Source organism: Hyperolius riggenbachi, chromosome 12, assembly GCF_040937935.1.
Source record: "Hyperolius riggenbachi isolate aHypRig1 chromosome 12, aHypRig1.pri, whole genome shotgun sequence".
NCBI classification, from domain to species: Eukaryota; Metazoa; Chordata; class Amphibia; order Anura; family Hyperoliidae; genus Hyperolius; species Hyperolius riggenbachi.
In genome coordinates, this window is record NC_090657.1 from 189,141,069 (window position 1) to 189,213,157 (window position 72,089).

Genomic DNA, 72,089 nt, shown 5'->3' on the forward strand with positions numbered 1-72,089 from the left:
CAGGGCCCCATAGCAGTTGCTATGGCAGCTATGGCTATTGCTACGCTCCTGGGTCTCAGTGACATGACTATGTACTCTGTGAAGTGCTGCAGAAGATGTCAGTGCTATATACAGTAAATACATAATAATAATATGGTAGGACATTAGACTATGACTCTGGTAGGATTAGATTGTGAGCTCCTCTGAGGACAGTCAGTGACATGACTATGTACTCTGTAAAGTGCTGCAGAAGATGTCAGTGCTATATAAATACTTAATCATAATAATATGGTAGGACATTAGACTAGAACTATAGTAGGATTAGATTCTGAGCTCCTCTGAGGACAGTCAGTGACATGACTATGTCCTCTGCAAAGTGCTGCAGAAGATGTCAGTGCTATATAAATACATAATAATAATATGGTAGGACATTAAAGGGAACCAGAGAGGAAGCACCCTTGTGTATTTTACCATGTATATCAGTAAGAACATTAGAGAAAACACTTACCATGCTGTCTGTTTCGTCCTCACTGCTAAAAGTGTCTGTTATATCAGCAGTCACAAGAATCCCAGACTGAGCAATTAAATCTGGCTTTGCTGGGAATGATTATTGCTGAGTCATTATAGCAAAGCCACAAGGGGGCAGGCTTGGGCTTGAAATAACACCACAGAAGACAGACTTAGCTATAATCTTTCTGTAGCAAAGCTAGACGGAGCATCCTGACTTCTCAGTCGGGGGTTCTTATCAGAGGTGTTAACAGTCAGATTACACAGAGAACAATGAAACAAAGGGCAGATTAGGTGTTTACTGTCATGTTCCCACTGATTTATAAGGTAAAATACAAGAGGGTGCTTCATCTCTGGTTCTCTTTAAGCTGGGTCTACACGGCACAATGTGTCTTTTGAATCGAGCCGCTGATGCGGCCGCTCGATTGATAAGATCCGACAGGTCCGATCTTGCCGCGGCCGATTCCCCGCTCATTCCCTGCGAGAGAACAATAGCGGGGAATCGAGCGGAAGATAAGCGGCGCCGGCAGGGACGAGGGGGGATTGAATCCAACGCACGCGCGGATGAGTGGGGGCACGCGGGGATGTGGCAGAGTCGATCCGGCGGCTAATCGAGCCGCCGGATTGCTCCGTGTAGGCCCGGCGTTAGACTAGAACTATGGTAGGATTAGATTGTGAGCTCCTCTGAGGGTGGTCGGTGACATGACTATGTACTCTGTAAAGTGCTTCAGAAGATGTCAGTGCTATATACCGTAAATACAGACATAGGGGTGTCACTCAAAGCACCATGGCTTAACACCGTACAGACACGTGCAGGGGTGGGGGTCTTTACATTTAAGATATGCCCCTGCTAGGGTAGGTGCCCCGTGCAAACTTTCTTGTGTGACAAGTAGTGATAAGGAATACAGTGCCCTGACCAGACATCCAGTTTTACCTAGGACTCGTCCCAGGTTTAGGGTTCCCTGTCCCCGGCTGCAATGTACCCTTGGTCATGTCCCACTTTTGGGGTGCCAGGTGTTGCAGCCGTTGGACTCTGTGGCCGCTTGAGGTAATGTTTGCCTCATTTACCATTTGCGGATTCGGAGTAATCGTATTCTGCTGCATTTCATGAGTTAGAGGTAACGGTTATTGCAATTCATGTGTCAGAGGTAACGGTTGCTGCAATTCGTTTGTCAGAGGTAACGGTAGTTGCATTTCATTTGTCGGATGTAACGGTTATTGCAATTCACCTGCCTCCCAAAGTTTTAAAACAGGCACTTACCTTAACGCCCATTGCGTTCTGCTACATGAGCACGACTTGGGAGTGAACACATGTGAAAGGAGTGAAGCAAGGGCCACTCCAAGCTTTGGAGCTCAGAGCTGGCTTTCACACACCACTCCAAGGTAGGGGAGGGGGGGGGGGGGGGGGGGGGGGAGGCAGGCGCAGACAGCCTGCTCCAGGGCTCTCACCTCCTAGAACAAGCCATCCACTACCCACCTCCAAAGGGGGATAGAAATGAAACATTACACTTCATAGAGAATTTTTATGTGTGCATCAAACCAAGTAACACCTGACAAATCTGGCTTTGCAAATTGGCCTAACTGGCTACTCACGAGACATAGCTCATGCAAATATGCATTTGCTTTTGCATGCCAAAGTTTGCAGGGTTAAAACCAATACTGCAAAGCGGTTGCCCTGCGGGAATTAGTTCTTGCTACATAAGCACTATCCAGGAGCGCCACAGGGAGGCTTCCCAATGCCCCCATACAACCGGGGGACTGCGGGGTCCCAGGCTCTCTCACTGCCTTGGAACCACAGCGGCGTCCCGGAGGGGGAGGCTGGGAGGTGCAGGCAACCCCCCCAAGCATGGCCAGCGCCGGGAAGAGCCGCCAATTAGGCCAAATTTGCAAAGCCAGATTTGTCAGGTGTTACTTGGTTTGAATCACACATAAATTCTCTATAAAGTGTAATAAGTCAGAGGAGTCCAGCAGTGCAGTGGTTAATGCAGGAAGGCATGCCGGGGGTGTGAGCGGCAGGCCAGTCTGGGTACTGCGCCGGTTTTGGCAGCATTCCACCTGTAATCTCCTGGTGATTGCACCACCGGCACTTTTATCAAGCTGAACTGCTGAGGCAGCCACTGGGCTGTTGTACTAGGGCAGCGATGTGTTTATGTATAGACATAGATCCTGTGTATATGGACCGTATGGCCTCATTACAGGGCAAAGGTCATTCTGTGATCATGTGGAACATGCATGGATATCTGACCGTACCGTAACCTCTTCCTGCTCAGAGTACAGGGCCGAACCACGTCACTGTACTTAACCTACATCTGGTGGCACATTAACCCCAAATATAGGTACACTCCCCGCCACCCCCCCCCCCCCCCCCCCCACCCACACACACACACACACACCTGCCTGCGTCTATGGGCTCTATTTCTTAAAGTACCACATACGAACAATCTCAAACAAAAATGAAAGATTCAACAGCAGGCCATACATGCATCGATTAGATTATTATTTTTTATTACTATTGTTATTTAGTATTTATAAAGCACTGACATCTTCTGAAGCCCTTTACATAGTATAAAGAACTGGCAGGGCCGGATTTAGGCCATGGCCTAGGGCACCAAAGGAGCAAGGATACCAAAGCAGCAGGCTGACTTATGCAAACTTGCAAATACTGCAATGCAGGGAGATCAGGCGAGTGCCGGACCATGGTACACTGCTGTGGCCTCTGGCTTGTGCAGCAGCCACCTTGCTCTCTGTGCATATTTGCATTGTGGCCGGCAGCTATGGACTTGGGCAGCATTGTAGATGGAAAGGAAAAGGAAGCTTCGGCACTGGAGACAAGTGGACAAATGAGTGACAATGATGGCTGCTGTGGTGTGAAGGCGAGCTGGCTACCTATACTGAAAGGGGGTGGGGTGGGAAAAGGAGGGATTAAGGAAGTCATCAGGTTACCTATACTAGAGGGAAAGAGGGGAGGAGTCATCTTGCTACCTATACTAGAGGGGGGAGGGTCATCAGGTTACCTATACTCAGGGCCGGATTTGTACTTTTTACCGCCCAAGGCCAACTATACTGTCTTTATGGTTGCTATCTCTGTGTGCCCCAATGAGAATTCTCCTTACTTTCCATCATTGGTGTCACAGACAATAAATATTTTAGTAATATGCGTATAGATTATTAGTTATGTTTTCCTTAAGAACTTTTATGTTTTGTTTGCCATCTCATTAATGATGGACCCATTGTGTCACCATGAGAGTTAGACTGATGTGGACCTGCAGGATAGAGCTTACAGGTCTTGCAGGGACGACACAAGTACAGGACAGAGAGTTCAAAGGTTAAAGCTGTCTTTGTAGATAGAGATGGCTACATAAAACAGCTTTACTGCACCTCACTGAGCCGCCCCTAAATTTCTGGTGCCCTAGGCCATGGCCTATGTGGCCTTGCCAGAAATCCGGCCCTGCCTATACTAGAGGGAAAGAGGGGAGGAGTCGTCTGGCTACCTATACTAGAGGGGGGGGGGGTCATCAGGTTACCTATACTAGAGGGAAAGAGGGGAGGAGTCATCTGGCTACCTATACTAGAAGGGGGGGGGGGTCATCAGGTTACCTATACTAGATGGAAGGGGGGAGGGGTCATCTGGCTACCTATACTAGAGGGGGGTCATCAGGTTACCTATACTAGATGAAAGGGGGGAGGGGTCATCTGGCTACCTATACTAGAGGGGGGTCATCAGGTTACCTATACTAGATGAAAGGGGGGAGGGGTCATCTGGCTACCTATAGTGAAGGGGGGCAGCTGGTGACAGCGGCCTTGGGCGGTAAAGAGTACAAATCCGGCCCTGAGAACTGGTGCGATTCTTGGCGACCGTAATCATCCCCGAGTATGTAGATGAGAGAGACCAGGAGCTCAATGATGCAGCACCGTTTGTAAAGGTTTGGTATGTAAAGTGTAAGTATTATACTCACAAGGATGGATTGCAATGATCAGCAACCCCCATTCAGGCTTACGGGAAAATAACCATCCCCACTCAGTATTTTCCAAGTCCGCTTAGCAGACTCTGGTCGGTTGCACTCCTCGGATTTATTAAAACGATTAGTGATTACAACACAAGACCTCGAAGGGTTAGCTTAGACTAAGTACTCTGTTGGAGGTGCCCTAAATAACTAATTATAAGTGTGTATATCTAGGAGTATATGAATCTTCCCTCATTAAGGACAAACCACAAAGGTAAGTATACGTTTTATTCATACACATAAGACAACTCGTTTCATGGGTGCTGGCCTGCTTCGTCAGGTCAATACAAAAGTGCCTTTAAAAGCAGTAATCAGGGACGTGTGTGCTCAAGGAAAAATCTAAGCGTGTATGGCCACCTTAACATGACGGAATTTTAAAGAAATAGCGATTGGAGAAATTGTTTGACTTTCCAGGATTTGACTGCATCCAGTTGGAAAAGGATAACATTTAATCGATTATTCATAAAATTGAATAGTGTCTGGGCACTTTAACCACTTCAGGATTCGGCGTACGCTTAACTACGCCCCTGAATCCTGAAGTGGATTGCATGGAAACGGCCGCTCGTATGAGCGGCCTTTCCATGTCAGTTCACGGAGGGTGTCTCCGTGAACACCCTGCGAGCCGCCGATCGTGGCTCGCAGGGTAAATGTAAACACACGGGGAAGATCTTCCCCGGTGTTTACATGTATACGGCGCTGCTGCGCAGCAGCGCCGTGGCGGAGATCGGCGATCCCCGGCCTCTGATTGGCCGGGGACCGCCGGCACCTGATAGGCTGAAGCCTATCCCATCAGGCGCAGGACGGAATTCCGTCCTGCGCCGCTCACAGGGGGAGGTAGAGGGAGGGAAGGGGAAGGCGGCCAGGAAGCGCTGCGGAGGGGGGCTTTGAAGAGAGCCCCCCCGCAAGCGCAAGCAGCCGGCGGCGATCAGACCCCCCCAGCAGGACATCCCCCTAGTGGGGAAAAAAGGGGGGAAGTCAGATCGGCCTGGCTGCTAGCTGATCGGTGCTGCGGGCTGGAGAGCCCACGCAGCACCGATCAGCAAAACCACCCGGTATCCGGAAGTGGTTAAAGGGATCTGAGCAGTATTTTTACAAAAATTTCCAAACAAACCTACCCCTAAGCAGAGCAGGATCATTCACTACGCAACCTGGGGCCTAGTGGGTGTCAGGGGGCCCAACTACCACTTTCTCTGACCTCTCTCAACTTCAGCCTACCAAAAAGACCACAAGTGGGCCCCAAATGTACATCCTTGCCATGAGCCCCATTACATCTTAATCCATCTCTGCCCCTAAGGGAGGTTCGTAAACTGTGTGTACTGTGGGGGATAAAATAGCATTGGGGGCTTCTCCATAGCTACTCTTGCCTATCTGGATGCCTCAATCTTCTCTCTCCCCTGCTGCACAGTCGCCGGTTTGCGCTGGCTATTCATATGTCCCCGACCACGCAATGCATGCTGGGAGATGTAGTTCCCATTTATACGGTTCCCAGGAACATACAAGTAACCAGAACAGACCTGCGCCTGTACGGCAGGGGAGAGAAGATAGAGATATCCAAATAAACTCGGGCTACAGAGCAGCTTCCCTAGGTGGGTAAATGCCTGCTTTATCCCCCACAGCACACACAGTTTACAAACCACCCTAAAGAGCTGCACAGAGGCGTAGCTAGAGTTTTCTGCACCCGGTGACAGACAGTTTTTGCGCCCACACCTTGACAGAATGTGGACATGGTCATGGGTGAAGTAAAATGTATAAATGCTGTTTTAAAGATAGCCAGGTGTGCCCCCCTATAGATATCCAGATCTGCCACCCTTCCTCCATTGAGATAGTGGGCTGTGCCCACCTATAAATGGCCAGATGTGCCCCCTTTAGATAGACAGCTTTTTCTACTGCTGTGAACGCTTCTGCACTGCTCTGCAGAGAGAGGGAGATAAGCAGGGGCACTTCAGGCAGCCAGTGAGCCGCCTCTCATGCATGTGGGGGTGCAGCGGCTGTGCTGAGCCCCCTTACAGTGCTGCGCCCGGGGACATGTGTCCCCCCTGGCCCACCCATAGCTACTCCTCTGGAGCTGTACCCACATTGCGATTTTGTGTGCGATTCTGACAACTGGCAAATTATTGAGTGACGAGCAGTTGTTTCCGTGATCTCGCGATGTAAGAATGAGTGCACGATTAGGCGAATGACGCTTTGCGACACACGGTGGATGAGATCTATATGATCCCCGATAACTCTCGAGTAAAGTGTCACGGTCGTTTGATCTCCCGTTCGCACTCGTTGTGTGCCATAGCGTGTTCCCGCGGGCAGGAAGATGGCTCAAGGAACGTTTGTCGGCGGGTGACGTCGCTGTGATCCATCTTCAGGTGAGTATTCAGCATTAGGGTGTTGGTTCATTTGACAATTTTTCTAAAAATACTGCTCAGTTATATTCTACATTGTCCTAGAAATCACAACTTAACCACTTCACCACTGAGGGGTTTTACCCCCTGACCACCAGAGCAATTTTCACCTTTCAGCGCTCCTTCCATTCATTCGTCTATAACTTTATTATTACTTATCCCAATGAAATGAACTATATCTTGTTTTTTTCGCCACCAATTAGGCTTTCTTTAGGTGGGACATTATGCCAAGAATTATTTTATTCTAAATGTGTTTTAATGGGGAAATAGGAAAAAATGTGGGAAAAAAATTATTATTTTTCAGTTTTCGGCCATTATAGTTTTTAAATAAAGCATGCTACTGTAATTAAAACCCATGAAATGTATTAACCCATTTGTCCCGGTTATAAAACCATTTAAATTATGTCCCTATCACAATGTTTGGCGACAATATTTTATTTGGAAATAAAGGTGCATTTTTTTCAGTTTTGCATCGATCCCTAATTACAAGCCCGCAGTTTATAAAGTAACAGTGTTATACCCTCTTGACATAAATATTTAAAAAGTTCTGTCCCTAAGGTAACTATTTATGTTTTTTTTTTTATTGTATTTTTTTTTTTTAATTACATAAAAAAAAATAAAAAAAAAATTGGGGAGTGTGGGAGGTAATGAGTTAATTTATTGTGTAAATGTAATGTTTGTATATGTAAAATGCTTTTAGGGTGTAGTTTACTATTTGGCCACAAGATGGCCACAGAGTGTTTGTTTACATGCGACCTGTAAGCGTCCGGAAGGACGCTTACAGGAAGCAGTAGGAGGCTGGGAGACTCACAATGATCTCGCTGTTTCTGAAAGAAGCAGCAGATCATTGCGGGGGCTTAGATCAACGAACGGGAATGGATTTTCCCGTTCATTGATCTCCGGGAGAGCGGGCGGCGGCGTGCACGAGCGGCGGGTGCGCGCGCACGAGCGGCGGGAGCGCGGACAGCGGCGGTAGCGCGGAAGGTACGGATTTCTCCGTCCCTGGTTTTTTAGGAGGGAAAAAAGGGGCGGAGAAATCCGTACGCGTGGGGGTAAAGTGGTTAAAGAAGAACTCCAGTGAAAATAATGTATTAAAAAAAGTGCTTCATTTTTACAATAATTATGTAAAAATGATTTAGTCAGTGTTCCCATTGTAAAAGCTTTCCTCTCCTTGATTTACATTCTGACATTTATCACATGGTGACATTTTTACTGCTGGTAGTTGATGTAGCTGCTGCTTGCTATTTTGGCAGTTGGAAACAGCTGTAAACAGCTATTTCCCACAATGCAACGAGGTTCACAGACAGGAAACTGCCAGGAAAATGGTCCCCAGAGTCTCCTGTGGGAGGGGCTTCACCACAATATCAGCCATACAGAACCCCCCTGATGATCCATTTGTGAACAGGAATAGATTTCTCATGGGAAAGGGGGTATCCGCTACTGATTGGGATGAAGTTCAATTCTTGGTCACGGCTTCTCTTTAAGCCTAAGCTTTGAAAACAAACTCTGAAAACAAAGTCAGATACCCTCCTATGTAGAGGGCAAGCTCTGGATCCCATAGAGGCTCTCCATGCCCTCATTCCACCGCTGTCCCCCACTGACATTCTGCAGCTTCGAGGACTCCTCAAAAAGCTTCAGAAACCCTTGTGCCCAGTGGCGTAGCTAAGAAGCCATGGGTCCCAGTGCAAGTTTAGCTTTGGGGCCCCCAAGCAGGGGTGCCGCCAGGGTACAAGCAAGCCAAGCCCCTGCTTGGGGCTTCCCTTTAGAAGGGGGCCTCTCCAAAGCTGGGCTCTTCTGCCCTGTGACCCACGGCCATGGTTGCCACCTCATCCCTTTAAATACCGACACATATGAATTATACTGGTTCTGGGGCTACTCACACATAATCAGTGCCTAAACTGTATCTAAGTAGCCACAAGGCATGTATAATTCATATGTGCCGGTTTTTAAAGGGATGAGGTGGCAACCCGACCCATGGCCCCCCTCTCTGTCACCTTGTCCCCCTCCCTCTCTGTGCTCCATGGCCCCCTTTTGCAATAACTCACATTGCTCTTATCCAGTGCTTAGCCTTGCCGCTCTCCTGCTGGCCACTTGGCTTCTCATCACCATGGTTACTTCCAACTGGCACCGCATGATGTCAGAGGCGCTGACCGGAAGTACCCATGGTGACTGGAGCTGCGGCCGGGAGGAGAGTGGTGAGGTTCAGGACAGAGGGGGAACACAAAGGTGACACGGGGGGGGGGGGGGGGCAAGAGGTGATACAGGGGGAACAGAGGTGACAAGCGGTGATACGGGGGACAAATTATTTCCTGCTTGGGGTCACGAAAATCCTAGCTGCGCTCCTGCCACCAAGCATGCTATAGATAACTATTTATACAACACACCAAAACCAATCAAGGACAAGCACAGTGTCAGAGGTGCAAGAAGGGGGTGGGAAACTGCGTGTTAATGATCACTACGATTCAAATGAACTATAGAAGTGAATATTATTAGCACCGGATCAATAAAGAGTTAATACTGTGTTTGAGGGGTGGGCTCCTCGGGGCACCTTTAGCCCAAAGGCCCCGATGCGGTCAATACCTCTGCACCCCCTATTCTTGCTATGCCACTACTCGCGCCTCTGAGTGCTTCTAAGGACTGGGGCATCCATAATGTGCATGCGCAGGCCCGGACTCTCCTGTGCGCAGCACGGTCCTGCTTGTCTTTGGAAGTACTCAGGGATGCGAATGCATCCAACGTCTTCCAAGGAGTCCTGAAGGTGCAGAATGTCAGTGGGGGACAGCAGTGTAGAACGAGAGCATGGAGAGAAGACAAGGAAGGCTCTATGGCGGGGGGGCTTTTTTATAATTGAGCTGCTGCATGAGTCCGTGTCTCCCTCCTTTCCTCCCTTCCTCCAGACTTCTGCGGCCAGAAATGATTGGTTGTAGCTCACCCAATCGCTCGTTCAAGTGGTGATCTCCATGGCGATTGCGCCGTCATGTGACACGCTGGTGCGTAATGACTGCAGATCACATGACGCTGCCATTGCCATGGAAATACAAAAAAGGGGACACCGAGAGTCCAATATAGTGTAGTAGTAAGTACTGGAAATAATGAAATATGTAAAGAAAGTAAAAATACTCACAAACCAGGGTCACCTTAAAGGCAACCACTGTCAATGCAGGTGGGGAAATTAGACCTGTCCCCACTCAGAATTAAGAAGTCGCTCTTCATAGACAAGGAGAAAAAGGGGGTAACACCCCTCCAACAAGGGTGGACTCAATCATTCTACAAAGCAAACAGAGGCTCCAAAAGAATAAAAAGGAGTAAAATACTTAAAATTAATATATAGAGGAGGCAGTGGTGGACTTCCCTCCTCCAAGCAGACACATGTAACTGTTGATTTTGACAGTCAAAAATGTTTTCTATTTACAAACTCCAGAGTTTTGTGCAACGCGTTTCACAGGCATGACCCTGCTTCATCAGGCAATAAGTTAGGAGCATACAATAAAATCTACAGATCAGCAATACACCCAGCGCCTCTGTGAATGGAGATCACCGTCGGAACGAGCGACTGGGTGAGTTATTTCTAGTTAGCGCGCTGCACATATTTTTCAACAAATAGCATGATGGGGAGAGCAGCAGAATACGGCCCTCTAACGATGAGCAGCCTTCATGCCTTTGTTTGCCCAGGCCTGCTCTATGGGATCCACAGCCCTCCCTCTATATAGATGGGTATCTAATTTGGTTTTTCAGCGTCGCTTTAGTATGGCTTTTAACTCTAGAAGACAACTCATCATATTCATGCCTGAAGCCTACTACTCTGAAATCATGTTACACATGTACAGTCACCGGTTTCTGCTGACTCCTGCCCTCTAGTGGTGAACAGAGGGAATGTAGAATGTCTTGCCTCTGGGGTAAACACACAGTAACCTTTAGACCACTAAACCACTGAAAACAATATTCAACAAGTCAGATGGGTGTAGGCTATTTTTCTGGCCTGTGTGTTTCCTTCTGGCCGCAGGGCTTTCAGAATATGTCATGTTTGTTAAAGGAAACTTTGTCCTATTGAAGTTGAAGGCGCACAGCAAAAAAATATGAAGAACAGCTTCCAGGTATCATTAAAGTGACCTGTCCCAAGAATAATGTGTCTGAAAGGGCAATGTTGTGGTGATGTCCTGTGGTTTCCTCCGCGTACGTTAAAAAAGGGCGTCGGGAAAAAAGGGCGCAGGGTTTTAAACGATAAGCATAAATAACGTTTAAAAAAAATTGTGCTATATTTCGTTTAAAAATAATGTTTTATAAAGTTATAAATCATTAAATAATGTGTATGAAATCGGCAATTGTAAAAACGTTAATCTTCCCTGTTTAAAAAGTGAAATGTATAATAACGTTTTATAAAAGATTAATAAGAATTTTACTAAAACTATACCTAACCCTACTCTCACACAGAACCCTCCCTGTACCTACCCCTAACTCCTAGACCCCCCTGGTGGTGCCTAAATCTAAGACCCCCCTGGTGGTGCCTAAACCTAAGACCCCCCTGGTGGTGCCTAAACCTAAGACCCCCCTGGTGGTGCCTAAACCTAAGACCCCCCTGGTGGTGCCTAAACCTAAGACCCCCCTGGTGGTGCCTAAACCTAAGACCCCCCTGGTGGTGCCTAAACCTAAGACCCCCCTGGTGGTGCCTAAACCTAAGACCCCCCTTGTGGTGCCTAAAACTAAGACCCCCCTGGTGGTGCCTAAACCTAAGACCCCCCTGGTGGTGCCTAAACCTAAGACCCCCCTGGTGGTGCCTAAATCTAAGACCCCCCTGGTGGTGCCTAAATCTAAGACCCCCCTGGTGGTGCCTAAACCTAAGACCCCCCTTGTGGTGCCTAAACCTAAGACCCCCCTGTGATAAGCATTAATAACGTTTAAAAAAAATATTGTGCTGTTTTTCATTTAAAAATAATGTTTTAAAAAAATATTGTACTGTTTTTCGTTTAAAAATAATGTTTAAAAAATTATAAATCATTAAATAATGTGTAATCATGAGAAGCAGTTATAAAACATTAAAAGTCTCTGGGCGCCGCTTGTAAAACGTTATTTTTCTCCGGCGCCCTTTTTTCCTGTTGGGCGCCCATTAAACGATATTTATTATGGGAGTGAATGGCGGCGCCCTTTTTGTCCACCTGCCTCATGCGCCCAAATTTCCTGCCTCCTCTTTGAGCATCTGTGTGGTAGGGTGAGCAATGTGCCCTAAGGGGAACACACAGAGCCAACAGGAGCCCAAGTGGTGCTGTATGTCTCAAAGTATATAAGAATGAAAATTAGGCAAAAGTGAATACTCACAAACGGAGGTTGCATAGGAAGAAACCAACCACTGGAAGCAGGTGGAGATGCGCAAACCTGACTCCGCTCGGGTACTCAGAGTGGGTGGTGATGGTCACACTCTTGATAAACAGAAGTAAGGTCCTGACATTTGACTTCAGCCATGTGGTGACTAGACTTAGCCCTCACAGCGAGGGAAACGTTTTACATTTTAAAGAACTTTGGCCTAGATGGATCAAAAAACAAAAACTTTGGCCTTGCTGCTCTACGCCTATAATCCCCTTGGACTAGATACAAAGTAGGCAATAATGTAAAACTTGTGACCAAGTTGAGGGGCAATCTCAATGTCTAGTGACCACCTCTCTCCCTTATAAAGTTCACCGGTGTCTAATAGTCCAACTCCCTCCTCCATACTGTCCTCTTGTGTCTAGTGCCCCCCTTCCCCTATATAGTTCCCTTGTATCTAATGGCCTCTCTCCTTTTCCTATACAGTTCCCTGGTGTTTAGTGGTATCTCTTCCTTATAGAGTTCTCCTGGTGTCTTGTGGGCCCCCTCCCTACCCTATACAGTTTTCTACCGGTAGTATCTAATGATCCCCCCACCCGTTCCCCTACATAGTTTTCTGGTGGTCTAGTGATCCCCTCCCTCCTCTATACAGTTCCCTGGTGGTCCAGTGCCACCCCCCCCCCACACACACACACACACACCTCAGCTATATGTATAGGAAGGGGGAGGGAGATGCCTAGTGCTTTCTAGTGGTGTTTAGTGCTTTCCCCTCCCTCCCCCAAATGGCTCCCTGGTGATCTAGGGCTTCACCCCAATATAGCTTCCCTGGTGGTTTAGAAGGGGCCAAACATAATGCAAAGTGAGGAAACAACTTGCAGGACAAATTTGACATGTATGTCTTGTATGACTGGAAAATCACATGAGCAGTGCTGTCTCCCATTATATCTTGGCATTGCTGTGTTAGATTTGGTTGACCCAACTGCATTTATAGGAATTGCATTACAGCTGTTTTATCAGCCTTATTCTTACATGCTTATGCACTTCACTGTACTATATACGATATGTTGGCACCAGCGTAGACATTGCCACAATACAAGTTGTTCATAATAATAATATTACAAATAATTGTCAGCTCACAATAATCCAGCCAGTCCAAATCATTTACGAAATTACTTCTAACTATGCAGCAAATTACACTTAAAACTTTATATTAGTGATGAGCGTAATGACCTAATTACGATTACGTGAAATTTTGCATAATTCAAAAAATTATGATTATGGCCGTAATTGAAAATCCATGATTTCGCGAAATTACGCAAAATGTTGCATTTATGCAGAATTTTGTAATTACGATCGTTTATCATAACAGAAATGAATCAGAATTTTGTGTCTAACGCGGAAATTCGTTCTAGAAATTGTGTTCCAGTCCAGAGCCTCCTCATACATTCAAAGTGGCATCACGTGCAGGGACCTTTGCATTATCAGATATTGCAAGGCCCAAAACCAAGTGTCTTAGCATGCATGACCACTAAGTGCACCGTGACAAAGAGCACCTGTCTTAGAAGTGGCTGCAGGTAGAGCCTCCTGATAAATTTAAAGTCACAGCACGTGCAGAAGCTTTCGCATTATCAGTAAGAGTAGGTTCACACTCGTTTTAAAAACGTATGCGTGGCTCCGGTTTTTGACCCTGATCAAAAACGGAGCCACGGATACCAATGTCAAAAATAGCAACCTTCTTCACTCAAAAAAACTCGGATCCGTCTGCGTTCAGGGGGATTCGTTTTGAAAACCTGAACGGACAGTCCGGATTTGCAACATTTTCCCGGACCGCACATGGATCCAGATTCACGGAGGGGTAGTGGCAGGCAATAGAATAACGGATCCCCCTCTACACACGGATCCGTTTTCTGTATCACAGCCTGTGGATGGGGAGGGGGCCGCCATGCATTCTACCTTTCGTCACATGCAATGCATGGCAGAACATGGCAGAAGTGCAGTGGGCGGCATTGCAGGAAGTGACGAGCTATGGAACGCCACGCTGGTACGCGGAAGGAGGTGAGCCATTGCTTCCCCGCCCGCTGCCTGTCCGACCCCCCTCCCCACCGCTGTGCCCGCTGCCATCCTTCCTGGCTGCTACCCCCTCCAGCTCGGCGGCCCACCCACGGATAGGCAGGCGCAGTCTCCCCAACACACTTTTACCGCCTGAGGAACCTGCCTCACCCTGCCTCATGGGCGGCCCGGGGCTGAACATTCCATAACAAATGACATCAACATGCAGTTTCAACTGTGGAGCACTGAGGAAGCCAAGACAGACCTGTAGCTGTGTGCTCACATCCCCCCTCATGTGGCCAGAAGAAGAACTACATCATATTAAAGCATCCCTCTGACCTGACAAGTTCTAGACTGCGCACTTGTTAGAGCTTGGATCACATGGATGTCCAGGGACAAACCCAGGATTTTCAAGCGGGAGGGATTCCTTAAAGGTATCCCTCAGCCACGAACAATATAGTATAATAATATGGTAGGACATCATGCTGGGTACACACAATGCAATTTCGATCGATCAGGAGCAGTGTGGATACAGATAATAATGAGGACAACCAAAGAAGGAGAAAGTGAAGCATTCACACAGCAGGGCACAGGGCTGTGCTCATACCTGACTCTGTTAAGTTCCCCAGAGCTGCTCCATGCACTGTACACACACTGCTGCTCCATGCTCTGTACAAATATTGCTGCTCCATGCTCTGTACATACGCTGCTGCTCCATGCTCTGTACACACGCTGCTGCTCCATGCTCTGTACAAATATTGCTGCTCCATGCTCTGTTCACAGACTGCAGCTCCATGCTCTGTACATACGCTGCTGCTCCATGCTCTGTACACACGCTGCTGCTCCATGCTCTGTACACACGCTGCTGCTCCATGCTCTGTACACACGCTGCTGCTCCTTGCTCTGTACACATGCTGCTGCTCCACGTTCTGTACACACACTGCTGCTCCACGCTCTGTACACAGACTACTGCTCCGTGCTCTGTACACACACTGCTGCTCCATGCTCTGTACACACGCTGCTGCTCCATGCTCTGTACACACGCTGCTGCTCCATGCTGTGTACGCACACTGCTGCTCCATGCTCTGTACACACGCTGCTGCTCCATGCTCTGTACACACGCTGCTGCTCCATGCTCTGTACACATGCTGCTGCTCCATGCTCTGTACACACGCTGCTGCTCCTTGCTCTGTACACATGCTGCTGCTCCACGTTCTGTACACACACTGCTGCTCCACGCTCTGTACACAGACTACTGCTCCGTGCTCTGTACACACACTGCTGCTCCATGCTCTGTACACACGCTGCTGCTCCATGCTCTGTACACACGCTGCTGCTCCATGCTGTGTACGCACACTGCTGCTCCATGCTCTGTACACACGCTGCTGCTCCATGCTCTGTACACACGCTGCTGCTCCATGCTCTGTACACATGCTGCTGCTCCATGCTCTGTACACACGCTGCTGCTCCATGCTCTGTACACACGCTGCTGCTACATGCTCTGTACATACGCTGTTGCTCTATGCTCTGTACACACACTGCTGCTCCATGCTCTGTACACGCGCTGCTGCTCCATGCTCTGTACATGCGCTGCTGCTCCATGCTCTGTACACACACACTGCTGCTCCATGCTCTTTACACACACACTGCTGCTCCATGCTCTTTACACACGCACTGCTGCTCCATGCTCTTTACACACACACTGCTGCTCCATGCTCTTTACACACACACTGCTGCTCCATGCTCTTTACACACGCTGCTGCTCCATGCTCTGTACACACACACTGCTGCTCCATGCTCTGTACACACACACTGCTGCTCCATGCTCTGTACACACACACTGCTGCTCCATGCTCTGTACACACACACTGCTGCTCCATGCTCTGTACACACACACTGCTGCTCCATGCTCTGTACACACACACTGCTGCTCCATGCTCTGTACACACACACTGCTGCTCCATGCTCTGTACACACACACTGCTGCTCCATGCTCTGTACACACACACTGCTGCTCCATGCTCTGTACACACACACTGCTGCTCCATGCTCTGTACACACACACTGCTGCTCCATGCTCTGTACACACACACTGCTGCTCCATGCACCTGTCCAGGGTTGCCTCAAATGATGGGGAAAATCCTGATCGAAACGCAGGATTCGCACAAACACCAGCAAAAGCCTGGTACAAATGCTCCCATTCACTTGAATGGGAACATTTAACAACGAGTCCCGGACGCCCACGGTAAATGCCTGCCGAGCGTCCGTGTGAACCGGCCCTTAGAAAAAAGGACAGTGTTGCACATAGAGTGGTAAAAGTATATCAGAAAGTTGTACAAATACTTTTGGACATAAAAGAATCGGAAATACTAAATCAAAGAAAATCCTGAAATGATTTATAAATCACATTTGCCATTTGCTCTATGGAAGCACAGAGGTTTTCTACCTACCTGTTGCTGTATTCCACAGTGTTATGTGGAATTTTAAGCTATATTCTCTGCACCCTAATTCTACTGTAACACGAGAACCTGTCTCACAACATCCTGTTTCACATTTAGTATACAATGTTAAAGTGAACCGGAATCGAACAAAAAAATCCAAAAACGAGTTTAAATTACCTGCTTCTTCCAGCCCCCTGCAGCCGCCCTGTGTCCACACCGTCACTGACCGATCCTCCAGTCCCTCTCAGCACCCCTATTTCATTTGAATGTGTGGCCCTGGTCTGTGCACCTCCTGATTGCGCTCCCGCGGATGGGAGCACTCTGCGCATGAACAGTTCAGGGAAATCTCCACTGCACATGCGCAGAATGCTACCGGCATCGGGAGCATGATTGAGGACGCACACGTCCACACATGCGCAGTGGCCATCACCTCGCTGAGTCGCCCGGCCGAAAGAGGGGCACTGCAGGGAACCTGCAGGGGCATGGTAGAAGCCCCAGGGAAGTTAAACTAATTTTTAGATTTTAATTTAGGTTCTTTTTAAGGTTTCTCTAGGCGGGTTTTCAGAAGTTATGCATTTTTTTAAATGTCTGCTATTAGGGCACTCTGCAGCTGGCTTTTGAAACCCTTCGGCACTTTATTTGGCCTGAAGAAGTGGGCAGAGACCAACAAACGCATTGCCTGTGCTTATTAAAAGTTCATTATATTTATATATATGAATTTGTTGTTATTGAGGTAAGTCACCTCCCCCTCCTCTTTTATTTGTCTTTAACTCAATTTTACACACTCCTGGGTGCCTCTTACCCCATTTCTGCTATTAGGTGGTCATGTTGGGACATAATGGGGGCTCCCGAAAAGTCACTAACTAAGCAGATGTGTGATTTCAGCTGCTGCATTAACTTGGTCTATTTCCAAGATGCCTAAATTAGCACACAATTTGCATAAAATTTACATGAAGTCTGAACTATCTCACCGGCCAGAACGTTTGCTGCCACAAAGATTTATAGAACTGAAGTGAGAGGGTTATAGAGACATGCTACACCGCTGCTTGGATCCTCCGCTACGGGTCCCGGCAACTCCGTCAGCTGGCGGCAATCGGTGCAGGCTCAGTCCACTTGCACGGGAGTGTTCTGCGCCTGCACAGTAGTAGCCCGCACCGCGCATGACCTCTACGCCCCGACTGCCAGAATTACCAGGAACCATAGTGGCATAGCGGAGGATCCAGGTGGCAAAAGAGAACAGCGATAGACCAATCAGCCTGCAGGAGGCTGGAGGAGGAAGCCCCAGGAAACTCATCTCCGCTTTACTTTAATAGCAGGCTAAATTCTGCAATAGATCAGTTCAGGCTTGTGACGTCACCTAGGGTGTCCCCACTGGGAACTTTCTGTTTTATTGTCAACAAGGACAATTCATCTTTAGCATTGTGCTTAAAGGGAACCAGAGACGAAGCACCCTTGTGTATTTTACCATATATATCAGTAAGAACATTAGAGAAAACACTTACCATGCTCTCTGTTTTATCCTCACTGCTAAAAGTGTCTGTTATCAGCTGTGATAAGAATCCCGGACTGAGCATTCAATCTGGCTTTGCAGGGAATAATTATAGCTGAGTCATTACAGCAGAGCCACAAGGGGGCAGGCTTGGGCTTGAAAAGACACCAGAGAAGACAGACTCCGCTATAATCTTTCCGTAGCAAAGCTAGACTGAGTGCTCAGTCAGGGATTCTTATCAGAGGTGATAACAGTCAGATTAAACAGAGCACAATGAAACAAAGAGCAGATTAGGTGTTTACTGTCATGTTCCCACTGATTTATAAGGTAACATACAAGAGGGTGCTTCATCTCTGGTTCTATTTAAAGAGGAACTCCAGTGAAAATAATGTAATAAAAAAGTGCTTCATTTTTACAATAATTATGTATAAATGATTTAGTCAGTGTTTGCCCATTGTAAAATATTTGAAATCCCTAATTTACATTCTGACATTTATCACATGGTGACATTTTTACTGCTGGCAGGTGATGTAGCTGCTGCTTTGACAGTTGGAAACAGCTGTAAACAGCCATTTCCTACAATGCAACAGGGTTGATCATATGTTACACGCTTTGCCTATCAGATGTTTGTGAGTGCAATACTTTTAATCTTTTAATAAAATTCAACGGTATCACACTATTTTGGTGATTTTAGTTGCAGTGCAATTTGGCATCCATTGGCTGTTTGAAGTGGAGACCTTTTTTCCATACATTGTCAATCCCACCTCCGGAGACTCAGGAGGTGGTATACAGTGAGTGCGGGCACATTGGGGTGTCCTGGCACGAGATGATTAAGCAGTGATCTGTGCACTTGGAGAGGGGACTTGGTGACGGCCTCCCCTGCAGTAGAGTCTTTTTTTAAACGCAGTTATATGCTATGTGAAGTTCTTTCTTCTTTTTTTGCATGTGGATGAGACTGTTTTGGCTTGAAGATTTAAAGGGGAAGCCGATAGCTTTTCTGACAAGGACTGTGTCTGAAAAAGTTAGTGGACTAACTGTGAATTTTGATTCTTTTATGCCCTGAAACAGGTGTGCGCGTTCCTTTTCTATATTAGTTAGTCTAAGTTATACACTGACTTTGGGAACGCGAATCATGGAGGGCAATGTTTTTCCATTAGCACATACTTATTGTATTTAATGCAACAGAATTCACAGACAGGAAACTGCCAAGAGTACGTACTCAGAATTTCTTTGTGGGAGAGGTTTCACCATAATATCAGCCATACAGCGCCCCCTGATGGTCTGTTTGTGAAAAGGAATAGATTTCTCATGTAAAAGGAGTATCAGCTACTGATTGGGATAAAGTTCTTGGTCAGATTTTCTTTTGAAGGCCTCATTTCCACGGACTGTTGAACTGTGTGCTCAGTAAGCAGTTATTACCACCAGGCAGCAGTGAGCAGTTACCAGACAGCAGCGAGCAGTTACCAGGCAGCAGTGAGAGGCGGAGATTGAGTGCACTGGAGGCAGAGCTATGGTGCAAAGCTCTGCCTCCCCTCCAGGAAATGAGGGGGGGGGGGAATTTTGCCCTGGTGATTTTGAGAGGAATAAAACCTTGTTCAGCCGCTATGATGCGGCGAATAAACACTGGTGGTATTGAACATAAGTGGGCAGTAAAAACAGTTAATTATTTTGGCTTCAGACTCTCTTTGAACGTCCAAGCGAATATCACAAACATGTGGAGACCCCTAGTGGTCATAGTATCATCTACATAGCAAACATTATTATTCTCCTTGTTCTATGGTTCTCACAATCCTCAGTTAGGACCAGTGCACACCAAAAACCGCTAGCGGATCCGCAAATGCTACCGGTTTTTGAAGAGGTTTTTCAGAGTGATTCTAGGCATGTTTAGAGAAATTTTCTAAACATGCCTAGTGTTTTTTTTGGAGCATTTTGGTGTAGCAGATGTTATATTTTGTTACAGTAAAGTTGTCACTGAACAGCTTCTGTAACAAAAATGCCTGGAACATTGCTCTAAACTAGCGCTTGGTACTTATCCGTTAGCCGGGCGCATCCGGCAGGTGGCGACAAAACTCCACCAGAGTTACATCTTTCCCTACTATCCATGTCGGCCTGGAGGGGGAATAGTAATTAGCGCCACCTGCCGGATGCGCCCGGCTAACGGATAAGTACCCTAGCGCTTTTCAAAGCGATTTTCCACTTTCCTATACTTTTACATTAAGGTAGAAACGCCTCAGAAAACCGCAAAAATGCTCGGCAGCTGAGCTTGCTATGTCCGTTTTTTGAACTGGCCATCAGTGCCTTTGCTAATCTCTCCTGATTCCCAGCCCTTCCCACACAACCACAGCTGAAGCAATTAGCACAGGTTATCACTAATCCTGATTCCCAGCCCTTCCCACACAACCACAGCTGAAGCAATTAGCACAGGTTATCACTAATCCTGATTCCCAGCCCTTCCCACACAACCACAGCTGAAGCAATTAGCACAGGTTATCACTAATCCTGATTCCCAGCTCTTCCCACACAACCACAGCTGAAGCAATTAGCACAGGTTATCACTAATCCTGATTCCCAGCTCTTCCCACACAACCACAGCTGAAGCAATTAGCACAGGTTATCACTAATCCTGATTTCCAGCTCTTCCCACACAACCACAGCTGAAGCAGTTAGCACAGGTTATCACTAATCCTGATTCCCAGCTCTTCGCACACAACCACAGCTGAAGCAATTAGCACAGGTTATCACTAATCCTGATTCTCAGCTCTTCCCACACAACCCCAGCTGAAGCAGTTAGCACAGGTTATCACTAATCCTGATTCCCAGCTCTTCCCACACAACCACAGCTGAAGCAATTAGCACAGGTGATCACTAATCATTTCAGCTGCCAAACCACTCAGAACTTTTAGGGCCTAGTCACACTTAAAAAAGCATGAACCGGTAACACTTTGTACTACCATTTTGCGCAGGTGATTGTACATTGCTAATCGTGGTAAAATCATTGTACACTTCTGCGATTCCCATCGATCGCGATCAGCGCTTGTATAAGCACTGTATTACAATCACTCAAGAATCGCAGCAAAATGCTGCAGGTAACGTTTGCAATTGCTAATAACAAAGTGCATGCGATTGGCGGCAATCGCAGCAGTGCGATCACTGGCATTGTTTCTATTGTGCTAGTGCTTTGGCGAATAGCGGGAATAACCCGCTAATCGCCCTAGTGAGAATGGGCCCTTAGCGCCCATTACCACTAGCAAAGTGATGCACGTGCGGCTACCTAGCTGCATTGCTTCACTTGATGCGATAGGACACGGATGCCGCCGTGCGAGAATCTGCAACATGCAGCAGATTTTTGGATCGCGCCGCACTATTCTGCATAACCAGCATGCAATGGAAACTTTCATTGCCATGCCTTGGTTGTAGTTCAGCTGCCACATTTTCTAATATAATGCTTGCGATTGTGTTTGTATTTTATTTGGAAAAGCATGCGTCATGCAGGAAAAAAAGTCTCATTGCTATACTATTTAAAATCCAATTCTATCAGAGAGGCACTTCTGCGTTGGTCGAATCTGCTGACCATCTGCCAGAGTAAAAAGGAAAGAAAGGTGGGCCACAATAAGTATAAAAATAAATCATTTATTTGGGGTACATAACACATAAGGCCCTCTTTCAGACGGTAGTCTGAACTGCACGTTTGCCGAGCAGTTCAGCCTCCTGTCTACCACCTGCCAGTGCAATTTAAATCGAAAACAAGATTGGATATGCCGGAAATGATCTATCGAACCATCCATCTGCCGAAAAGTTAATCAGGAACAACTTACTTTGAGAGATTATTTTGCTTGTAAATGTGCCGAAAGGTTATTTTTTTATCAAAAAGGTGATAAGTCATTTATGAGAAGTTTTGTGATTAAAGCCCAATGGAGGAGAACGTCACATTGCACAAGTTAAATGGCTTCCCCCAAAATTGCCCCTAGACTATAATACATACACTATACATATAGACAAGACTATGGCAGGGATTAGATTGTGAGCCCCTCTGAGGGACAGTTAAGCAACAACTCCATATACTCAGTAAAGCACTGTAAATAATACATTCTTCCTTTTCCCCAATTATGAAATACAGACAAGTACTTTTATCACTGTTTTATTTCAACAAATACATCTTTGTTAAACTTACATGTGTCTATATTTGTCTGTAGACACACTGGCAAAACGATGCTTGAATTCTTTCTTCATAGCCTCTGCACCGTTCTGATGTACAAGATCACGTATTTAAACGTAACTAGGGCAGGAAGTGGGACCCTTATCCTCAAAAGAGATCTTTGAAACATAAAGGGCATTTTCACACAGGCACGTTGCATTGGTTTGCAGCACACACCGTTTAGTGTACTGTAACTTGGTGCAAATCCAAGTCTATGTTCAGCCCACACATCAGTTCAGATGCGACCAGCATAGAGGTGCTGATTGGCCAGTAGGTACGCTGCCTGCATTACATCATGATAGCGCAAATGTAGTTTTTTTGGTTGCATTCTATGTAAGTTATAACACCACAAAGCGATGCCAGTGTGAAACTACCTAATTTATTTGGGAGTCCTTTATCTCATCAGTAGAATAAAGTAACATTTTTGTTTTCAGTACTTCATTATCCATACAGATATGTAAAACTGTAACTCCAAACCTACTAAAGTAAATCTGAAGTTTTTAAGATTAAAAACAAATACTTACCTAAGGAGAGGCAAGGCTCTGGCTCCTATGGAGCCTTCCTACTCCTCTCACGGTCCCCCTCGTTCCTGAGCTGGCTCCCAGTTAGCAGTCTTTGACCAATGGGTCAAAGACTGCACTCTGCCACTACGAGAGGCTTAGGAAGACTTCAGGAGCCTGAGTGCTCCCGAAGACAGGCCGATCCGTACTGCGCATGCACAAGCACGCTCTCTCATACATGCGCAGAAGGAGCCACCCATCTTAAACACTCAGGCTCCCGAATCATCCCACTGCAGATTTGAACAGGGGAGCCAGCGCTGGAACAAGGGGACCATAAGAGGAACGGAAGGGCTGAATAGAACCCACAGCCCATCCCCCCCACAGGTAAGTAGGTTTCTTTTATTTTAAGAAAACACTTCAGGTTTGCTTTAAGAAGACAATATTTTAGTTCTTTGGAAGGAAGGTGTAATTCATATACCAGGTTTCATCAAAACAAAAAGATGCTGCAAAGGCCATTTAAGCATTTCAATATTTCAGAGAAAGCTGCAAAAACAAATTCCATTTTCAGATTCCCCACAGCTTTGAATCAAGTCTGTGATCCCTTGTCAAGTCTACAAGTCATTTTTATACTATTTATTTTTGTTATGAGTGTATAAAATTATCTGGAACATATAAGAAATGACATTTCAAAAGAACAACGGTAAATAGGCTCAAAGGAAAGGGCGGTGATGATGAAGAAACCTGGTCTGAAAAAGTTCAATAAAAATGTAAAGTCCTTGGTGGTAAAAGTTGTTTTTCTCTCCCCACTTGTAAAGCTGGAATCCCAGGAATTTTCTTAGCTACGATCTTCAAACTGAGTCTTATTCTTTAAAAGGTAAGCGGCTAGATACTCGATTGGATTTGGAGGCCTGTATCAAAAGAAAAATAATAAGCTCAAAAGATATGCTTTAAATGTGAGCATCACACAGACAGTATTTTCAAAACCCATCTCAAGTATAAAATAAAATGCCCGTGGATTAATTGTATATTTATCGACATTGCTTTAACCACACTATTTAAAAGGACAAAAAAAAAAAAAAAAGCTATATGTGTCTGAAAGCAAACCTGTGAACGAAAAAAAAAAACCAAACCCACAAAACATGTGCAAAGCGCTTTTCTCCCGCAGGACCTAAAGTGCATATGCTGGTCTCAGATCATTACATAGTGATGTGTACAGGGGGAAAAGTTATGTGATCATAAATGTCAGACTAAACAGGTGGCTTTTCAGTTTTGACTTAAAGTGAACCAGAGACAAAGCACCCTCATGTATTTTACCATATTATCAGTGGGATCATTAGAGAAAACACCTACCCTGCTCTCGGTTTCATTCTTTACTGCTCAGCCTGCTTGTTTTCAGCCCTGATAAAATCCCTGACTGAGCATTCAGCCTGACTTTGCTCAGGAATCGTTGTAGCAGAGTGTCTTTTCTGATGTCTTTTCAAGCCCAAGCCTGCCCCCTTCTGGCTCTGCTATAATGACTCAGCTATAATGATTCCTGAGCAAAGCCAGACTGAATGCTCAGTCTGGGATTTTATCAGGACTGCTAACAAGCAGGCTGAGGAAGCAAAAATAAAACAGAGAGCAAGGTAGATGCTTTCTCTAATGTTCCCACTGATATATATGGTAAAATACATGAGGGTGCTTTGTCTCTGGTTCCCTTTAAATGTGTCCAGGGCTGGAGCTGTCTTGATAGTTTGGCAAGGCATTCCACAGGGCAGGGGCAGCATGGCAGAAAGCTCTGGCTCCAAAGGTTTTTAGTTGGACTCTGGAAATGGTCAAGTTATTGGATCTGAGGATGTGGAAGGTGTGACTCAGTTGCAAAAAAAAAATAAAAAAAATAAAATTCCAATTTTGAAAAGGATTCCACATTTTATGGGTAACCAGTGTTGTAAGCAAAGGATTAGCGTTATGTGGCTAGAGTGGGGTTGGCTTGTTAACAGTCTTGTGGCAGCATATTCTTTATTAGCTGCAAGCGGTGTAGGTCTTTATTTGGAAAGCCTGAATGGAGGGTATTGCAATAGTCCAGCCATGATGTGATGAAGGCATGAACTAGGGTTAGAAGATCCTACGAAGGAATGAGGTGTTTAATTTTTGCAATATTCCTTAGGTGAAAGAAGCAATATTTCACAACAGCTGAAATTGGATTCCTAAATTTGAATCCCCATCAATCAGTAAACCCAAGCTGCGCACAAAGTGTTGGAGCTCGTAAGGTCTGAGTTCTCTACCCTCAGTGGTGTTACTTAACCAAGTAGTGAGAAGATCCAGAGCCCTCCTAAATCCTCAAGCCTACCCTTGCTGCCCAGGACCCTCTTTTGGTAGAAGCACTTCTGTCCAAGTACGAGCTCCTCCATACTGGGTGTGTGAGTTTAAGCTGTGTGCATGTGCAGTAGAACAAAGGCAGCTTTGTTCTACTGAGGCTGGGCAGACTGTACTAACACATGCCCTGTACAGAGCAGCTTATGCTCGGATGGTGGCGCAGCCATGAGAACGCTTCCTGAATATCCCAAAACTATCCCAGCACTGGATTGGTTGGGTGCTGGAGGATGGAGAAAGCCACTGGATTATCTAGAACAGCCATGGGCAAACTACAGCTGGCAGACCAGATCCTGCCTGTCGATAGAGGGCCAGCTTCCGTTCCTCTCTAACTTTCCCTCCCGCAGTCCTTAGAAAAATACTGCAGAGCACATACAAGAAAAGTAACTCACCCAATCACACTCCAGTGGCGATCTCCATGGCAATGCTGGCATCATGTGACCTGCCGTCATTAAGTACCAGTGTGTCACATGATGCTGCCGTTGCTATGGAGATCACCCCTAGAAAGTGCGATTGGGTAAGTAATACCCAATCCTTCCCCACCATTCTTCTGGCAGGCTGTAGTAGCTTCTAAAGGAACACAACCCAATCCTAAGAAAGTTTGCCCACTCTGGATGTAGAAGCTTCCCACTACAGAGATAAGAATCCAGTTTTTAAACTTCTGTTTGCTTCAGGCAGGCTTTAAAAAGTGATCCTGAAATAGGGTAAGAAATAAAAAGTATGAGGCTGCCTTCTAAACCAATATTGGTTGCTCTTGGGTAACTGCTTCACTTTACAATTGGCGCTGTAGGTCCAATCTTTGCAAGTCAGTTGTATTAACTGTATCCAGCACAGTAAAGGCAAAATGTAAATACGGAGTTAAAGTTGCCATTTAGTAGTGAAGCATACCTTTCCTTTGCCAGCACAGATAGGCCTTGTAGAAGTATGGGAACCACAGTCTGGTCTAGATAGGCTCGTGTGGGCAGCGCCTGCAGATCCACCTTCTGCTTGGACACCTTCTCTGTGCTCGCCTTCTCATTCTCCACTATCCTCTGCAAGGAAGAAATCATTTACCATTCTATTACAACAATTCACATCTCTCAACTGGAACAAGAAATGACTTCAACCAGAAACAAGAAAAAAGGTAAACAAATACCACCCCCCCCCCCCCCCCCTCCCCGAAGGGAAAAAAAAAAAAAAAAAAAAGAAAACAAAACCACCTTCAAGAGTACCCGAGGCGGATTGCAAAATTGTAAATGGATTATAGGACACCGAGGCATGTTCTCTGCCCAATGACATGCCTGTGTCCTTTTGGTGCCACTGCCAGTCCCCCCTGGGCTCTGCAGACCCCCCCCCCCCCCTCAAAAAAAACTAGCGACATTCCGTTGCTAGTTTCCTTTCCCCCCTTCCAGCCATCAACCACCTCGCACCCAGCCTCCTGTAGCATACTCCAATTGGCATCTACGCTACGACCCTGGAAGTAATTCCGGGTCACGGCCATCTTCGATTTCCTCTGCCGGTGACCGGAGGTAACACCGGCTGCGGAGAATGGATGGGGCCACAGAGAGTGGCGTAGATTGATCTGGGAGGCACAGAGGAGCATGAATTTTGTTTTTGTTTTTTAGCCACACTTCTGCTGCTTATCAAAAAGGTCACACACAAAAACCCATTAAGCTTTTAGTTCGGTAGTTTTAGGCCCCTTTTACACTAGACCATTTTCATTGCGTTGCCCTTTCTGCACGCATGGTAATGCAATGAAAGTCTATGGGGCCTAGCAAATATACCCCGTTGCATTGCGCCAGAATTGCCCCCATTCCCTGCTGATCCATCGCAGTCAACTGCACGTTATTGTTGGACTTCCTCAGCAACAAATTTAAAACATGCTAGTGGTGTGCGCATGCGTGAGACGCCGCAAGTACAACGGGGAACCCGGGAATCCCAGTGATGTACTTACTGTCCAGTGTTCCTTCCCTGGAACACTCTCCCTCAAAACATCCGCCGCTCACCCACACTTACTCTTTTTAGGCGCAATCTGACAACTCACCTCACCAGGGAAGCATACTCTCCTACCTAGGACACTTCGCCCACTGACCACCATTTCTATTACCTCATACACAGCTTCCATCTACCTACTGTCCTATTTCTTATACCTTGGACTAAAGTCTTTTGGCCAGGGCTCTCTTCCCCTTTTATCTCACAATGCTGTGTAATGAGCGTACATGCCAGATTTTTCGGACTATAAGACGCACCTAAGTTTAGAGGACAAAAACCAGGGGAAAAAAAAAAAATATATACTAAACCTGGTGCGGCTATGGTGCAGGGGTGTCTTATAGATGTTCACCCCCCAATCTCCTCCTGTCCCCCATGGTGTCCTCCTGTTGTCCCTCTTTATGTTCTCCTCCTGTCCTCTGTGTCCCCTCCTCTCCCCCTCTGTGTCTGCCTCCTGCCATCCTCTGTGTCTGCCTCATGTCCACCCTGTGTTTGTCACCTGTCCCTCAATGTGTCTGGCTCCTGTCCCCGTGTCTGTCACCTGTCTGCCTCCTGTCCTTGTGTCTGTTGCCTGTCCCCCTGTGTTTGTCACCTGTCCCCCTCAGTGTCTGGTTCCTGTCCATCTGGGTCTGTCACCTGTCCCCCTCCTGTCCATCTATGTTTGCACCCTGTCCATCTGTGGCTGTGTCCTGTCCCCTTCTTTGTCTGGCTCCAGGTGGCCCCCGCTCCGTATTTGGCTCCCGACCCCTCCATGTCACTGTGTCCTGCAATCAGCGGCAGCCGCTATCACTCACCTCATCCAAAGAGTGCCTGCAGCAATAAGCTGCTGTTTCCTCCTTGTCCCCGATGTCTTCATCACCACCGCAATGCAATTAGAAATCGAAGGTGGTAGCCGCAGGCATCCTCACCTCATCCAGTGAGCCTGCGGCGATCGGCTGCTTCAGCCTCACTCACTCACTCTTTCTCTTTAGGGCTGGTTGCGTCTGACCAGGAAGTGCTGATGCGTGAGTGAGGCTGAAGCAGCCGATCGCCGCAGGCTCACTGATTTCTAAGTGTGGTGGTGATGAAGACATTGGGGACCCGGAGAAGACCAGCTACAAGGAGGAAACAGCAGCTGATCGCCGCAGGCACTCTTTGGTTGAGGTGAGTGACAGTGGCTGCCGCTGATTCCTTCCTACAGGCTGACTGCAGGACAGTGAATACAGGGAATCTCAGACGTTGAATCGGGTCCGCGGTTCCAATCGGCGGGCAATGGTAGTTCAGGGATTTCCTGTATTTGGGCTATAAGAGGCAGGGACTTTTTGTTCTCACTTTTGGGGGAGAAAAAGTGCGTCTTATAGTCCGGAAAATACGGTACCTACCAGCCCTGTGTAAAAATCTGTAGTTGATTTGTTCACTGCACCAGCCGTAATCCACCATTGTCTAGTATTAACTGTTGTATTGTTTATTTTGTATTGTTGTACCCACAAAAGATGCTGGCTATATATAAAACAACAACAATTCTCCAATACTTGCAGTTTACAACCGACACGCTGCATTTTAAACTATAAACAGAGCAGAACTAGTGACCCTTTGAACTCCTCTGCAGTAAAATCTTATCTGAAGTTGCCTTTCATTGTTTTTTTTTTATGTATAAGTGCTTCAGAAAATAGCCTCTGGGTCCTATAGAGCCTTCCCGTTCTCACTCTCCTGCAGGCTTCACCATTCAAAACTCTCGCAGCGAAGGAAGTCTTTGGAAGCGCTCAGACTCCTGAAGATGAGCAGCTTTGTACTGCACACGTGAGTGAGGGCTCTCGCACGTGCACTGTATGGAGCGGCCTGTTTTTAGAAGCCAATCACTTCTGAAGACTCCCGAAGCCCACTCAACGTGGAAGAGAGCAGTCTCCGACCAATCAGTGACTGATAATGGTGGAACCTGCGGGAGAATACGGGGGCCGCAAGGAGACAGGGAAGGCTCTATAGGGCTTTCCCTCTTAGGCGAGTAGGTTTTTTATTTTTTTTTTCACTTCAGACTCCCTTTAGGCCTCCTTTCCACGAACTGTTGAGCTGTGTGCTCAGCAAGCAGTTACCAGGCAGCAGTGAGCAGTTGAGAGCGTTTGAGAGGCATATCAGCGGTCCATGGAAAGGAGGCCTTAAACAAGTGTGTGGGTCAAACCAATTAACTTTAAGACAAACAGAAAACTGGTAAGATCTAAAAGAGCCTCCAGAAACACATCTTCATGCTTCAAGGCAGCTTCTGGTTTTTGTACCTCAACATTCTCGGAAAGCCCAAATTCAGAGCGGGTGGTTTCCGTAACCTGCAAGGTAAAATGACAGTTAGTGGCCTGAACACTGCAACACTCCCCTCTGCCGCACGCACAGCCGGGCCCCCCTCTGCCGTGTACACACACACACACCCCTCTGTCGCACCCACAGTTACACAAACATCTCTGCCGTACCCACAACCACACACACGCCACACTCCCCTCTGCCGCACGCACAGTTACACACACACACACACCTCTGCCGTGCACGCACAATTACACACGCACAATTACACACACACACCTCTGCCGTGCACGCAGTTACACACACACACACACACACACACACACACACACACACACACACACACACACACACACACACACACACACACACACACACACACACACACACACACACACACACACACACACACACACACACACACACACACACACACACACACACACACCCCTCTGCCGCGCTCCCTTCTGCCGCACGTACAGCCACACTCCCCTTTGCCGCACGCACAGCCACACTCCCTTCTGCCGTACAGACACACACACACGCACAGCCGCGCTCCCCCCCTGCCCTACACACACACACAGCCGCGCTCCCCCCTGCCCTACACACACAGCCGCGCTCCCCCCCTGCCCTACACACACAGCCGCGCTCCCCCCCTGCCCTACACACACAGCCGCGCTCCCCCCCCTGCCCTACACACACAGCCGCGCTCCCCCCCCTGCCCTACACACACAGCCGCGCTCCCCCCCCTGCCCTACACACACAGCCGCGCTCCCCCCCCTGCCCTACACACACACAGCCGCGCTTCCCCCCCCCCCCCTGCCCTACACACACACAGCCGCGCTCCCCCCCCCTGCCCTACACACACACAGCCACGCTCCCCCCCCTGCCCTACACACACAGCCGCGCTCCCCCCTACACACACAGCCGCGCTCCCCCCCTGCCCTACACACACAGCCGCGCTCCCCCCCCTGCCCTACACACACAGCTACTTACTTGGCTTTGTCCAACCTCTGCGCTCTGCTCGCCCTCCATTACTCCTCAGTGAGGCAGAACACACCTACAATACACAAACACCAAACCATCAGACTATTAAAAGCTCACCGGAACTGGCAGGGTAATGGATCGGGAAATTAGCACCAAACGTTATGCACACATTGCATTGCGTACAGTGAAGCATGCACTCAATGAAAGGTATGCTTCACTGTTTAACTGTTAAAGTGGACATTTTGCAGTAATGCAGTACCACGATGCCACGTGCCATTAGACTGCTCTCACTGCATTGTGAACTTCGCTGTAGGTGGTGCATTGCAGTGCGGCAAGCAATGCTACAAAACAGCAGTTATACTGCACAACTGTTAACGTAGCCTCAAAGGGAATGTAGTCATGATCTGCATTATTCGTGATTACTACAAATGGTGGCGTTAACCAGGGCTGTGGAGTCGGGACAATTTTGGGCACCCGGAGTTGGAGTCGTGGATTTCATTAACTGAGGAGTCTGAGTCAGGAGTCGGATGATTTTTGTACAAAATCCACTGCCCTGTTACGTATTAGACTAAGGAGTCGGAGGCGGAGTCTGAGCCATTTTGGGTACCCGGAGTCGGAGTTGTGGTTTCATAAACCGAAGAGTCGGAGTTGGAAGATTTTTGTATAGACACTCCACAGCCCTGGTGTTAACCACCCATTGTAATGGAACATTCACAGCGACGCGTTAGCAGCGAGGTGGAATTCATCAGAACAACGAGGCATACTGTGCAGCATTGGACAATGTGCATGTTTATGGTTGCAGTGAAGCATACTTTTCATTAACTGTATGCTTCACTGCATGTGTCACATTACATGCATAACGCACAATGCAACGTTTCCCCTCTGTGACAATTCTATCTTTACAGGACGGGCAATGCAGCACCCCAGTGTTTAGCCTAATGCCTAGTACACACAATTTTCCATCATATTGCTGGTCAAACCAATTATTTCCCACATGTCCGATCTGATTTCAAATTAAATTTTCTGATCGATCTTGTATAGAGGTGATTGGGGACTCGACCAGAAATAATGCAATTTTCCATCAAATTGATGATGAAATCCATTGTGTGTACTAGCAGTGTTCTCTTCAGAAATTTTTTCCAGCCGGGTGGCATGAAATAGTAGCCGGGTGGGGCGAGATGAGAGAATGCAGGGCCAGTGCTTCTTTGTGCAACTCTGCTTACAGTATAGGAGGAGATAAGCCGTTGACAGCCGGGTGGTCACCAAAACTAGCCGGGTGGAGCACCCGGCTAAAAGAGCCTGGGGAGAACCCTGTACTAGGCATACAGCCTGGTACACTGCCATGTAGCATTAGAGCTTTCCTACACTATCTGTTGATAGTATTCAAAGTCTGCTGGCCCTCATACTACAAGGAGGTGGTAAAACTGACTTGTAATTGGCCAATCAAAATTCAATGCGTGTACACACCCAAGGGTGCTCACTAATGATGCAATCTTGATTAATAAGAGGGACAACCTAAAAATATCCAATATATATTCACTCAATTTGCCTTTCTGCTAGATAGATTTGGTAAGATTGTACAATCAAGATTGCATCATTAGTGGGCACCTTAGTGCCTGGAACACACAATGCAATTTTACCATCAAATCAACAGGTCGATCAATTTCTGGCATATCTGATGTACTCCTTATATTGAGAAAGGGATCAATTTTGCACAGTACTGATCTGAAAAGCCATCCCTTTCTTGATCAGACATGCTGGAAATTATTCATTGTTGATCTGAGAGGAAAATTGCATTGCTCGTCTCAGCTTTAATGCTCGGTACAAACGATACAATTTTCTGACATGTTTACTGTCAGATCGATTATTTCCAGCATGTCCAATCTGATTTCTGATCAATTTTCCAAATTTTTTTATAGAAGTAAATGGGAAAAAAAAAATAGATCCAAAAATCAATCGGAAATCAGCCCAGAAGTGTTGGTAATAATCGATTTGACAGTGAATCAGTCAGAAAATTACATCCTGTGTACCGAACATAAGAGCCCGTTTCCACTAGGGATGATTGTGTCCAATTTCAGGCATGAACACAGATCTGCTTCTGAATTTGTGTGCGTGAAAAAATTCTAAGCACTGCTTCAAAATAGCGTGCATTGCTCGGCCACAGCGATTCAGGTGGGTAATGATGGCACAAGTGCCAGCATCTGTCTCGGAGGCTGAGTTGGTGGAAACAGGCCCTAATGCTAGGTACACACTATGAGATTTTCGGGCAGATTTATTGTCAGATCGATTATTTTCAACATGTCCGATCTGATTTCCAATCGAGGTGAATGGAAAACAGTCAGAAATCAATCAGAAAATGATCAGAAATCAAATACGACATGTTGCAAATAATCAGACAGTAAATATGCCAGAAAATCTCATAGTGTGTATCTAGCATAAAACCTGGTACACACCATGCAATTTCCCAGACATTTCCGACAGGTCTGATCTGATCTGTCAGAAATTATCTATCGACCCATCTGCGTACATTTGAAATCGGCGCCGGTAGACTTGGGCGCAGGATACAGCGGTATATGGCTGATCCTGCTTCTGCACAAGTCCGGGCCGATTTAATTACTATTCCCCCTCCAGGCCGACATGGATAGTGGGGGAATGAAATAATTCGGCTTCCAGCGATTGCTGGAGGCCGAATTATTATGTTTTTAAGCAACTTCGGCTCTGTCTTCTGACGGAGCCGACGTTACTCACTGAGCGCTTCAATAGGAATGATTCCTATTGAAGTCTATGGAGGCGCCGGCTGCGCCCAAATCTAGCAGCGCTGAAAAGCACTGCTCCGACCCATCTATCTATCTAGGCATAAGACTGTGGTATATTGACTGGCTGTATTGACGAATAAACTCCCTACACATGCTAGAGGAAACTTGCCCAAGGTGGCCAATAATGACCACCTCAGCCGAGAATCCAACATGTGTACAGCAGCCCCCAACCCCTCTCACCCACTTGGCCAGCAATCCAGCCCCTTTCCCCATAGGAACAGAGCACATTGCTAGCCCACAGGCTAGCAACACATCCATACAGCTTCAGTTCTGCAATGTCATCTGAGGAATCTAAGGCTCAACACACACCATACAATCTAGGTTGTTCAATCTTACCACTTTCATGTAGTATAAGAGCTTTTACAATCAATCATCCAAGGTATTTTCAATCTGTTGGCCCTTATACTACATAGATTTGGTAAATCTGTACAACCAAGATTGTATGGTGTGTGTTGAGCTTAACACTGATCCATGCTGGGCAACATGCATCTACTAGACCACCTCACTGTATAATGTGCTGTGGAAGATGCAGGGGCATATCTGGGCAATATAGAGCCTATGGCAGACAGTGAAATTGTGCCCCCTCCCCTCCCTCAGTCAGAGCCCCCTTCCCTTCTAAACACAGCATCCTTTCTCACATACGTGTTATGGTTGAATGTGGTTTTAGGCTTGGATTATTGCTGGAGTTACTTTTTTTGGGAAATATCTCTTCTTATTGCTTTTCTATACTAATGTCTGAGTGACCAGGAGTCACAGGGACAGGCATGGTGGCACAGTACAGGGTCAATCATGGGGCACAGCACAGAAACAGGCATGGCACAAGCCATGCCAGTACTCCACTAGATACGCCTCTGGGAAGATGCCAACAGGTTATAAATCCAAAGTAATAATACAGAATATTATCTCAGGTCTGCTCACTCCATAGGACTTATCATAGTCCAATAAGACTCATTTGTGTAGCGCATGAGTGAATAAATAACAATAGCGAAGAGAGCAATGCACAGAGCAGCAGGTCCCCTAGCGGAGAGGATAACTGCACAGAGAATGGAGGAGAGGATGAATGCACAGAGAATGGAGAGGATAACTGCATAGAGAATGGAGGAGAGGATGAATGCACAGAGAATGGAGGAGAGGATGAATGCACAGAGAATGGAGGAGAGGATGAATGCACAGAGAATGGAGAGGATGAGTGCATAGAGACTGGAAGAGATGAATGGTAGGGTTAGATGCAGAATGGAGGGACTGGATACACCGAGGGACTTACAAGGAACACGAGGCCAATGAGTGCTCCCGGCAGACACCTAAGCCAGCCTGTGTTTATAGCGACAGCGTCTCCAGCTCGAGGACGCGCCAGCCGGAAGTGACGCGCTCAGCTGAGACGGAAGTGCCGTGCAGTGAGGGCGGAAGCGGAGCAGTGCTGGCAAGACTTCGCAGTGACGGGGGGCGGAAGTGTGGCACTATGCACTTGTGTTCTTATAATTTGTAATAAGAACAGAGCGGCTTCCCTTATAAATAAACGCCCCAAACAGAGATAGTCAATGAGATGCTAATCATTACAAATGTATGCAAATATATGCAGCTTATACTAATGTAGAGCAGCAGTGTCTGGCTATATTTATCGGAATCATCAATCGTGTAGTGCTACCCCATACTACTTACCCAGGGATTCCTCCAGCCGCTATGTCCCTCGCTGCATCTCCGGTCTCAGCCGCTGGCTCCCGGTCCCTGACGGTGCCTTACCAAGCGTCCTGTACTGCGCAGTACACCCTGGACCGCATGGAAGTGACCGACAGCGGCGCTCGCGCGGTAGTGAACGACCTGGAGATCGTCCTGCGCACCGTCGGGGACGTAGCATTGCTTTTCGGCGCTGCTAGATTTGGGTGCAGCCATAGATTATAATAGGAATCAGTCTATAGCGGCGCCGTCAGAAGAGACAGAGCCGAGGTTGCTTAAAAAAAATCACAATAGTTCGGCCTCCAGCAATAGCTGGAAGCCGAATTATTTCATTCCCTACCATCCATGGCGGCCTGGAGGGGGAATAGGAATTAAAACGGCCCAGACTTGTGCAGAAGCAGGATCAGCCATATACCAGCTGTATCCTGCGCCCAAGTCTACCGGCGCCGATTTCAAATGTACTCGTCAGGGACCGTGAAACAGCGGCTGAGAGCGGAAATGCAACGAGGGACATAGCGGCTGCCAGGGGCTGGAGGAAGCCCCGGGTAAGTACCGTAGTACTAGTAATAGTAGCAGTATTTGATAACTCTTTTAAGCCTGGTACACACTGTTATTACTATTATTGATTTTAGGGAGTGTTTAAGGTTACAAAGGTTGGATAGTGACAGATATGTGAAAGAGCATTCCAGGGGAGGGGTGAAGCATGTGAGAAGTCTTATATACACGAATGCGAGGAGGTAATTCTAGACTTAGGCCTGTGCAGGCTGTGCAGACGCACAGAGGCCCCATGTCCTCTAGAGCCCATGCAGCTGCACCACAGTTAGGGCCTGATTATCCTCTAGTCCCTCCTCCATGTATGTCTCTTTGTAACTCATGAGGAACAGTGATAGTTGCTTGTGGCCCAGTCATACACAAGTATAAAATGTGTGCTACGTTAACACTGTGCCTACAGAATGTAACCAAGGTTCATGAACTTTTATGTTATTAACAGTATATGGATCCAACTATGATTTGTTATGACAGCACCCACTCACATGGGGCCCCCTTTATATACTCTGCTGACTTTGTCCGCCACTGGGTTGGTATATGGAAACTAGTGAGGAGATGTACAGAGGAGAGAGACTGTGGAGAGCTTTGTAGGTTAGGGATGCAAATACTTCTGACTTCATGCAAATTTATTTAAATTTGTATGCAAATATATGCAGCTTGAAAATGGACTAATCAAGTACCACCCAAGTTTAAAATGATTGGTCCAATTTCAAGCTGCATATATTTGCTTAAAAATGTACATACATTTGCATTACCTTTGAAGTATTTGCATATCCCTGGTCACCCCTAGTAAAAAAGTTTGAACTAGATTCTGTAGTTAATTGGTAGCCAATGAAGAGCTTGGCAGAGAGGAGCAGCACACAATGCAATTTTACCATCAGATCAACAGGAAATTTCCTGTCGAATAATTTCCAACATGTTCGATGTGCTTCCAATTGAGAATGGTAGGCCTGGAGTTACATCACAGGATCCTATAGGCACAGATGTTCTGGCACCCTAGATTTAGCCCTCAAGGACGGAGCAGTACTTTTCGGCGCAGGTAGATTTGGGCGCAGCCGGCATAGACTGTAATAGGAATTACAGCTATAGTGGCGCTCAGTAACCTCAGTGCCGTCAGAATACGTATCCTGCACCCAAGTCTACCGGCGCCAATTTCAAATGTATGCCTCAAGGAACCTATAAACACCCGCCAAACCGCATCGCAAGTGTGCTAGCTGGCCCAGCTGTCACTTCTCTTAGTTAATGATAAAATTAGCAAGTCTTAGGCCCGGTTCACATTAGCGTTCCGGGTCTGGCTTCCCCGGACCCGGAACGCTCCGTACACAGTGGATGGTGAATGGATACATTGTTAATCAATGTATCCATTCACACTTGTGCGACATCCGGATCCGATTCGGGAAAGCAGCTCCGAGACAATCCGGCTTTTTTTCCAACATGCTCTATTTTTCAGTCCGTCCTGGTGCGGCTGCGGACCCGGGCCGGATCCTGACCTGAACATGCGGCCATGCTGTGCAATGAGAAACGGATGTTTCTCATCACACTGGCAATGGGACCGGATGCTTCCAGCACCGGTTCTATGCCACTTGGGGGGGGGCCCGGACTACACGCCGGTATCCCCCATGCTTGCGGTGCCTTTCTGGCACTGCAATGTATCTAGTTCCGGCTACTTTATTGTAGCCGGAAATGATACATTTCGGATCCGCAACTGGTGGCAACTTGTGGCCACCGCAGAGACCCATATGGTCTGTTTGCGACCCCCGGACACTTGCAGACTCGAACCGCAAGTGTGAATGGGGCCTAAATGATCTATGTATGTACAATTTTAGGAGGACACTTGTATATACAGAATGGAAATTGTAGTGGTGTCAGGATCTACCTAAGGGGCACCCCTGAAGTAGCTAGAGGTGCCCCCAAGTAGTAAGCAACTAGAAGTGCCCCCAACTGAATGGAGATCTGGTCATGGAATGCGGAGACCCGGGTGAGTAACCTCTCATTTACACTCTGCTCAGGACTCTGCATAAGTAAGACAGGAGTGAGGCACTTAGGGAGGGGAGTGAGCCGCCTTTCCATCATCAGGCGCCTGTAGGCAAGTGCCTACGATGCCTTATGGAAAGTGAGTGAGGGCGAGAAAGGGATCAATTCTGAGATCTGGACTGCACCAAATGTATCCCTTTCAAGATCACACATGTTGTAAAATATCAGACAAGAAACTTCTCTTTGATCCGACTGGGAAATTGCAGGCCTCAGTCTGTTTCCAAGGTGCATTTACATTTACATCAACTGGGAATTATTAGCATGTTCTCGGCTATCCCTACTAATATTGGCGTCATTTGCACCAGATCCCTCTCATCTTTCCATATTTCTCTTGCCATTCATTCATATAAGGTCTCTATACAAGTACTATAAAACTACTGCATGTGTCTACATTTTACATGCAGACAATACATTGTTATATTGCTTATATTGAAATACAATGTGTTTTCTGGAATACATTGTGACCATTGCAGCATTTGTGCAGGAGTGACTTTATTTATGGTCCCCAGAACTGGAGGTGGTGCTTATGCAGGGCCGAGGCATAGGCTGGAGAGGCTCCAGCCTCAGGGCACAGTGTAGGAGGGGGCGCAGAATTCATTCAGCTGTCATTCCCAATTGTGTTTGAAGCAGAAAGAAATAAGAAAAGAGGATACATAGCAGTGACTGCAAGCCAGATAACTAGATATTAAGGTGTTGGGGAGGTTGTGGGCCCTGTGGCCCTCTTAGTCTAATAGCAATCAGTGTGTGACGGCGCGGGTGGCAGGGATGGAGGGGCGCACTTTGGTGTCTCAGCCTTGGGTGCTGGAGGACCTTGTCCCGCCTCTGTGCTTATGTGTGGTGTTTCATGTGTGTAAAGTCTTACCACATGATGAGTAGACCATAATGCAATATATTACACGTTGCATCGTGCAATAAGACCAGGGTCGGTTCTAGACTTTTTGCTGCCTTAGACAAACTTGTGAGGCTGTCCCCCCATTCCCTGCAGCTTGCCCCCAGCGGCTGCCCGCTCCCGTTACCTTATGAGCTGGCTAGCCGCTCCCTTCATTAGGCCTCTCCTCTATGCATGTGTAGTGTCAGGAAGCAAGAGATCGGCTCCCTGTAGCAGTGATATATATCGCTGTTACCATGGGAACTGCTGCTCTGCTTCCTGACTCTACACAGCAGCTGGGAGACATGCTGGTGTGAGAGACTTGTGAGACATCACATGCACAGAGGAGAGGAGGCCGGCAGGGACTGATAAAGGAAGTGGCTGCCAGCTCATAAGGTAACAGGAGGTGGCGGCCACGGGGGGAGGGCAGGCAGAAATGCGGTTCCAGGGCCCATGCCGCCTGACGCAATTGCGTCACTTGGCGTCATAGGCCAACTGCCCTTGGGTGAGACTCTACGCAAGTTATTCTGCTTACCGCTGTTTAGTAAATATATATTTATTACCGAGAACCCAAGGCGGGTATTTTGAATCTTAAGAGAACACAGAGACATGTTCTGTGCATAATCACATGCCTCTGTGTCTCGCTATTGCCAACTCTAGTCCCGCCCAGGGTCTGCTGTGCCCCACTGAAAAAAGCACCAGGATAGTGTTCCTATGCCCATTTGTTCCTGCGCTGGGACCCTTTTCACAAGGGTCTCAGCGCAGGAACAACATTAAAGGACAGCTGAATTTAGAAGAATATGGAGGCTGCCAGATTTCCTTTTAAACAATAACAGTTGCCTGGCAGCCCCGCTGGTCTATTTGGCTGCAGTTGTGTTAATAACACCAGAAACGAGCATGCAGCTAATCTTGTCAGATCTGACAATAATGTCCAGACACACCTGATATGATGCATGCTTGTTCAGGGTCTATGGCTAAAAGTATTAGAGGCAGATGATCAGCAAGACAGCCAGGCAACTGGTATTGCCATTAAAAGGAAACAAATATGGCTGCCTCTATAGCCCTCTCGCTTCAGTTGTCCTTTAACCTCCTTGGCCGCGCAGGAGGTTTTCTCCGGCCCTGCTGGGCCGATTTGTTGAATTTTTTTTTTTTTGCTGCACGCAGCTAGCACTTTGCTAGCTGCGTCAGCACACCGATCGCCGCCGCCCCGCGCTCGATCGCCGCTATCCGTCGCACCGCGCCCCCCCCCCCCCAGACCCCGTGCGCTGCCTGGCCAATCAGTGCCAGGCAGCGCTGAGGCGTGGTTCGGGACTCCCAATGACGTCGGTGACGTCATCCCATCCCGTCGCCATGGCGACGGGGGAAGCCCTCCAGGAAATCCCGTTCTTTGAACGGGATTTCCAGATCGGAGATCGCCGAAGGCGATCAAAGCGGGCGGGGGGATGCCGCTGAGCAGCGGCTATCATATAGCGAGCCCTGGGCTCGCTACATGATATAATAAAAAAACAAAACAAAAAAAAAAAAACTGCTACGCTGCCTTCTGGCGGAATTTTTTATACCGCCAGGGGGGTTAAGCATATGGCTGTCAGGAGGATCAGAGAAGACATGAAGCAGCACTGAAGCAGGTAAATATTAAACTGCCTCAGGGGGAGGACCTACAATCAGGGCCGGAGCTACCATAGGAAAAAATAGGCAATTGCCCCAGGGCCCCAGAGCCTGTACGGGCCCCCAAGTTGTCCCTCCCTATCTTAACTGTTGCTCCGCAGGGACTCTGCCCAGTCTGCTAAGTTGGGAGGTGATTGGGGGAGGGTCAGTAGCCAGCTCAGGGGCCTAGGAGGGAAATTTGGCTGCAACAAAGGGCCTCTAATGACGCTTTATGGTCGGGAGGTGTCTGTTGGGGGGCCCCCAGGCTAATTTTGCCCTAGGGCCCAATTGTTACTTGAACCGGCCCTGCCTACAATACCCCCTCCACCCAGTCGTATAAGGTCTGCATGAAAGTACTATGAAACTACTGCAGGTGCCTACTGTCACAGAACAGCCGTGAGAAACGCGGGCGAATTGAAAGGATCCGCACAGTCCAATTTCTGATCACTCTCTGGCTAAATTTGTGCAGCCATTGCAGTAATCAGAAACCGACATCCCTGGTTTTTCTTTTTTTAATAAAGACAATCCTTTCCCTCCTTCCACCAAAAGGCACGAGCCTGCTGCAGAGTGTCCCTGGCTTCAAGCTGTGCTGATGGCCCATCCATCAGATATAGCTGATAAGCAGGATGGCAGAACCAATCTCTTTGGGAAAAGTTAAACATTTTGGCTACAATCCCAGCAGGGGAGCTGACATGTAGCTGGCTGGCCCCAAACTTCAAGAGCCTTTGCCTGGTAATGACCTGCTGTAAATCCCAGATGTATATCATATTCCATAAACTGCTATGTGTGTCATATTTTCTGTGTTGCCAGGCTGGCAGACCCTCCAAACTAACAGAGCATGATGGGCCCTGTCTGGCGCTGGTTCTGAGGAAGTTTCAGAACATTCTGAGGTAAAGACTGCCAGTTAGGCAGTTCGAAAGTGCCCTGATGATACCCCAGGGGTCCCACCCCTCATGTTTGGAATCAGGCTGCTGGGTAAATCGAGGCAGACCTGAAAATGTTAGTAAATCTGCCCTGACCTGTACGGTTCTGTGAGATAGAGCCCATGTATGGTTAGATATGATTTCTGGTCCCCAGGACAAGGGGAGGACTCATCTCATATTCTAAGGGGGTGTGTGGCTCCTACCCTCACTCCCTCCTACTGGATCAGGGGCATAAGAATGGCAGAGGAGCCAAACTCGGTGTCCTCCACCCTGAAACACCATCTTGATCTCATCTGTGCCAGCTTGAGGATATGCTGGCATCCACCTGGTCTGAACTCTGAACTTTGAGCTGAAACAAAGGATTTTACCAAGGACTTTATGATTCTTCCCACAAAAGGACATCTTTCCATGAAACTTAAGTATTTTTTCTCCCTTTCTCTTATTTTTTATACTGGCTATTACTGTTTTAATAATTGTTGATTTTAATAATTGTCTGTATATATTAATTATTTATGTTGCCCGTGAATAAAAGGCTTTATCAAACTCATTCACTGTTCCGCTACCCTGCTTCTCAGCCGCACAAACTGAACCAGACCTCTGAAGAGACGCTACTATTGTTGATATCTAGACAGAATAGAGTGTGTTTAACCGTTTTTATTCGCATGACCAGTCAATCAGTCGGGTCCACTGGCCCATACCAGTGGTGGTGGTAGATAGCCTGAAATTGTGTGTAAGTGGTAATTACCGTACCTCACAGGCTCCCTTCTGGTCGGGCTGCTACCCAAGTTCCGTCGATTTCCGTGCACCGAGTGCGACCACAGCTTGCATGATTGGTGTGCTGAAACCGATTGGAAAGCAATTTGCAGTCTGACCACTAGGGCTCCTGTGACACCTACGTTTTACCCAATACATTTTTGCATTGCTAATATTGAAATGCAGTGTGTTTAGTGGTATACATTCGTGACCATTGTAGCATTTAAGCAGGTAAGACTTTTTCATGGCCTCCAAAACTGGAGGTGGGGCTTATGTGCGGTCTTTGGGGTGTATTCACTAAACCGCAGTAAGCAGAATAATACCTAAAGTCTTACCACATGATGAGTAGAGGGTAATGCAATCAATGATGCGCTTTATATCATAGTAAAGCCCTACGCACGCACGTTATTCTGCTTCTGTAAAAGAAAAAAAATGTTGGAACCCCTGCAGCCTCCTCATAGAACCCGATTGAGAAAGCCTACTTTCAAGTGAGCCAGAACACCAAATTAAAAATCCACAACTACAATCAACTGTCTAACTAAAGGCCACCATAACCATAAAATAAAAAAACTATCAAGTAAATAATCTGCCTCTACTCCATATTGATGGTTTATCTGCTGGACACCTTGCATTACAAGATATTCAATCAGATGGATCTCAGCAAATAACTGATGGAATATTTTTTACGTCCTTGTCGGTGGATTTTCATTCCAGTTATGTTTTTATTAAATCTAATGTCTAATCTCCTTAAAACATGGTATAGTTGCCTTAAAACCCAGATCAACTGTGAAGAAATGAACTTTAAAAAAGATACTTACTTAAGACTCGGAATGGGCCAGAGACTTCCCAGATTCTCCTCCACAGCTGCTGCCCTGGACCCTCTTCTTCATGGCCAGGTTACCGTCAATGAATGAACGTGACCATACTGTGCATGTGCAAGTATGCTCGCGCAGGCCGAGTGGCGCTATGATGCTCATACACGGCTTAGTGCTCCTGGGCACATGCAAACTATACTCGCACATACACAGTATGGTTGTGCAGGTCGAGCAGTGCTATGATGCTCATACACGGCTTCATGTTGCTGGGCATATGTGGACTACACTCGGACATGCACAGTATGGTAGTGCAGGCTGAGCAGCGCTATGATGCTCATACACGGCTTCCTGCTCCTGGGCATATGTGGACATCACTCGCACATGCACAGTATGGTAGTGCAGGCCAAGCAGTGCTATGATGTTCATACACGGCTTAGTGCTCCTGGGCATATGTGGACTACATTCGCACATGCACAGTATGGTAGTGCAGGCCGAGCAGCGCTATGATGCTCATACACGGCTTAGTGCTCCTGGGCATATGTGGACTACACTCGCACATGCACAGTATGGTAGTGCAGGCCGAGCAGCGCTATGATGCTCATACACGGCTTCCTGCTCCTGGGCATATGTGGACATCACTCACACATGCACAGTATGGTAGTGCAGGCCGAGCAGCGCTATGATGCTCATACACGGCTTCCTGCTCCTGGGCATATGTGGACATCACTCACACATGCACAGTATGGTAGTGCAGGCCAAGCAGTGCTATGACGCTCATACACGGCTTCCTGCTCCTGGGCATATGTGGACATCACTCGCACATGCACAGTATGGTAGTGCAGGCCGAGCAGCGCTATGATGTTCATACACGGCTTCATGTTGCTGGGCATATGTGGACTACACTCGCACATGCACAGTATGGTAGTGCAGGCCAAGCAGTGCTATGACGCTCATACACGGCTTCCTGCTCCTGGGCATATGTGGACATCACTCGCACATGCACAGTATGGTTGTGCAGGTCGAGCAGTGCTATGATGCTCATACACGGCTTCCTGCTCCTGGGCATATGTGGACATCACTCGCACATGCACAGTATGGTAGTGCAGGCCGAGCAGCGCTATGATGTTCATACACGGCTTCCTGCTCCTGGGCATATGTGGACATCACTCGCACATGCACAGTATGGTAGTGCAGGCCGAGCAGCGCTATGATGCTCATACACGGCTTCCTGCTCCTGGGCATATGTGGACATCACTCGCACATGCACAGTATGGTAGTGCAGGCCGAGCAGCGCCATGATGTTCATACACGGCTTAGTGCTCCTGGGCATATGTGGACTACATTCGCACATGCACAGTATGGTAGTGCAGGCTGAGCAGCGCTATGATGCTTATACATGGCTTCATGTTGCTGGGCATATGTGGACTACACTCGCACATGCACAGTATGGTTGTGCAGGTCGAGCAGTGCTATGATGTTCATACACGGCTTAGTGCTCCTGGGCATATGTGGACTACACTCGCACATGCACAGTATGGTAGTGCAGGCCGAGTAGCGCTATGACGCTCATACACGGCTTCCTGCTCCTGGGCATATGTGGACTACATTCGCACATGCACAGTATGGTAGTGCAGGCCGAGCCAGCGCTATGATGCTCATATACGGCTTAGTGCTCCTGGGCATATGTGGACTACACTCACACATGCACAGTATGGTAGTGCAGGCCGAGCAGCACTATGACGCTCATACACGGCTTCCTGCTCCTGGGCATATGTGGACATCACTCGCACATGCACAGTATGGTAGTGCAGGCCGAGCAGCGCCATGATGTTCATACACGGCTTAGTGCTCCTGGGCATATGTGGACTACACTCGCACATGCACAGTATGGTAGTGCAGGCCGAGCCAGCGCTATGATGCTCATATACGGCTTCCTGCTCCTGGGCATATGTGGACTACACTCGCACATGCACAGTATGGTAGTGCAGGCCGAGCAGCGCTATGATGTTCATACACGGCTTCCTGCTCCTGTGCATATGTGGACTACATTCGCACATGCACAGTATGGTAGTGCAGGCCGAGCAGCGCTATGATGCTCATACACGGCTTCCTGCTCCTGGGCATATGTGGACATCACTCGCACATGCACAGTATGGTAGTGCAGGCCGAGCAGCGCCATGATGTTCATACACGGCTTAGTGCTCCTGGGCATATGTGGACATCACTCGCACATGCACAGTATGGTAGTGCAGGCCGAGCAGCGCTATGATGCTTATACATGGCTTCATGTTGCTGGGCATATGTGGACTACACTCGCACATGCACAGTATGGTTGTGCAGGTCGAGCAGTGCTATGATGTTCATACACGGCTTAGTGCTCCTGGGCATATGTGGACTACACTCGCACATGCACAGTATGGTAGTGCAGGCCGAGCCAGCGCTATGATGCTCATATACGGCTTCCTGCTCCTGGGCATATGTGGACTACACTCGCACATGCACAGTATGGTAGTGCAGGCCGAGTAGCGCTATGACGCTCATACACGGCTTCCTGCTCCTGGGCATATGTGGACTACATTCGCACATGCACAGTATGGTAGTGCAGGCCGAGCCAGCGCTATGATGCTCATATACGGCTTAGTGCTCCTGGGCATATGTGGACTACACTCACACATGCACAGTATGGTAGTGCAGGCCGAGCAGCACTATGACGCTCATACACGGCTTCCTGCTCCTGGGCATATGTGGACATCACTCGCACATGCACAGTATGGTAGTGCAGGCCGAGCAGCGCCATGATGTTCATACACGGCTTAGTGCTCCTGGGCATATGTGGACTACACTCGCACATGCACAGTATGGTAGTGCAGGCCGAGCCAGCGCTATGATGCTCATATACGGCTTCCTGCTCCTGGGCATATGTGGACTACACTCGCACATGCACAGTATGGTAGTGCAGGCCGAGCCAGCGCTATGATGCTCATATACGGCTTAGTGCTCCTGGGCATATGTGGACATCACTCGCACATGCACAGTATGGTAGTGCAGGCCGAGCAGCACTATGACGCTCATACACGGCTTCCTGCTCCTGGGCATATGTGGACATCACTCGCACATGCACAGTATGGTAGTGCAGGCCGAGCAGCGCTATGATGTTCATACACGGCTTCCTGCTCCTGGGCATATGTGGACTACATTTGCACATGCACAGTATGGTAGTGCAGGCCGAGCAGCACTATGATGCTCATACACGGCTTCCTGCTCCTGGGCATATGTGGACATCACTCGCACATACACAGTATGGTTGTGCAGGCCGAGCAGCGCTATGATGTTCATACACGGCTTCCTGCTCCTGGGCATATGTGGACTACATTTGCACATGCACAGTATGGTAGTGCAGGCCGAGCAGCACTATGATGCTCATACACGGCTTCCTGCTCCTGGGCATATGTGGACATCACTCGCACATACACAGTATGGTAGTGCAGGCCGAGCAGCGCTATGATGTTCATACACGGCTTCCTGCTCCTGGGCATATGTGGACTACATTTGCACATGCACAGTATGGTAGTGCAGGCCGAGCAGCACTATGATGCTCATACACGGCTTCCTGCTCCTGGGCATATGTGGACATCACTCGCACATACACAGTATGGTTGTGCAGGCCGAGCAGCGCTATGATGTTCATACACGGCTTCCTGCTCCTGGGCATATGTGGACTACATTTGCACATGCACAGTATGGTAGTGCAGGCCGAGCAGCACTATGATGCTCATACACGGCTTCCTGCTCCTGGGCATATGTGGACATCACTCGCACATACACAGTATGGTAGTGCAGGCCGAGCCGCGCCATGATGTTCATACATGGCTTAGTGCTCCTGGGCATATGTGGACTACATTCGCACATGCACAGTATGGTAGTGCAGGCCGAGCAGCGCTATGATGCTCATACATGGCTTCTTGTTGCTGGGCATATGTGGACTACACTCGCACATGCACAGTATGGTAGTGCAGGCCGAGCCAGCGCTATGATGCTCATATACGGCTTCCTGCTCCTGGGCATATGTGGACTACACTCGCACATGCACAGTATGGTAGTGCAGGCCGAGCAGCGCTATGACGCTCATACACGGCTTAGTGCTCCTGGGCATATGTGGACTACACTCACACATGCACAGTATGGTAGTGCAGGCCGAGCAGCGCTATGATGCTCATACTCGGCTTAGTGCTCCTGGGCATATGTGGACTACACTCGCACATGCACAGTATGGTAGTGCAGGCCGAGCAGCGCTATGATGCTCATACACGGCTTTGTGCTCCTGGGCATATGTGGACTACACTCGCATATGCACAGTATGGTAGTGCAGGCCGAGCAGCACTATGACGCTCATACACGGCTTAGTGCTCCTGGGCATATGTGGACTACACTCACACATGCACAGTATGGTCGTGCTCGTGCATGGATGGGAGCGTGGCCACAAGAGCATATCCAACTCTTGTCTATTATGTTTGGACTCAGCGCTAGAACAGTGGGCTGGAGGAGAATGGGCGAAGCCTCTGGACTATCCAGAGACTTCCTACTAATGAGGTAAGTTATCAATTATTTATTTTAAAGTGTACCTGTAATTTTTTTTATTTGGATACTTAACTCAGTAGGAGGAAGCCACTAGATGATCCAATGGCTTCTACAATCTACGTACGCCCATCCTGCACTGCGCTGGGACCCTCTGAACAATCTTTGACATTAAAGTAGAAGATTGCTCCACAGACGTGCTCTCCTCCATGCAAAACCGTAGCCGTACTGCACAGGTGCAAAGTACAGCCTGTGCCTGCGCAGTAGCATTCTTCTATGTACATGTGTGGCTTCACGCTACTGTTCAGAGTGGAACTCGCTGCACAGTGCAGCCGCGGGAGGAAAGTGTGGCTCCAGAGGCTTCCTCCTACTCAGGTAACTTTTTTTTTTTTTTAAGTTACAGGTTTACCTTAAATTTTGCTTCAAGTGCTTTGAAGGACAATTGAAGTGATAAGAATACAGAGGCTGCCATATTTATTCTCTTTTAAACAATACCAGTTTCCTGGTAGTCCTGCTGGCCTATTTGGCTGTAGTGGTGTTTGAATCACACCAGAAACAAGCATGCAGCTAATCTTGTCAGATCTGACAATAATGTCAGAAACATCTGATCTGTTGGATGCTTGTTCAGGGTCTGTGGCTAAAAGCAGTAGAGGCAGAGGGTTAGCAGGATAGCCAGGCAACTAGTATTGCTTAAAAGGAAATAAATATGGCAGCCTCCATATACCTCTCGCTTCAGTTGTCCTTTAACCCTCCTGGCGGTATGATTATTTCCGGATTTTAGGGTCTCTTCTGGACGTTTTAGACCACAAAATCAGGAAAAAAAAAATCATGCCAGCAGCAGCCCCTGCTCTCACCTCCCTGGCCTCCAGCGCTGCAATTTTCCCTCTGTCCTGTACAGGTGACGCTGTAACTCTGCAGTGTGCTCACTGACTCCGATCTCACCAGAGTGATTCAGAGCCTTGGAGGACAGGAAGGAGAAATGCTACCGATGTATGGATCCCCCGGGAGGTGAGTAAAAGTGCCCGCTGTGCGCTATACTCTGCATAGAGCTCCCGGCAGCTAGCCTTACCACCAGGGAGGTTAAAGGGAACCTAAAGCAAATCAGAAAAAAAAAAAGTTTAACTTACCTGGTGCTTCTACCAGCCCCCTGCAGCTGCCCTGTGCCAGTGCTGTCACTGAGTGACGTTCCATTCCCCACAGTGCCCCTCTTTTGGCCGGGTGACTCAGCAAGTCGATGGACACATCCTCGATCATGCTCCTATTGCAGGGAGCGTCCTGCGCATGCACAGTAGAGATTTTCCCATACTGCGCAGAGCGCCCCTGTCCACAGGAACGTCATCAGAAGGCACACAGACTGGATCAGCGCATCCAGAAGAGGCACTGCGGGTGACAGAAATATTGTGCAGTGACGGTGCAGGCACAGGGCGGCTGCAGGAGGCTGATAGAAGCTCCGGGTAAGTTAAAACTGGCTTTTTTCGATTAATTTAGGTTCTCTTTAAGCTACCAACACTCCAAAATATGCAACAGTGCTATCAAAGGCATATCATTTGTACGTTTGCACAATAGGTTCACATAATGACAAATGTATCAAATAATTTATTGACTCGTGTGTAGCCATATTTCGTTTTTAATGAATTCTACCTCATGAAAATGATATTCTCTCAGAACTCCCTACAAAACGGTCTTACAGCTGAGGACTCACAATATCTCCATCTACAATGACAAACACAGAACTAAGAGCGGAAATGACAGAAACAAGAAATCAACAAACTGGTAGCTTGTGTTTGCCCTGATATCAGCTACCGTTAAAGAGCACCTGTTGGAGGCAACGGAGGAAGACAATTTCCAGGGCCATTCTGGTAGTTCGGGGTGCTGTGTCTAATTCCTAACAACTCTTATCAGCCACCACCCAGCAGAAGATTCACAAGATGAATACTCCTGCCACAAAATTTCTCCAAGTACAGTGGGATGTGAAAGTTTGGGCAACCTTGTTAATCATCATGATTTTCCTGTATAAATTGTTGGTTGTTACAATAAAAAACATCAATTAAATAGATAATATAGGAGACACACACAGTAATATTTGAGAAGTGAATTGAAGTTTATTGGATGTACAGAAAGTGTGCAATAATTGTTTGAACAACTTAGGCAGGTGCATACATTTCTGAACCACAAAAAAAGACATGAAATCAATATTTACTAGATCCTCCTTTTTGCATAAAATTACAGCCTCTAAGCGCTTCCTGTAGGTTCCAATGAGATTCTGGTTGAAGGTATTTTGGACCATTCCGCTTTACAAAACATCTCTAGTTCATTCAGGTTTGATGGCTTCCGAGCATAGACAGCTCTCTCACTCACACCACAGATTTTCAATTATATTCAGGTCTGGTGACTGAGATGACCATTCCAGAACGTTGTACTTGTTCCTCTGCATGAATGCCTTTGTGGATTTTGAGCAGTGTTTACGGTCATTGTCTTATTGAAAGATCCAGCCCCAGCGCAGCTTCAGCTTTGTCACTGATTCAAGGACATTGGTCTCCAGAATCTGCTGATACTGTGGAGTGGAATCCATGCATCCCTCAACACTGACAAGATTCCCAGTCACTGTACTGGCCACACAGCCCCACAGCATGATGGAACCACCACATTTTACTGTAGGTAGCAGGTGTTTTTCTTGAAATGCTGTTTTTCCTTCATGCATAACGCCCCTTGTTATGCCCAAATAACTCCATTTTAGTTTCATCAGTCCACAGCACCTTATTCCAAGATGAAGCTGGCTTGTCCAAAGGTGCTTTAGCATACCTCAAGCAGCTCTGTTTGTGCTGTGAGTGGAGAAAAGGCTTCCTGTGCATCACTCTCGCATACAGCATCTCCTTGTGTAAAGTGCGCCGAATGGTTGAACGATGCACAGTAACTTCATCTGCAGCAAGATGATGTTGTAAGTCTTTGGTGCTGGTCTGTGGGTTGACTCTGACTGTACTCACCATTCGTCGCTTCTGTTTATCCGAGATTGTCACTTGGTCTGCCACTTTGAGCCTTAACTTAAACTGAGCCTGTGGTCTTCCATTTCCTCAATATGTTCTTAACTGTGGAAACAGACAGCTAAAATCTCTTGAGACAGCTTTCTGTATCCTTCCCCTAAACCATGATGGTGAACAATCTGTGTCTTCAGGTCATTCGAGAGTTGTTTTGGGACCCCCATGTTGCTTCTCTTCAGAGAACATTAAAAGAGGAGGGAAACTTACAACTGACCCCCTTAAATTCTCTTCCCCATAATTGGATCCACCTGTGTATGTAGGTCAGGGGTCACTGAGCTTACCAAGCCAAATAGAGTTCCAATAATTAGTTCAAAAGGTTTTGGAAACAATAAAATGACAACCGTGCCCAAATTTATGCAACTGCCTAATTTTATTTAAACTACTATTGCACACTTTCTGTAAATCCAATAAACTTTATTTCACTTCTCAAATATCACTGTGTGTGTGTCTCCTATAAGATATATTTAACTGACATTTTTTTTATCACATCAACCAACGATTTATACAGGAAAATCATGACGATTATCAAGGTTGCCCAAAACTTTCACATCCCACTGTACACGCACGCACGCACGCACGCACGCACGCGCACACACACACACACACACACACACACACACACACACGAAATTTACTAATAAATAAAAATATATCAGTTATTGCAGTTAAATGACTAAATAGGTGTACTTACTTGTAATATGCTTAAAGCAAACCTGAAGTAAAAATGAACCGATGAGATAAACAATTATATCTATAGTTCTAATCCTAAATAGGACTAATGGGGGATTTTTGGCTGATCGATCAAAATCAATCGATTGCAAATTTGCGGCCAATTTCAATCGATCTGGCAGGCTGGAAAATCTACGTCGATCTGTTGAGATTGCTTATCATTTTGCATTGGTCCTAATGGAAATCTGATGGCAAAAAAAATGCCATCAGATCGATTTTCAATGAATTTCAAACTGAAATCTATTGGAAATCTGTTCCTAGTAAAAAAAAAAAGTTCCTAAACACATCAGATAGATCAGAAATCTGTGTGATGATCCATCTGCTGCTAATCTAACGAGTGTATGGCCACCTTTATTCTGGAATCTTAAGGTGGCCATACACTTATAGATTTGCAGCCGATTCAACCATCAGATATATTTCTGTCAGATGCCTGTCAAGTCGAATCTGACAGGAATCTATCTAATGTGTGCCACACACTAGGAACAGATTTCCAATAGGTTTCAGAATGAAATCTATTGGAAATCAATCTAAATGCATTACTGGGCCATTAGATCCAATGGAACTCGCAGATTGACCTAGATTTTCCATCCTGTAAGATAGATCAAATCGATCTAAATCGGCCACAAATCGATCTGGGAATTTGATAGAATCAATTTCTGATCAAATCGATTCTATAGAATCGATGGCTGAAATAGACCAGTGTACGGGCCCCTTTAAACTTAGATTTTAAACAAAATATAACTGTAATGTTTTGACTCGAGTATTTTACTTTAAAAAAATTTTTATTTAGCTTCCATACAGACAAATCTTGTACGTCCAGTCCAACTTCCTTTTAAACAATACCAGTTTCCTGGCTTTCCTACTGATCCTTTAATAATACTTTTAGCCATAGACCCTGAACAAGCATGCAGCAGATCAGGAGTTCTTGACATTATAGTCAGATCTGACAAGATTAGCTGCATGCTTGTTTCTGGTGCGATTCAGACACTACTGCAGCCAAACAGACCAGCAGGGCTGCCAGGCAAATGATATCGTTTAAAGGAAATAAATATGGCAGCCTCAATATTCTCACTTCCCTTGTCCTTTAAGGAGTCTAATACAATTCAGGAGCTGCTGCAAAATAAACTGTCCGTTTGATTTACTTGCTTCTGATTAAAGTGGACCTGAACTCTTGCACAGGACAGAAGGAAAACATAGATAAATGCACCCTGTATGCATTTAGAGAGTTTAGTCGGTTTAAACCCCCCCCCCCCCTCATTTGTGTCTAATCACTAGTTGTAATTTGATCTTTCCCTGTGTCACACAACTGCCAATGCCAGATAAGCTAATTTGAAAGGAAAGGCCGTTAACAATATGTCTGCTTCCATGAATCAGGAAGTAGACACACTGCAGATTTATTTTAGGCTTTTCATTAGCTGTAACAAAGAAACATTTTTTGTTTAAAGGTTATGTTGTGTATTTTCTAAAGCAGAGAGGACGTCCTGAGTTCAGGTCCACTTTAACTCCTCATTGGCTCATGTACAGTATCTGATGCCTTATAAGCAAAGGTGTGATCTGTCATTTTCATACACTTTTTCTCCACATATTTCTCTGTATATTATGCTGATAGATTTGGTCAAAAGAATCAGTAAGGGAAAAATAAGTATCCCTATAGAGTACTGAGCATGGGAGGAGAAAGCCTCTGGATCCTAATGAGACTTCCTGTGTAGGCCCGATCCAGGACTGAAAATCCACCGATATGCTGCGCACAAGCGCCTGCAGAAATATTTACCTTAGGGATCCAGCGCATGTGCAGTACCATGTCCCCCCTCAGGTCGAGCTCGACCGGGTCCGCTTTACTACGCAAGTGTCTCATAATTGTGTCTAAAGGTTCATACACTCCTACCAACTATCTGCCAAACTTGTCTGTTAAAGAGACACTGAAGCGAAAAAAAAATATATATGATATAATGAATTGGATGTGTACTATGAATAATTACTAGAAGATTAGTAGCAAAGAAAATATTCTCATATTTTTATTTTCAGGTATATAGTGTGTTTTCTAACATTGCATCATTCTTTAATATGTGCAGATTACACAACACTCAGCATTCAAAATGAGTCTTTCAGAGCAGTCTGTGAAGTAATGACCTCTCCTTTGCCAGAGGAAAAGTAAATAGTTAACTAACAGCTGAGATAATAAAAGTCAGAAAACTGCCCTCTCCACGACTTTGAAAGTCGTAGAGATAATGGCTTTTTTGTATACAGAAAACAACTGGAGTTTCTTAACTCTTCCTGTACTGGAAACAATTAGACTGATGTATCTGATCTTAATGTTTTATTTCTTAGCTGTACTACACATACAAATCATAGTTTTTTTTTCCACTTCAGTGTCTCTTTAAGTCCCATTCACACGCTCAACAGCGGTCTTTTATGCAGCACAATTGTCAAACCGCTTTTGTTGTGAAACAAGTTAAAACATCTAAAAAGTATTTTGCAATTGTTCAAAAAGCTGATAAAGGTGGCCATACACTGGTCGATTTGCCATCAGATCGACCAACAGATAGATCCCTCTCTGAGCGAATCTGATCAGAGAGGGATCGTATGGCCGCCTTTACTGCAAACAGATTGTGAATCGATTTGACTATCTGTGGAGCTGGGCTCCAGCTTCACTTTACTTCCTGTCGTGGGGAAGTTTAAACAGTAGAGGGCACTCTACGGTTTAAACTTCCTGTCAGGACAGGAAGTAAGTGAAGACAGCCAGAACCCAGCGCAAAGAAGGGACAGCGGAGACCAGGGGACTCGCACCTGCGGAACAGGAAATGTATTGCTGCTAGCGTCGGTCATTCGAACGCCGCTATCGACGCACTCCCTACCCGCTGGCGATCGAGCGAAATCTTCCGCATGGACTGGACGGGAATAATAGATTTCAGACGGAAATCGATCGTTCGGTCAGAGTTTGCGCAACGATTTCACAGCAGATTCGATCACATTGAACGAATCTGCTGTATATCGGCGGGAAAATCGTTAAGTGTATGGGCCAGTTAAGACTGATAAGAAGCCAATCCAACAGTTTGATTGCCTTCTTATCAGCTTCTTGAACAATAGCAAAATACTTTTTTTTTTTTTAGTTGTTTCAACTTGTTTCACAACAAAAGCGGTTTGACAATTGTGCTGCATAAAAGACTGCTGTTGAGCGTGTGAATGGAGCTTAACAGACAAGTATGGCAGATAGTTGGACAGATAGTTGGTAGGTGTGTATGAACCTTAACACATGTGCAGTAGAGCAGATCAGGCTCAGCCATTTCCACTGGAGCCCGAGGGGGAAGATGGTACTATGCCTGAGCTGGATCCCTAAGGTAAATATTGCGGCGTGCTGCTGTCCGGGCGTCCCAGAGCTGGATCCATGCTGCACAGGAGGAAGGGGGAAGCCTCAATAGGATCCAGAGCCTCCCCCCTCCCAAGGGAAGTACCTCCCAGGGACAATTTTTTTTTTTTTTTCTTACAGCTTCTCTTTAATTCTTATGAAAGGAAAAAGGAGCACAGCCTAGTTCTGAGTAGGCCTGGGACTTTACATACAAGTTTATCTCATCGAGTCACACCACTTCAGGTACGCTTTAAAAAGATTAAAAAAAAACAACAGCCTGATTTGGTATTGTTACAAAGCTGTGAATTATATTACGAGTTGGAACAGGCATGTCCTGTCCAGGGTTGTGGAGTCAGAGTTGGAAAATTTTTTGGGTAACTGGAGTCGGAGGTTTCATAAACTGAGGAGTCAGATGATTTTTGTACCGACTCCACAGCCCTGTCCTGTCCACAACAATTGAAAATCGGTCAATAAGCAGTTTCTCAAAGAAGCTTGTTACCCTTGGAAATGTTAAACCAAGGATTTACTAAATAAAAACAGAACATTGCAACCCTAGTGCAGCAAAACAAATAATGACCCATATGAACTCAGAACCACTATGCTCATTACATAACCACTTAAAGCAGAATTATAGTCTCTCATAATATACAGAGAAAATCTACCCCCAGCTCCTTGTTGTCCCATTGCCTCTAAGTAATTTCACAGGGTCACCCAGGTCATCGCACTTAGGGCTGGCAGCAGCCATTTCCATTTGTATGCCATCTCCTGCTCACAGGATGCTGTACAGGTCATAAATATGCATTATGTGTTTCAAATCCCTGCAGCTGTTACAATGAATCACTCAGAAGCCTCATCTTTTCCATATATAACAGAAGCTTATCCTCTCTTTTCTGAACTAATAGGAAGAACCACGTAAGGCACACTTCCTGTAGGCATAATCATGTGACAAGGCTTCAGAGGAAGTAGGGATTTCACAATATTTCAGGTACCTCTTTTTTTCCCTTTTCTTTTTAAAGTGCTGTGACAAATCTACTGGAACAGGAGGTAAATTCTGACTGTAATTCTGCTTTACATTGTTTGGAGAACCTCTAAGTCTAGGCTTTACATGGCAGTCATTAAAAATAGACTCCTTTCAGGCCTGCTTTTTACAAACAAAATTTGGTGATTTTGTACACGCAGGTTTAGATCACCAGGAGAAGAAAAAAAAATCAATTTAGTAAAAGAAACCACATTTCCGATTGTAATCATTAATAATGTGTGGAGAAGAGTAATGATTCCATTGTGCATGCCATCCATCTGCAGAGGGGCCCAGCAGGTTACGTGGCTGCGCAGTCTGTCCATTCCCCAGGCACCGGTATGGTCAGTTATCCACTAAAGATCGCAACAGTGCTTCTCTCATCATAGCATCTTCATCCACATTGTAATCCTGCAGGACATGGGAGACATGGTAAGTATGATAGGCAGACTGAATCGCACAGCAACAACTACATTATTCCAAGTAGAACAAAATAGCCAAATCACAGCGGAGCAGGATTGTAAGCCATGCTCTGCGTTTATTATGCAGTCTATAGCCGGTCCCTGCATTGCAAGCATTCCAATATAATCATAAATGTTTCTGCTGTAATAAATCTCTTCTCAGTCAGCTTGGCTTTCTTTGGTACATTGCCGAGGAGAGGGAGGCTTGTTATCTCCCCTCCCACATTCCTGCTCCCCACAGATTGGCTGAGGGCAGTTCAGTGTGACAGGCTGAGAAGGAAAATACACCTCACCCCTCTGCAGAAGCTGCTGAAATATGATCTATGTTGTGCTCAGGTGTTTACAATGCAAGCTAGGGGACAGTGCAGTTTCTAGGAGACCAAAAGAGTAAGAGAGGAAATTACATTAGGATTGGCTTCAGTAACAGGCAGTAAAGATGGGAAATGCCTGAAACAGTTTTCTCTATATTTACTATATAAAATTCTCTGAATTCAAAATGTGAACAGTGCAATACATATGTGAATAGAACAATTATTTATCATCGTATACTTTTTTTTTGGGGTGGGGGGGGGGGGGGGGGGGCTGCAATAGTATGGCTCTCGCTGCTGTTTTAATCAAATTCCAGTAAGAAAAAAAAATAGGCAAAACAGCATAAAATCATCATGTATCAGGGAAATTTTGACAGCGTGTAACAAGCAACAGTGAGGTTCCCGCAGGTATGGGAAGGCAGGTTCTGGTGTCCCATCTGCTCTGCCAAAAGCAATCTCTCGCCTAGATCCATCTCGATTTTAAGGCGTCTCAGATCTGTGAACTCTGGTACCTTCTACATAAAGAACAAGACTTTACATAGTGTAAAATTGTCAAAGTGATGAATGCAGCTGAGATTTGACTTATGTTCTACTTGGAATGTTAATTGCAGAGAACCCATGAATTGACATCTTTTTAATATTTACTTTACTTATTTGGCTGGGTGCGGTCTACTGCTTATTTCAATATTACATTTGTCGTTCACAATTATCGCAAGCTGTTACTGTTGCGCACCCGATCGAGGATCTGGATCCTAAAGAGGCTTCCCTCCCCTCCTCCACAGCCCCGCTCCAGTGCTGGGATCCCTGAAAAGTGGCCTCCCTTCGCACATGCAGTAGCACTATCCCACTCGGGCTGCCGTGAAACTGGCCAAGCCTGAGCAGTAGCCCAGAGGAAACCGACTGGAAAGATGCTAGTGCATAAGTTCTTTTTCTGGGGTCCCAGCGCTGAAACGGGGAAAATCTCATTAAGATCCAGATGCTTCCTTATCCCGAAGTATGTATCCCCTAATGGCACTTTTTTTCCGCTACAGCTACACTTTAAAGTGGATCCGAAATAAACTTTTACTCATTGCATAATTGTGTTCCTTTTATATAGTTTATAAGGCATTACTCAAGCCAAATACGTTTTTGTTTTAGTACTAATTCCCTATAAACTAAACAAGCCTCGCCCACAGCTTTTCAGAGTGCCTTGGCATATTCAGACAGTAGCAAGGGCTTATGGGAGCTCAGTCTGGGCAGGAGGAGGAATTGTTACTAGCCAGAGATTTCAGAGGCAGACGGGAGGAGGGAGGAGAAGAGGGGATTGAGGTGAGGGCTGCAGATGCTATCAGCTTGCCTGTGTATAATGTTTACAAGACAGAACATGGCTGCTGTCATTGTATCACAGGAAGAAATAATCATATTCTATTGAAGCTGTTTGCAGCTAGATATGCTGTGTAAACTATCTAAACTTTAGATAAGATATATAGACAAGTTACTTGTTATAAATAGTTTTTCATCTCGGATCCGCCTTAAAGTCAATCGCAAGTTAAGAAAATTGCGCAATGTGCAACAAATGTCATACTTTTTTGAAAAAAAAAAAAACCTATCGCAATCTGAAAATTCACATACAAACACACAAAAACCGCAAAGCACATACACGAAAAATCGCAAAAATCAGATTCCTACATGCAGAACCCCACCGGAATTCGCACTGGTAAGTGTGAACGCAGCCACTGTGAAAAGGTTACCGGTAACTAATATTGGGTGAAATTTTCCCGAATGAATCCTGCCGACCCGTGTCAGTTCAGAGAACTTACCACAAATGTATCGTAGGAGAACTTGTGGCGACGGTGGACGTGCTCCATAAAATTAGCGCTTCTGTAGCCAGGGTCTCCCCACGGCATGGAGGCGCATATAGGGCACACCTGGCATAAACAGAAAGGGGGTGAAGGTAAGCGTCTGTGTGGCAGATCAGCAGTAGGGAAATACTGACGACTAGGGATGGTCAATGGGATGCAAATCAGTTCAAGTTGATGCATTATGCAAATTTTGTATGCAAATTTATGCAGCTTGAACATGAACCATTCAAATCCTGCTGAGGTAAAATTGGATTGGTCCATTTCCAAGCTGCATAAATTTGCATAATCCTGCCTCAACTCAACATTATTTGCATCTCATTGACCATCCCTTCTGACGACCCGAACAAGACAAGGTCTTACCACGGGAGTGGGATCGCTAGAGTGAAACTTCCTACAGTGATCCACTAACCCCTCCTGGTCGAGATTCTGCTGCTGGCAGTACGGGCAGACAAAGGTGAACCGGTTCGGGATATCTCTGGAAATGAAAATAGGGAAAATACCAGTCAAACTACAGAACAACAACTAAAGTGAACAAAGAGCCATGCTGACCAGCAACCTCCTGGCAGATTATTATTATTATTACATCCATTGCATGAAGATGACATATACCAACAATGCGAACAGTTCACTTAGGTAAGTATGCAACAAAGCTTTGCTGTGTGAATTTCAACCAGCCAATCAGCTGCCGAGGGAGTGGCAGATAAGATGTTACTATGATGAATTCCTATATTCGTTTCAGGGGCGTGGCGCGGAGCACAGGGAGGAAGGAGGGGCTGTACCGAGGGAAATTGCTAGGATCCTCAGAGATTCAGGGCACTTCAGCCGGAAAATAGGTGTGGCCATGTACCAGAATGTGGGTGTGGTCATGGGTGGAGCCAAATCTACATGAACTTAACAGCGGTTTTAGTAGGCCTGCATAGCAAAATGTTGGATGAAGCCCCCTCTCCATTAATGAAAAAAATTAATAAAAATGCGGCAGATCTCATAAATAGGCAGAGTCACAAAGTGAAACTCCACCCTAAAAAAAAAAAATCTACTCAGCAGCACTGAAAAGGCTTGGTGTTTCTTTAAAGGAACTCTGAGCACCTCTCATGGGCATGCCTTTAAGACCGACCAGTACTAAAAAGTACTAAGATGTTTACCTTTCTGTAGCTTGTGCTCTCCTCTCATTTCATGCCTGAATCACCGTAATACACCAAATACTTTTCATTTGATTTCAATTTAAAAATCGTGGCTGCCATCATGGCTATGTTATAACTTCCGGGTCACCCCTGTCTTCTCTGTTAGAGAAGTGCATCACTGAATGAAGCAGGAAGAGGAAGTGACACGCATGGCCATTGCAAGAGGCTCCTCCAGAGGGGTCATAGCACAAGTCGTCTGGCTTAAAGGCATGCCCATGAGAGGTGCTCGGAGTCCCTTTAACAGTTTCACAGCATCAGAATTTTTTTTTTCTTACCCAAGCCTCATTTTTAGCTGCACAGAAGAAAACTGCCCAGGCACTTTTCCCCTGATGCTGTGCAAAGCATGATGGAATTTATGTTGTTCTCGTTCTGCAGTTTTGTTGCAACTTTTTTTTTTTTTTTGAATTTGAGATTGGAAGCCTAGCGAGCACAGCTGGGAGGGGTGATCAGGACACAGTGTCTCATGCTCCCTGTCATCTCCTTTCAACCAAAAAGATGGCTGCTCCCATGAAATCCCAAACATTCACCTGTTCTTTTAAAACGGTGATTTGGAGCCTTTGTGGAGAGGAAGTAGAATGGTTGCCTACATCTAGATCCCCCGGGAGGTGCGTAAAACCACCTGCTGCGTTCCACTGCTCTACATTGAGCGCTCCCGGCAGCTAGCACGAGCGTAGCTCAGGGTTACCGCCAGGGAGGATAAATACACAGTGCAATTTGTAAACTGCAAATGTTAGAGAATGATGCCAAGTTATAGAAAAAAATGCTATATAACTGAAAATAAGACTGAAAATAAAAATATGAGACTCTTTTCTTAGCAACTAATGTTCTATTTATTATCCGTACTACAAATACAATTCATCATAAGTTTTTTTTATCGCTTCCGTGTCACTTTAAAGAACCCTTCAGACTGTAAGCTTGCAAAGGCAGGGCTCTCTCACCCTTCTGTGTCTTGGAATTTACTCATTTTGTGTCTTGCAATTTGTTCTACATTTTATTCATCATGTCTGAAATTTGTAGCAGTGTCTATATATTTGTGTATACCATTGCCTGTATTATTTTGTACCCCCACGTTTGTCCAATACCATGGAGTATGTTGGCGCTTTATAAATCAAAAATAATAAACCGAAACTGAAGATTACCTAAGCAGAGGGAAGCCTCTGGATCCTAATCCGGTTCCCCATGGCTTTCTCTCATGCCTCGCCCTCTTCTGGAACTAATATGGCCATGCTGCAGTAACATATATGAGTGGCCACTGGCTTACTGCACAGGTGTACTGCAGGTACTGCACACACCTGAGGAAGGGCAACACCCAAAAAATTTTGTGCACTGCTGTGTGCTCCAATACAATTTGATATTGCAAGCCATTGGTGTGCCATCTCCAAGTTTGTTCTGGTACGGTCGCACTTGTGTCTGAAGAGGAGAGAGAGACCCCGCTCAGATTGCAGACAAGCCCTTGTCAGTTATCCTTGGAGGGTCCACAAACGGCAACAGAGGACCGAAGGTCAACAAAGGAAATCCCAGAGATGTACTTCCTGTCCAGCAGGAAGTGCGTCACTAGCCGGGGGCGGCGCTATGCCTATGACCCTGTCACCACTCAGGCTTCCAAAGACGGGCCGCCTCCGTGCTGCGTACGCACAAGTGCCCTCTAAAGCACTTGCACGTGTGCAGTACACAGCCGCCGGTCTTTAGAAGTCCGAGCGCTTCCGAAGTCTCCCGCGGCAGGAGATACAAAGGAGGAGCCTGCGAGGGAACAAGGACACCGGGAGGAGAACGGGTAGGTTCATTAGGACTCAGTGCCTTCCCTCTTCTTAGGGGAGTATCTGTTTTTTATTTTAAAACAGACTTCAGATTCACTTTAAAGGACAACTGAAGGGAGAGATATATGGAGGCGGCCATACTCATATCCTTTTAAGCAATACCAGTTGCCTGGCTGCCCTGCTGACCCTCTGCCTCTAATACTTTAAGCCATAGACCCTGAACAAGCATGCAGCAGATCAGGTGTTTCTGACATTGTCAGATCTGACAAGATTAGCTGCATGCTTGTTTTTTTGGTGCGATTCAGACACTACTGCAGCCAAATAGATCAGTAAGACTGCCAGGCATTGGCAAATTCTATTGTTTAAAAAGAAAATAAACATGGAAGCCTCCATATCCCTCTTGCTTTAGTTGTCCTTTAACCTGCAATGTCATGAATATACTGCATAGCTCCTATTCACACTATGGTTAGGGGAGAAGGGAATAAAGGAATAATCAGTGGACACTATGGCCAACAAGAACACTAAGGGTCCTTTTACACTTGAAGGACCACTATCGCGGAAAAAGTAGGCAGTTTTGGGCCAGCCCATCTCCTCATGGGGGATTCTCAGGATTTTCTTTGTTCTCAATGGCAATTTAACTGCCAAAATAGTAAGAGACCAGCCAGTCTCCCTACTCACTTGCATATTATTTTGTCAGTTAGACTTTGCAAATGCTGTTCAGGAAATGCTGTTAAAAACAAAGAAAACCCAGAGAATCCCCCATGAGGAGATGGACTGGCCCAAAGCCTGTCGGTTCTGCCAGATTTTAACTGCCTACTTTTTTCCCGATAGTGGTCCTTTAATCAGTTGCTCTCAGTTATAACTGAAAGAAAACTGGTTTTCAAAGTCCAGTCCATGTTTTCCTATGGCTCAGTTGCCACTGCGTTTTAACTGGAAGCTTTTTCACAATGCACTTCTATGGAGAAAAAAAAAATGCATACCAACGCATTAAGTGAGAAAGGGCCCTTACTCTCACATGAAAGTTGCTAAATATTGCTGGTGTTTATGTGACAACAGAACAAGCCTCCAGATGGCTCATACTCACGGGCTACAATTGTCGCCGCAACATGCGGCACGCGCGTTGCTGCGACAGGTCGCCCGTGAGTATAAGGCATGCACGGGCTCGCACCCCGAGCGGTCGCTCATGTCGCCAGGCGATTGGCGCGGTCAACTGTCGCTAGTCCGCGTAAGTATGCGGACTAGTGACAGCGACAAGCAGGGAATACCTTGCACTTCCGGCGGGGGGAGGATCAACAGCGACAGCTTCCGCCGCATCAGTTGCCAGGTCCCTCCGCCGTGTGTATGCGGAGAGACCTGGCGACGAGCTGTCGCTGGCCTGTCGCGCACACGCTCCCGTGTGCTAGCGACAGGCCATAAATGTTGCCCGTGAGTATGGGGCATTAGTGAGCCCCTCAGACACATATGCAATGAGCTGCTGCAGTACAGCATAGCATGCCCCTGGGCAGGTGGACACGGCACTTACTTGGTGGTTGCTGACTGGTCTTTAGTCACAGATTTGATGCCTTCCATGACATAACTCTGATACTGAGGACAGACAGTTGAATGCATACGCATGCCGGAGAGGAGCATCTAGGAACACAAACAAGCAGGTAAATACCACAAAAACAAACATGACTTGTGTGCTGTGTGGAATTCCCCATCATAAAAGTAAAACCAGGGACTTCCCACCTTCAATTAAATCAGTCTGGAGGTTTAGAAAGGTGCATTCCAAAGAGAAGAAACATAATGCAGTCCTCGTGTGTTCATCTTGCCATCAACTAGAGCTATTGAACCTCTCAGCACAGGGTGTAGTGCTTAGCACTCTTGCCTCGCAGCGCTGGGTCCCCAGTTTGAAATCCCAGCCAGGCCACCCTCTGCTCGTATGTTCTCCCCATGTCTGTGTGGGTTTTCCTCTGGGCACTCTGTTTTCCTTCCACATCCCAAAAACATACTAAACTAATACTAATAAGTCGATTGTCTTCCTCCTAAATTGGCCCTAGACTACAATAGACATATGATTATGGCAGAGTTTAGATTTTTAGCCCCTCTGAGGCACAGTTAGGGCTCGTTCCCACTGAGCGGTGTGCCTTGTAGGTTGCTCAGCAACGTGCTGCAGCCTCTGCGTCGCCTGAACCACTTCCATCGCACCGTGTGTACTATGGCCTAACTCATTGAGATTAATGCCCACTGCAGCGCTGGAGAGCAACACAATGGTGTAGGGCACAAGGGGCCTTAAAGTGAACCAGAGACAAAGCACCCTCATGTATTTTACCATATAGGTCAGTGAGGACATTAGAGAAAACACCTACCCTGCTCTCTGTTTCATCCTTCACTGCTCAGCCTGCTTGTTATCAGCCCTGATAAAATCCCAGACTGAGCATTCAGTCTGTCTTTGCTATAATGACTCAGCTATAATGATTCCTGAGCAGAGCCATAAGGGGGCAGGCTTGGGCTTGAAAAGACATCAGAGAAAACAGACTCGGTTATAATGATTCCTGAGTAAAGCCAGACAGAATGCTCAGTGGGAGATTTTATCAGGGCTGATAACAAGCAGGCTGAGCAGTGAAACTGGCTGTACAGACACCTTGCTCAGCTACAGCTGAATGTTATGATATGGAGAGAGGAGGGGGAACCACAAGTGACTGATGAGTTTCTGGGCATGTGATGTGTTGGGAATTTAGTGACCCACCATAGCAGATCACTAAATGACAAGACACCAGCACTGACACTAGATTTTTGCCTAAGATGACTACAATTGTATTTTTTTCAGCCATTATCCAGCGTCTGTACGTCACTTTACACAATATTCTCTTCGGCACATCTGAATATAATCCACAAGGTCTTCCTACTGAGCAGAGTTGTGTGGATGCCAGTATCCAAAGCCTGTGAGTCTCCATGTTTAAGGGAAATGTAAGGCAAAAGTAACAAAAATGAACGTTACTTACCCGGGGTTTCCTGCAGTCCCTGGCAGCAGATATGTCCCTCGCCGCAGCTCCGGTGACCCCTCCGCTGAGGGGGTCGACCTCGCCAGGTCAGCATCCACTGCGCCTGCGTGAGCGCCACTCACGCTCACATGGTCTGGAGCGTCCTGCGCAGGCGCAGTAGCCTGTATGCATGTTGGATTTGTGTGGCTCTGTACAATTTACAAGCCGACACATCATTGCATTCCAGCGGTTCTGGGGTGTGGCTAACTTACAGGGACAACAAGGGATGATTTGCATATTCAGTAGTGATGCATTGTGGGACACCTCATATGCTCACTCCAACCTGAATTAATTGCAAATACCTTCTGTTTTAAGGAGGCAAGCTTTTGTTTTCCATCGTATTAATTGAGAAATGAAATTGCTCATGTCTATACTCCACTAGTTAAGGCGGGTTGCACACGTGTGTGTGATGCGGTGTGCGCACTGCATCACAGAAATGAGGCTCCATATGACCCTGCACAACGGTGCGACGACAGGGTCATATGCATAGGCCCGCCCCCCTGGCTACTGAAGTACCCCCCGCTGGACAGGGCATACATTACTGGGATTCCCATCGGTCCACGCATACACGCCACACTGTGCTCTCGTCATCCACGCCGCCTGCATCACTCATTGATTTGCACTGCTGCATGATCCAGGTGGTAATGTGCTGCAGACTTTGCGGCGATTTGGACAATTGCATCGCATGAACTGTGCAAGTCTCCATTGACTTGCATGTTCCTTGCGGCGGGGAAGGCGCACTGCGGTCAGTGTGCAATGGGCCTAAAGCAAACCCGAGCCGAAACATACTTACCAAAGGAGAAGGAAGCTGGATCCTCCAGCTTTCCCTCGCTGTCCTCTGCCCCGGGACCCTCCTGCACATCAGGGCAGCCGGTAAACAATACCAGTTGCCTGGCAGCCCTGCTGATCAATTTGGCTGTAGTGGTGTCTGAATCACACCAGAAACAAGCATGTAGCTAATCTTTTCAGATCTGACAATAATGTCATAAACACCTGATCTGCTGCATGCTTATTCAGGGGCTATGGCTAAAAGTATAAAAGCAGATGATCAGCAGAATAGCCAGGCAACTGGTATTGCTTAAAAGGAAATAAATATGGCAGCCTCCATATCCCTCTCATTTCAGTTGTCCTTTAGGCTTTGTTTACATCTAAAATTGAAATTGTTGACAGACACGTTTTGCATTTTTATTTGCACGATATATTTAGCGCCCCCACCCAGCGCCTAACTGCGCGCTGCGTTTTTGTACAAAAGTTCTTTTGTAAACACTTTTGCAGCTTCCATTTTTTCCACTTCCTGACATCAGTCAGGAAGTGAACTCTTTCACCCGGAAAGGAATAAATACAATATATTTATTCATAAAAGCGCAAACACAATTGCCAGATAAAGCGATTTGTGAGCGGTTTGTGCTTTTCCTATACCTTGCATTCGCCTTCTAAAATGGTACAGGCAGCGCTTTGCTAAACAGAAAGCGGACAAAACGCGCTGATATTAACTGTCCCATAAGGAATCATTGCACTAGCAATTTGAGGGAGTTTTTAAAAATCACTGACGCTCAAAAAAAAAAAAAACCCTCCCCTTCCCCCCCTCCCTCCCAAAAAACAAAAACAAATACAGTATGAACAACTTTCTTTTAGTTACTATTTCAACTTACAATATTTACCAACGATAAAGAAAAAAAAACGCTTTCACTACCAGGGCATTACCTTTGTATGACACCCTTTACACACAGCTTGCGTCTCCCTCATCTGCTTCTCCAGATCAGTCGCCTTGCCAGCAGCCACCAAGGCGGTGCGACACACAGCGCATGTGGGATTCCTCTGTGTAGTGCATTGCTGCAGACACCGCATGCAGAACCTGCAAGAGTGTTGTGAGATGAATGTGTGCTAATAGCCGACATACCGAAGACTTCAAATGCTGCCACTTGTCACATAAAAGCTAAAGTTGACCTGAACACAGAACTTCCTCTCTGCTCTAAAAGACAAGTAACAGCATAAAAACCTTTAAAGAAAAACATTTGTTACAGCTGATACAAATCCAATAAATTGGCAGGATGTCTAGTTCCTACTTTCATGGAAGCAGGCATAGGGTTAACATCAAATGGGGTTGATTCACTAAGCATAGCACAGCGTGTTAGCTACCTGATCCCCACACTCTGATTGGCCCAATAGGCTGCCTGTCACTTGTCATCACTTAACAGGCAGCCTATTCAGCCAATCAGAGTGCGGAGATCAGGTCCTTTAATGTGACTGGACCAAAACATGCTCACGCCGGGAGGAGTGAAGCCGACATTAAGTTACTAACATTTGCTATGCTGCAATACAGCAGCGTAGCGTGCGCTGAGTGCCCGCTCCCCTGATTACACACGCCACTAGCGTGCAGGGAGCCAAAATTAAGGCACGCTGATTAACTAGTGCATGTAACAGTAGCTAACTCATGCTGTTACTCTGCGCTATTCTTAGTGAATCAACCCCTGTGTTTACAAATCAGCTGGTCTGCAGTGGCAACACGCTGACACAGCAGAGAGATCTAATTACACCGGTGATTAGTCACAGATGACAGGCTAAACTTTTTAAATACGTAGGGCTCGTTTCCACTAGTGCGGCATGCGTCTCGCAGACGCACGCCGGCACTGAGCGGGTGGGCGGGATCGCAGGTGAATCCCATGAGCCGTGCCATGCACGGCTATGGGATTCGCAGCCTCCGCCGCAAATTCTGTGGGGGTCCGGCCGAATCGCTCCCGCAAGCGATTCCGCCGCGGCGCAGTCATCCCCTATGGCAGAGTTTCCCCGTGCGATTCATGTGCGGGGAAACTCTGCGGAATCGCGGCGGAAACCGCGATAGTGGAAACCGGCCCTTAGAGAATGAATTTCTCCGTTTTCCTTCTGTCCTGTGCAAGCGTTCAGGTCCCAAAAAATAAAAAATAAATAAAAAATAATTTACTCTAATCTGCCAAGAAAATTAAAAGTGGATGAGATGTGCAACGCCTTTCAGTTTCTCTTTCTAAGCACAAAGAAGAAAGCAACTGAGCATCAGGTGAGCTTATCAATTACTGGAAATGCAGAATGAATTCCTTTAATGCAAATGATTGTTGTAGCATGTTTTAAAGCTCATCGCTGTGAAGTGTGGCTACACCTTTCCTATTCCCTTGTTATACACTGACAGAATTCATACGATGTTCATTACTCCTTTCCTTTATTTCATTTGCCTCCTTTCCTTAAAGGGAACCTAAAACCTACAAAAAAAAAAAAAAAAAAAAAGCCAGTTTTACTTGCCTGGGGCTTCTATCGGCCCACTGTAGACATCCTGTGCCGACAACGGTCCTCAACCATCCTCCGGCCCCCGCTGCGGCTTATTTTCGATTCCGCCAAGTGAGGCTGTCGCTGGCCACTGCACTGCCTTAGCCAGCGCATCCTCGTTCGCGCTCCCAGGCACAGTAGAGATTTTCTCATACCGCACGTGTGCAGGATACTCCCAGCGATAGAAGCGCAAACGAGGACACAGGGGCCAGCGACCGGCTCAGTCGGCGGAATCTAAACTGGGCCACAGCAGGGGACCTGAGAATTGTTGAGGACTGGTTTTGGCACATGACGTCAACAGGGGACCGATAGAAGCCCCAGGCAAGTAAAGCTGGCCCTTTTTTTTTTCCAGTATGCTTTAGGTTCCCTTTAAAAAGGAACCCAAGGTATGAGACCTATGGAAGCTGCCATATTTAATTTCCTTTTAAACAATACCAGCTACCTGGCTCTCCTGCTGGTCTTTCTGGTCAGTAGGGTCTAAATCACACACCTGAAACAAGCATGCAGCTAATCTTGTCAGATTTGTCATAGACATCTTTTAATCCTAACATTTGTACAGCGCCTTTTTCCTGTTGGACTCAAAGCACTCAAGAACTGCAGCCACTAAAGGCGCCCTTCAGTCTTGCCCAAGGACTTCTTACTGAATAGGCAGGATTTGAACTCTGGTCTCCCATATCAAAGGCAGAGCCCTTAAAGGGAACCTTAACTGTGGGCCCCAAAAAATATTCACTTACCTGGGGCTTTACCAAGCCTCCTGCAGCCATCCTGTGCCCACGCCGGTCCTTCGGTGCCCTCCGGTCTCCCTCCGCGGCTAAGTTTCGTTTTCGGCCGACTGCCAGTCGTCCTCCGACAAAGCGTCTTCTTCTTCCGCATTCCCCGTCGTAAAGAGCCATAAAGCGGGTCTGCATGACGCGAAAACGAAACTTAGCCGCGGAGGGCACCGAAGGACCGGCGCGGGCACAGGATGGCTGCAAGAGGCTTGGGAAAGCCCCAGGTAAGTGAATTTTTTTTGGGCCCACAGTTAAGGTTACCTTTAAGCAGTACACTATTCAGACAGTGTCTATGACTTAAGCAGCGATCTACAAACTTGACTGTCCAGCTGTTAAGGAACTACAAGGCCCACAATGCATTACAGGAGTCTGACAGTCATAGTTCGTAAAGGCAAATGCATTGTGGGACTTGTAGTTCCTTAACATCTGGAGAGGCACTCTGTCGTGCCTGCCGCCTTTAGCCCTCATCCCTTTTTCATAGGTATAGATTAGATTGTGAGCCCCTCTGAGGACAGTCAGTGACATGACTATGTACTCTGTAAAGTGCTGCAGAAGATGCCAGTGCTATATAAATACATCATAATAATATGGTAGGACATTAGACTATGACTATGGTAGGGTTAGATTGTGAGCTCCTCTAAAGACAGTCATTGACATGACTATGTACTCTGTAAAGTGCTGCAGGAGATGCCAATGCCATACAAATACATAATAGTAATATAGTAGGACATTAGACTATGACTATGGTAGGGTTAAGCCTCATACACACGAGGCACCGTTGAAGCTGTTGCTAGCACACTGGAGACGTGTGCGCAACCGCTCCGCCTGAGCGACAGCTGTCTACACGTCTCTGCCCAACAGGCAGAGACGCGGCGGAAGCTGTCGCCGAAGGTTCGGCCCCCCGCCGGAATCTCCGTTCAGTGTGTGGGTAGCTGTCGCTAGTCCACATACACACGCAGTACGCGTGGCGGAGCAGCAACAGTTGTGGAGACAGAAGTTGCCGGCGATTGAACTTTTCAATCGCACGGCAACTGCTGTCTCCGGCGACAGTTCGGGGTGCGCGTCTCATACACACGGGGCAACTGTCGCCCAGACATGCACGTGCCACGTGTTTGTGGCGACAGTTGTGCCCCATGTGTATGAGCCATTAGATTGTGAGCTCCTCTGAGGACAGTGAGTGACATGACTATTTACTCTGTACAGTGCTGCATGAGAGGTCAGTGCTATATAAATACATAATAATAATAATAATAATAATATGGTGGACAATAGACTAGGGGTTAGATTGTGAGCTCCTCTGAAGACAGTCAGTGGCATGACTATGTACTGTAAAATGGAAGATGTCAATGCTATACAATGTGTGAACAAGGCTTTATTCCGTTATTTGCCATTTTGTCACAAGTATGATTTCTCTATGTGTGCTCATAGGCTTTGAAAGATCCATGAATTACATAAATAGAATCCTGAATTCAGAGAAGCGGAAAGTGAAAGTGGGACGCAGCTTTCACTTTCTGTCTTCCTTATATACAATGCATATATTAATCATAGATATTTTCTGTAGACAGATATACATCGATAGACGTTATAAAAGCAATCGGGCAGCCTGTCTATACTGCTCCCTTCCCCAGACCCCCCCACCCGGCCATGCTGGGACTTGTAGTTCTCCCGGCAGAGAGTAGCACTCACACGTGACCGCAGGCCACCATCACGGGGTCCTGGAAGATCTCCAGGCAGATCGGGCATATAAACCTGTCCATGGGGTCCACATCCGGCGAGGCGGCAGCGGAGGCACCCCCGGAGCTCTTTTGCCAGTGCTGAATCCCGGCCATCGCCACTAACAGCGCACTTCCGCCAACACCCGCTCGCCTCCGCCCAATCCCAGCCCAGCTCTGCCGTCACGTGACGCACTGGTCACATGACGGGTCCTTTAATTCTGCCTCTCAAGTTTCCTCTATAAGGAGCTCTGGAGTTGACTGCTATAAGTAGGCTTTTGACTCCTGACAAATGTCAATGACTCAAGTACCTATTTCATGCCCATATATTTCTATACGTGATTAGAGATGTAATTTACAATTTACTTCCCAGTTTTTGCAATTCTAAACTTGCAAGGAACATGCAGGAAATGTAAAGAGAAAAAAATTCTCCAGTTTAACGTAGGGTTTGGCGGCATATTCATAGGTATGCCTCTCAACCTCCCCCATATGCCCTGTGGCACCCTTTTCCAGTATGAACTTAAAGGATACCTGAACTGAGAGGGAAATACAGGCTGCAATATTTATTTCCTTTTAAAGTGAATGTCAAGTGGATTGTAAAAAAAATAAAAAAAATAAATGGATACTTACCTAAGGAGGGATAGGGCTCTAGGTCAGTGATGGAACCTTTTATAGACCGGGTGCCCAAAACTGAAACCCAAACCCCGCTTATGTATCGCAAAGTGCCAACACGACAACTTATTGTAAATACTGAGGTTGTAGCTTAGAAAAAATAACCAATACATTCACATACTCATGCATAAATAAACTGATGAGATTAAGCTTATCTTTTAAAAAGAAAATAAAACTGGGGGTTTCTAACAAAAAAAAGTCATTTTCAGCAGTAGAAGCATACAGCCTCGGACTGACCCACTGAACCAGCGATGGTTCCATCGGTGGGCCCCGGGTGCCCTGCCTCCTGGGGGCCCCCCAGAGCTGAGGAGGGGGGCACAGCGCAGGAAGGGGGGAAATTGTGCACAGAGCAGTGGGGAGGGGGGAAGCCCCCCTCCCCTCCCTCACCTAGGGGCCCCCCCTTCCGCGCTCCCCCCTCCCTCCAAAATTGCAGCCAGCCAGCGGCAGCAGCGAGGAATCGGCATGCTCAGAGGAGCGATAGCGCTGCGTGCCGCTGGGCTGGTCTCTGTCTCCTGCACTGGCCAATCACGCTCTCACAGGAAGTACTGTCTGCGAGAGTGATTGGTCAGCATAGATACATTTGCAACTGTATCTGGTTCAAAGGTTCGCGGCTTCCTCTGGTTTACTGTCACCATGCCCCTAGTGGCCAGACCGCAAATTGCCTTCCAATCGGTTTCAGCACACCGACCATGCAAGCTGTGGTCGCGATCAGTGGGCAGAAAACGACAGAATTTGGGCAGCAGCCCGACCAGAAGGGAGCCTGTGAGGTACGATAATTACAAATTACACACTATTTCAGGGTATAACTGCCACCACTTCTGCTTTCCTGGGCCAGAAGCACCCACTGACTAGCTATTTCTAGACCTGCAAATAAAATGGTTAAACACACTCTATTCTGTCTAGCTAGCGACCATAGTAGCATCTCTCCAGAAGTCTGGGTTCAGTTTCTGTGTATAGCTAAGTAATAGGGTAGCTGAATAAACAAAGGACGTTTGAACGTCGTTTATTAAATGTGCAATATGCAGGGCCGGCCCTAGACTTTTTGCCCCCTCTGAGTTACCAACCAACCACAGTTCAAGTCCTAGGGGAGAGATTTAGGCTTAAACTTCTAAAATGCCGTAACTCATAAACGGTACGTGTCATATTTAGGTGGATAGCAGATTCCTGATCAGCAAATACCGATTAATATGACATCAGACATGGCTAGGGCATCGGATCCTGTTCTTGAGAAGTTTGATAACTTGGTTGTAGGGGCCCCTGGCCCCTCTCGACTGGTATCAAAAGATGCAGCACGGTTCTGCCAATCCAATGATACCGTTCTCATAACTATCCTATTTACGGTATTCCGTAAATATGCAAAAGATCAAAACTCTATGTTTTCCTAGGCTGGCTGGATGGCTCCGGCCAGTCTGGCCCCCAACTGTGAGGGCAGCCGTTCTCTGAATAGAGTCACCATTTGGTGACTCGGGACATCTAGCTGAGATAATTAAAAGTAAACATTCTTCCTGGACACAAGCATTGTCCAGGCTAATTAGCAAATCAAAAGACATCCTGCACCTAAGTTACGGCCAGTCCTCTGGAAGAGGAGAAAAAAAACAGGAATGTCAGTTCTGATCGCTGCAATGACTGGCAAATCTGACCAAGAAATCGGAAAAATCGACGGCGAATCTTCCAGATTCGCCTACGTTCCTCCCGGCTGTTCTGTGACAGCTGGGAGAAAGAGAAACTCCAGGTTGCTACAGGTAGCCTCTACACAACCAATCCAGATTCTAATGATCTGAATCGCAATCGATGCAGAGAATCGATTGCGATCGCATTTGCATCACGGTCGGTTCTAGGATGCGTCTGCGACCACGCA

The 72,089-nt window shown here is 46.8% G+C and overlaps 2 protein-coding genes across 4 annotated transcripts; both read right to left on the reverse strand.

Annotated features, from left to right (window-relative positions):
* Positions 1-22,282: 22,282 nt before the first annotated feature.
* Positions 22,283-38,593, reverse strand: DPY30 (dpy-30 histone methyltransferase complex regulatory subunit). Of its 2 annotated transcripts, none has more exons than XM_068263842.1 (5): positions 38,520-38,593; positions 30,440-30,503; positions 29,425-29,472; positions 26,096-26,238; positions 22,283-23,763 (listed from the first exon to the last, which is right to left on the reverse strand). In XM_068263842.1, exons 2-5 carry the CDS (start codon positions 30,476-30,478, stop codon positions 23,691-23,693), a joined length of 303 nt encoding a protein of 100 aa, XP_068119943.1. In that variant the 5' UTR covers positions 30,479-30,503; positions 38,520-38,593; the 3' UTR covers positions 22,283-23,690. The 2 variants fall into 2 exon arrangements, with proteins under 2 accessions (XP_068119943.1, XP_068119942.1); XM_068263841.1 differs by lacking the exon at positions 38,520-38,593 and adding an exon at positions 34,511-34,617.
* Positions 38,594-54,004: 15,411 nt separating this feature from the next.
* On the reverse strand, positions 54,005-69,709 carry RNF114 (ring finger protein 114). 2 transcript variants are annotated; one of them, XM_068264341.1, is made up of 6 exons: positions 69,534-69,709; positions 65,485-65,635; positions 62,280-62,386; positions 58,180-58,294; positions 57,778-57,885; positions 54,005-55,620 (listed from the first exon to the last, which is right to left on the reverse strand). In XM_068264341.1, the coding sequence occupies exons 1-6, from the start codon at positions 69,674-69,676 to the stop codon at positions 55,555-55,557; spliced, it is 690 nt and encodes a 229-aa protein (XP_068120442.1). In that variant the 5' UTR covers positions 69,677-69,709; the 3' UTR covers positions 54,005-55,554. The 2 variants fall into 2 exon arrangements, with proteins under 2 accessions (XP_068120442.1, XP_068120443.1); XM_068264342.1 differs by having other exon boundaries at positions 69,486-69,552.
* Between the last annotated feature and the right edge of the window lie 2,380 nt (positions 69,710-72,089).

Coding starts and splice junctions, on each gene's coding strand:
- DPY30 (XM_068263842.1), bottom strand. CDS start 30,478: ATGGAGGGCGAGCAGAGCGCAGAGGTTGGACAAAGCCAA. Junction 29,473..30,439: donor CAGAGGTTGGACAAAGCCAA/GTAAGTAGCTGT, acceptor TTTACCTTGCAG/GTTACGGAAACCACCCGCTC. Junction 26,239..29,424: donor GGCTTTCCGAGAATGTTGAG/GTACAAAAACCA, acceptor TCTTCCTTGCAG/AGGATAGTGGAGAATGAGAA.
- RNF114 (XM_068264341.1), bottom strand. CDS start 69,676: ATGGCCGGGATTCAGCACTGGCAAAAGAGCTCCGGGGGTGCCTCCGCT. Junction 65,636..69,533: donor ATGGTGGCCTGCGGTCACGT/GTGAGTGCTACT, acceptor ACACTCTTGCAG/GTTCTGCATGCGGTGTCTGC. Junction 55,621..57,777: donor TCTCCTACGATACATTTGTG/GTAAGTTCTCTG, acceptor CATGTCCTGCAG/GATTACAATGTGGATGAAGA.